Source organism: Perognathus longimembris, unplaced genomic scaffold (genome assembly GCF_023159225.1).
Source record: "Perognathus longimembris pacificus isolate PPM17 unplaced genomic scaffold, ASM2315922v1 HiC_scaffold_5501, whole genome shotgun sequence".
NCBI classification, from domain to species: domain Eukaryota; kingdom Metazoa; phylum Chordata; class Mammalia; order Rodentia; family Heteromyidae; genus Perognathus; species Perognathus longimembris.
This window is the reverse complement of record NW_025960936.1, coordinates 25,721-95,126: the sequence shown is the minus strand read 5'-3', so window position 1 is coordinate 95,126 and position 69,406 is coordinate 25,721. Positions and strand designations below refer to the sequence as shown.

At 43.1% G+C, this 69,406-nt stretch overlaps 2 protein-coding genes across 5 annotated transcripts; one reads left to right on the top strand and one right to left on the bottom strand.

Annotated features, from left to right (window-relative positions):
* Window positions 1-13,727: 13,727 nt before the first annotated feature.
* Window positions 13,728-29,655, top strand: LOC125345319 (zinc finger protein 483-like). Of its 3 annotated transcripts, none has more exons than XM_048337549.1 (6): window positions 13,728-13,748; window positions 16,388-16,874; window positions 19,778-19,866; window positions 21,818-21,944; window positions 22,574-22,669; window positions 28,124-29,655. In XM_048337549.1, the coding sequence occupies exons 2-6, from the start codon at window positions 16,538-16,540 to the stop codon at window positions 29,653-29,655; spliced, it is 2,181 nt and encodes a 726-aa protein (XP_048193506.1). In that variant the 5' UTR covers window positions 13,728-13,748; window positions 16,388-16,537. The 3 variants fall into 3 exon arrangements, with proteins under 3 accessions (XP_048193506.1, XP_048193505.1, XP_048193504.1); XM_048337548.1 differs by lacking the exon at window positions 13,728-13,748 and adding an exon at window positions 14,221-14,336; XM_048337547.1 differs by lacking the exon at window positions 13,728-13,748 and having other exon boundaries at window positions 16,177-16,874.
* A 7,283-nt stretch (window positions 29,656-36,938) lies between these two features.
* On the bottom strand, window positions 36,939-58,950 carry LOC125345323 (prostaglandin reductase 1-like). 2 transcript variants are annotated; one of them, XM_048337553.1, is made up of 10 exons: window positions 58,888-58,950; window positions 56,089-56,205; window positions 53,755-53,800; window positions 53,545-53,601; window positions 50,984-51,151; window positions 46,051-46,168; window positions 45,266-45,421; window positions 42,021-42,129; window positions 38,822-38,940; window positions 36,939-38,062 (listed from the first exon to the last, which is right to left on the bottom strand). In XM_048337553.1, the coding sequence occupies exons 2-10, from the start codon at window positions 56,192-56,194 to the stop codon at window positions 37,952-37,954; spliced, it is 990 nt and encodes a 329-aa protein (XP_048193510.1). In that variant the 5' UTR covers window positions 56,195-56,205; window positions 58,888-58,950; the 3' UTR covers window positions 36,939-37,951. The 2 variants fall into 2 exon arrangements, with proteins under 2 accessions (XP_048193510.1, XP_048193509.1); XM_048337552.1 differs by lacking the exon at window positions 58,888-58,950 and adding an exon at window positions 58,562-58,622 and having other exon boundaries at window positions 56,089-56,203.
* Between the last annotated feature and the right edge of the window lie 10,456 nt (window positions 58,951-69,406).

The window sequence follows — 69,406 nt, the reverse complement described above, 5'->3', positions numbered from 1 at the left end:
CGAACTCCGGGGCCCCGGCGCTGACTCAGTCCCGGGAGGGCGAGCCCCGCGCCGGGAGCTCCGCGGAGTCGAGGTCCGGGCTGCTGCTGCTGCTGCCTCCGAAAAACGAGGGGTTTGTGGGGTGAAGGGAATCCCAACCCTCCGAGGAGTCAAGTGAAGCCAGGTGTCTCAAGTTCTCATTGAACTGTACTCGCTCCTATGAGCCATTAAGCTTGTGTGCGCACGGTGTGGCCAAAGGAGAAACGGAAAGACACAATGCCTATTGCATCTCACCCTCAAAATAATAGCATTGATCGAAATGAACTCCAGGAACTGGAAACAAGAGGTTTTTTGTTTTTGTTTTTTTGCTAGTTTTGTTTTCTTTGGGGAGAGGGGAAGGATTGGGTACATTTTTCCTTGAGAATCTAAGTTGTTTTCGATGTCCCCTGTTCTAACTTTGTGCCTTCCTTTTGTCCATGAGGTCATCTATACTTTGTAACATGGAATTCAGGTGAAGGGATTGCGTGATTTTGCTGTACTTTCAAACCCTGGTCGTGTCGTGACAAATTAGGTGCAAGATCGGACTGTCATCAGCTCAGGGCTAGCACGCTACCGCTTGAGCCACAGCGCCACTCGTGGTTTTTGAGTAGTTTATTGGAGATAAAGAGTCTCTTCGGGACTTTTCTCCCAGGGCTGGCTTCAAACTGAGATCTTTAGATCTCAGCCTCCTGAATAGCTAGGATTACAGGCATGAGCCACTTGTGCCTGGCTCAAAGATATTCTTTATTGTTATTACCGAAATTTGCATGACCTTTGTAAAGAACACAGATAAAATATCATGTAACTAAAGGTGAAAGAGTTTTTCCAGCCCTGTCATCTCATCTCCTCAGGAAAGCATGGAGAATAAAGTTAAAAGTGTGTATCTTCCAGGACTTTGTCTCTGCATATATATATACATATATACATATATATACATATATATGTGTGTGTATATATATATATATATATATGCTGCCTCATCTACAGGTTTTTTCCCTCACCTACAAGTTTTGATGAAATAGGGAGTCTAGGTAAATGTGTGTCCACCATAAACACTTTTCCATGTTAATTCAAAGAACCTTACACTACCAGCACCATTTTTTGTTTCTTTGTTTATGACTTAGTACTGTTATCAGTCTTTTTTTTTCACTTTGTTTTTGTTTCTTTTTAAAATGGGACTTAGGGGCTGGGAGTATGGCCTAGTGGCAAGCGTGCTTGCCTCCTACACATGAAGCTCTCAGTTCAATTCCCCAGCACCACATATATGGAAAACTGCCAGAGGGGGCGCTGTGGCTCAAGTGGCAGAGTGCTAGCCTTGGAGCAAGAAGAGGCCATGGACAGTGCTCAGGCCCTGAGTCCAACGCCCAGGACTAGCCAAAAAATAAATAAATAATAAAATAAAATGGGACTTAGCCTATTGTCAAGTCTTCCAGCCAATCTCCTAGCTGCTAGTCTGAAGGGTTCCTCCAGCCTCAACATCCCAAGCATTTCATTTGTGTGTGTGTGTGTGTGTGTGGGTGTGTGCGCGCGCGCGCAGGGGCCTGGAGGAGAGTCCCTCCACACACTGGCCTCAAAGTGCTGAGTGCTAAGATTACAGGCATGTACCTCTGTTCAGAATTCAGACTATAATAGACACCCTGCTTTTTTTAATTTAATATTGCTTCCAGAATGTGTACAATGAAATATTTGCAAACATGGGCCATGCATGAGAGTGTACACACCTATAATCTTAGCTACTGTAGAGGTTTAGATCAGAAAGATTATTTTAAAAGGCCAATGAGGACTAAAAGTTCATGAGATCCCATCTCTCCTAATTAAAGCTGGGCACAGAGGCCTGCCCTTGTCATGCCAGGTGAGAAACAGATGATTGCAGGTCCAAGCCTTTAAGGCATGAAGATGAGCCCTTATTAGGAAGATAAGTAAAAAGGTCAGGAGGCTCAAGTGATAGACAACCAGCCTTATAAGTGCAATACCAGCAGGGTAATCCTTGCTCCTAAGGAGGCTGAGATCTGAGAGTTGCAGTTCCAGGCCAGCCTAGGCAGGAAAGCCCATGAGACTGTTACCTCCAATTAACCACCCGAAAACCAGAAGTGAAGCTGCTCAAAGTGGTAGAGCACTAGCCTTGAGTGAAAGAGCTCAGGGATAGACAGCACCCATGTTCTAAATTCAAGCTCCACAGCCAACAACAACAAAAAGGGCAATACCCTGAGTTCAAATGGCACTACCTCAAAGAACAAAAGTTATGAGTCAATCCCCTCAATAAATAAGCATGATGTGGTATCACACTCTTGTCATTGAAGCTACAAAGGAACCTGAGATTGAGAAGATTGAACATGGTACACCCATGCGATCCCAGCAACCCTGGTAAGCCTAAAGTAGATGGATGGATCGTGAGGTTCAGTATCCCATGCTATTGTGTGTGTACATACCAACAATACAAAAATGTATAAAGATCTCTCCCTGCTTCTCCATTCACCCCATGCCTACCATACTGTAATTGTACTCTCTAGAAATAATCCCTGTCAACAGTTTGATACACATAAGCTGTCCTATTTCTGTGACTAAAGTGACTTCCAAACATCCCAGTCTTTGTGTTCTATTTGGAGGAAAGTAGCAAAGCAATGAATGGGCTAGGAACAGTTCCCTTTGTGTTGATAGCCCTATGCTCTTTAGTCAGAAGCTTACAGGCTGGTCTTTGAAACCCATGAGCTTATAGCTCCAGGCCCTAAGAACTAGAGGCTTATGGCTCCAAGGTTTAAAAGCCAGAGACTTGTAAGTGCTCTGGATGTTTGGGTCGGAGGCTTTTGAGGACCAACGGGTCACAGCTAGTGTGTTACAGCTCCTGAGTTTTAGGTATCTAAGCCCCTGGCTCTTAGGCCTTCCTGTCCCTCTGGAACTCTCCAAGCAACCCAGGGCTTGCAGCTCTCACTGGGCCAGCTCATTGCAGCCTCTTTGCCTGCAGCTCTTCATAGTCAAACTGATATCTTATACACTTTTATTTTTCTTCCATTTTCTATCCTAAATCACTCTCTGAAGGTCATGAGCTGCTGCTGATCTCCTCGCACCAAGACTGGAAGCTACCAGTTTGGGCTCACTCTGTGATGAAGACCACTGAGTAGGCAAATAAAGCATCACTGAAGAAAGTCCTTTATTGGGGTTTTATGTTGTAACTTCAAGTGGTAGTACACAGGAGGGAAATCTCTCAGACTAATCTGACAGAACTGAGAAATAGAAAAAGAGTGTGACACCATGACGGTACATAACTTCTAGACTCTATGTCACAACCTCCTGTGTGCGCCAATCATTCAATTTTTACTTAGTCACAACAGATAGTACCTCTTGCACTGAGCTTTAAAATGGACTTGGTCATCTAAGGGTCACTGAGGCTTATCATGGAAAAAGGGAAATCTCCCAGAATCCATGCAAGCTGTGTGGAGTAGTTGAGACTGGAACAAGACCTCCTGAAGCAAAAGAGTTGTAGCTTTGGCAACACTCATTGTCACAGTAGTACTTTCAGCTGTAATGGAGAATCACCAGAGCACTTGTGAAGTTGCTCAAAGCAGCCAGGCTGCCATGATGGCAGTCTTACAGATCACTAAAGAAGGGACTGCTTGGGCTGGGAATATGGCCTAGTGGCAAGAGTGCTAGCTTTGTACACATGAAGCCCTGGGTTCGATTCCTCAGCACCACATATATAGAAAACAGCCAGAAGTGACACTGTGGCTCAAGTGGCAGAGTGCTAGCCTTGAGCAAAAAGAAGCCAGGGACAGTGCTCAGGCCCTGAGTTCAAGGCCCTGGACTGGCAAAAAAAAAAAGGTGGGGGGATGACTGCTTGATTGACAGCTCCCCACCCAAGGCAGCCACGGCCAAGGGGAGGTCCCACTAGGTTCCCACCCCTGAAAGGTTCTTAAAGAGTCTACTTTCCAATAGCATTATAGACTGATAATGAAATTTCAAGAGTTGGCTCTTGGGGAAAGTATAGTTAAATTTTTGTCACTGTGACAAAATACCTGAGAAGAACAACTTAAGATAGGAAAGACATTGGCTCACTATTTCAGAAGTTCCTGTCCATCATTATTTAATTCCACTGTTTGGGGCCTAAAGCAGGGCAGAATATCACAGAGATGAGAGAATGTAAAGGAGGAGGTTGCACACCTCATAGCAACTGGGAAGTCAAGAGAGACAGAGATGAGGCCAGGGCGAGCTACAGCTTTCAAAGATGTACCCCAGCAACCCGCTTCTGTCAGTCAGGCTCTAACTTCTGCAGTTTCAACCACCTCCCAATAGTCCACTCAATTATGAACCAACCACTCAGTGGGTTGATCCATTGGGTAAGTCAGAGTTGTCCCTTTCCAAAAGCCTCTCCTGTGAACATTTTTATTGGGAACAAGCCTTCCATACATTTCAGACCCAAACCATAATAACTATGTTACATTTCTCCCTTATCTACTGGTTTGGTTGGATGATCATTATAAATTGAAAAGTAGTAGTTGAAAATATGTCATGAAGCATGTTTAGTCACAAAAGACCAACTTAGAGTGACATATGTAAGACACTGGTTTACCCTATTACCTCAATTTAATAGGAAAGTAGACTTCAGTAGTCTAACGATGCAACAATGTTATAAAGACAAAATTCTGCCATGTGCCAGTGGCTCACACTTGTAATCCTAGTTACTCAGGAGGTTGAGGTCTGTGGATGACAGTTTAAAGACTGCCTGGGCAGAAAAGTCTCCATGAAACTCTTATCTTCAATTAACCACTCAAAACCAGAAGCAGCACTGTGGCTCAAATGGTAGAGTGCTAGCCTTGAGCACAAAGAGGCTCATAGACAGCCCCAAGTTCAAGATCCAGGACTGGAAAAACAAAAGAAGTAAATAAAATAAAAACAAAATGCTGTTTTGTAGGTGATGTGCTCAGGGCAATCAAATGATCTAAAGCCTTCTCCTGCTGTGCAAGCAGACAAATCTAGCTTGACCTTCCAAGCAAGATCCATGGACAAAGTTCAACTTGACAGTGTGTGGCACACCTACAGATAGACACTGTACCCTGCAGAAGTTTGAATCTCCTTTTACCCAGTTCTCCATCCTTGCTTCTGCTTGGTGGAAAGAGACAATTCAATAGAATATAATGCACCAAACTTGGTGTTTGTGACTCAAAACCAAGTTTATTTCATAGATGCCTACTTTCAAGGACTTAGCCCGGCCTCAAGGAGTAGAAGCATGTAGGTTGTACTCTCAGGATCCAAGTTCATCTGAGCCTCACTCAGAACCTTGTGGCTATCTATCCTGGGGAGCAGAAATTTCAGAGGAGAGTACTGAGAAAGGCATAAGAAGTTAAGATTAGAGAGAATCGGTTTCCTAAGTGCTAATGAAGAGAAAAATTAAAAACAAAACAAAAACCACTGGAAATGGGGGATAGCAGAACACAGAATCAAGAGCCTTGCTGTCTGCTTCAGAATCCTAGTTTTGTCACCTTACTAGCTTAGAAGCTGAATGACCTTGAGTAAAATTAGTTAACCTCTCTATGCCTTGGTTTTCTTTTTAGTAAATTGGATATAATATTAGCATCTATTACATAGGTCTGCAGTGAAGATTAAATATATTAATATACCCAATGCATGCAATGAACATTATACTCAACTCTTGGTCCTATACACTCTGTGTATGTTTGTTGATTGACTCATTTCTTTATGATGATGATAGCTACACATCCTTCTGATGGCTGCTATTACATATGAACAAATGAACAGTCTGAATCAGAGAACCATAGTAGAAGGAAATAATATTTCATTTGGTGAACATGAAAGATGTTCTGCATTAAACATGGAGGATGCTCCAACAAACTTGGGACATTAAAAGGGTTAAATGGAAATAGGGACCTTACTTGGTAATACCACTAGGTATCCGCAGTTCTACTTACAATATTTATAATGGAAAAGTAAAGTTTACTACTTCATCATTTGATATGCTATTGAGTTGGATTTGTTTTTTGTTTTTGTTTTTATTTTAGCCTACCCTGGAGCTTCAGCTAGGGGCCTGAGCACTGTCCCTGAGCTTTTGCGCTGTACCACTTGAACCACAGATCTACTACCATCGTTTTGTGGTTAAATGGAGATCAAAGTCTCACACACTTTCCTGCCTGGGCTGGCTTCAAACTGTGATCCTCAGATCTCAGTGTCCTGAGTAGCCAGGATTACAGGCTTGAGCCACACCTGACTGGATTTGCTATCCTAGGACTTTTTATATTTAAAATCACAAAAGATTTTTCCTTAAAGACATTTATCTAAGAACTTATTCTTTAATAGATTTAACCCATAGAAAGCATATTTGACACAATTCTTTTAGCATAAACCAAATAGAATCCTTAAATTTGGCCTACTGTTGCTAAATTGGCCCCAGATAACTTGAAGATCTCTTCATACATAGTGAACTATGACCTAACTTAGTGTGTAAACAGATTATGGCCTGTTGGCAAGAAGAAGCTAAGTCTCAGCCAATCAGACATGGTGAACTGTTAAAACTCTGTTCAAAAAAGACTGATACATGCTGTAACCTCTCTGGCTATCTCTGTACCTCACTTCCTTTTGGTTCGGACTATTGTTCCTCCATTCTTGAATGCCAAATAAAACCAATTATATCTGCAAAGTTAGATATGTTGTAATTTGGGGTTTAAAAAAAAACACAGGCTATCTGTCCATTTGGTCTCATTAAATTCAACTCTGGAATATTGTTTTCTAGAAATATAATTCATTGCAAATCAGATGCTTTATTTTCTGTAGTTCAACTGGCTCTGTTAGCCTGTAGGTCTTTGCCTTGGGCTTTTATACAGGCTCACAGAGTTTATGTGCCTCTATTAACATTTTAAATGTCAAAGGAACAGTGCTGAGGATGTGGTTTTGTGGCAGTGAATTGCCTAGCATGCACAGGACCTGAGTTTGGTCTCTAGCCCTGGAAAAAAAAAAGTTCAAAATCTACTTAAAGAAATTGGTCATGTAGACAAGAAGTAGCTTTTCCTAGAATTTAGTGCCAGAAGTTTTTTTCTTTCTCAGGAAAACTTCAGTATTTCCTCTTATTAGACACTAAGAATGCAGGCATTCATTTGTGATTCATGTTTTTTGTACTGATTGAGTGCCCGGTCTCATTCCACACTTGCTCCATGTTCAATTCATTTGTATACTCAGATGTTTCATAAATGGGAGAGAAAGGACAAAGGACAGGCAACTAGTTCAGCAACTGTTGCAATATTCCAGGTGAAAACAACAGGGGAGAGCTGTATTTCAAATTCAAGGGACAATCGAAAGACAGATAGGATATAGAGATTAGAAATAGGGCACCATTCCCAAGATTTCCAGTTTAGAAGACAAACAGGTGTAGATTCCTAAATATTCCTATTTAAGAATAGGTGTGAGGGTTAAAGAAAAGCTGGGCTTTAAATTCATTGCATTGTCTAAACAAATAGGATTTATTTCTTCCCTCCTACCCAATTACTTTCAAAACTGTAGAGAATAGGAGATACATAGAAAAGACAAACACCAAAGCTGTAAATAAATGAGAACACACCCAGCAGATCTCCAAGCAAAGGAGACATTTCTAAGCCAGCAAGAAAATCAATTATGAGTAAGAAAGGTCAACAGAGACAGGTTAAGGACACACAGCTCTCCCTGGGGTACTAGGGCAGGGGTCAAGCCCTATCACAGCACTGTGAAAACTTTTAATGATAATGATAAGCCTTTATTATAAGCACCCTATTTGATGTTTACTTTTCCTTTTGGTGCCAGGGGACACTTTGAGCACAAGCTGCAACTGATACCTTTCCTGGTGTCCCTATCTGCCTGGAAAGAGGGCTAACAGCCAAACAAAAAGCCCAACTGTCCTTTGAATAATACTCCAGACTCGTTGAGGAAGCTACTCAGCAACCACAGCTCCTTGCTTTCAAAACACAACTCTGGCTCCTGAAGGCTCAACTATTTCAAAGAGCTAGAGGTGGACTTTTCACCTCACAAGCTGTCAGTGAACTCTAACTACATGACTGCAGTAATTTCAACTTCCACCCAGGCCAGAGAGTAGCACTTCCTGTGGCGGCCTAAGCAAAAGGCCTGTGATCAGTGTAAACACAGACCTTCATTTGCATGAGGAACCAAGATGCGAGCTGGGTCTGTCATTTGTGTTATAGCCTGCAGTGATTGGTCAAGACATTCTAGCCACATTTCTTTCTGGCCCAGACATATTACTTTTCCAGTCAATGGAAAGATGAACTCTTTCTGTGCTGTCCCCTGGTGTTGCAACCTTAGGCCCAGTAATTGGTTTCTTTCAGGTGGTCTTTTCTTGTGTACTGATTTGGTTCCTGGTTTGGTTCCCTTTTTTGTTTTGTTTTGTTAGCAACAAGGTCCTGCTTAGTTGTCCAGGCTGGCCAAGAAGTCACTGTATAGCCCATGCTGGCCTCAAACCGTCAACCCTCATGCTTTAGATTCTCAAGATCTAGTATTACAGGCAAGTGCCACCATGTCTAGTGCCCATGAAACCATACACCACACAATATCATGAATGCATCAGTCATCTCCAAAAGTTGCTCATGTTTCCTGCCCTGGCTATCTTTGTATTACAATTCTCAGATCTCAGCCTCCAGAGTAGGATTACACACGTGAGCCACCAACACCCTGCCTCTTTTGTTTTTAGAATATCATGTATGCTCACAGAACACTATGTTGCAAATAATCTATACAATTTGTGGGCGGAGAATGGGAGGGAAAAACTGGGAGAGAGGAAGGGAAGAGATCACATTGTCCAAAATGGAATGCACTCTGCTGATCTGAACCCACAGTAAAACGGAACATCATGGTGGCAGGAACAGGTGACGGTGGCAGCAGCTGTTCACCTAATGGCAGACAGGAAGGAAAGACAAGAACAAGGAACAAAGAACCAGGTATATAACTTCGGAAGCATGTCTCTAGTGACCCACCTCCTCCATCTTGGTCCCAAAGTTTTTACCACCTCTCCAAATAGTACTATCATCTGGAGACCAAGCATTCTACACATGAGCCTGTGGAGACATTTCATAAGTGAATCAGAACAAAATCCTCCCTCCTTTAACTGGCTTTCTCAAGTACTTTGCCACTATGAGAAAAAGACTAACGCACCAGTGCCAACATTTGAGTTATTCTTAAATTTTTTTTTGCAATTATTAGAAAAGTAGCCACAAACATTTCTTTATGTTCTTTTTGTGAGGATATGTTCATATTTCTTATGTGTAAATACCTAGGAAGGAGTCTTCTGGGTGTTCTAGTAAGGATTAGAAGTGCATTATTTATTAAGGTTTGATGTCACTTATCCTTTGATCTCTCTACTTTTTTATTTCTTATTTACCACACACTCCCATCTTTACCTTCCTTATCTGAACTGGATCCCAGCATTCACATTTCAAACACATTTTGCTTCTACACTCAATTTCTTGACCCACTACCCTGCTCAAAATCCCACTCCCTGGATAAGCCCAACTATCCCTCTTGTTTCCTCCTATTGTAGACCAACTTGATGTACTCTGAGAAAAAATATTTAGTGTACAGGTAGATGGGACATAAATTGGTAGTCTCTAACTTCAGACGGGCTCATAACTTTGTGGGAAAATCTTGCTGTGTTTTACTAGTCAGCTTAGATGCTCCTTAATAGCTGTCGCCACCAAGTCTGCTTTATCAAGGCTTCAGTAAATAATCCTTCAGACCTCAGTAAATAACCTCAGATACGATCAGTCACCTATCTCCTTGCATCTATGCCTTCCTTGCAGCTGTACCTTCTTGCCTCTTTTCCTTCCTTGCAAGGAATAATGGACCTCCCTCTGCCTTGTAGTACTGGGGATTGAACTCAAGGACTCACACTTGCTAGGCTGGTGCTCTACTATTTGCGTCATGACTCCAGCCTTGCTTTTGTGATAGTTATTTTTAGAGATGGAATCCAGCAACTTTTTCTGCTTGGATGAGCATTCAACCATGATCCTCCAGACCTCAGTCTCCAGAGTAGCTGGGATTCCAGGTGTGAGCCACCAGTGCTGGCTGCTTCTGCCTCATTAGGGTAGGTATGTCCATCTGTCCTTCCTAAAAGTCTTTAGAGTCTTCACTTAGCAGAGTGCTTGTTCGTTTTGAGTCTTCACTTTGCAGAGCACTCGTTTGTTTTGCATTGTCATCTCCTTTCTCTTTAATGGATAATTTACAGTTCTTTTTTTTTTTTTTTTGGCCAGTCCTGGGCCTTGGACTCAGGGCCTGAGCACTGTCCCTGGCTTCTTCTTGCTCAAGGCTAGCACTCTGCCACTTGAGCCACAGCGCCACTTCTGGCCGTTTTCTGTATATGTGGTGCTGGGGAATCAAACCCAGGGTCTCATGTATACAAGGCAAGCACTCTTGCCACTAGGCCATATCCCCAGCCCTAATTTACAGTTCTTTATAGATAGCTTACTTCTGTTTCTTTCCTTTCTCTTCTGGGAATGCTTCTGGAACCAGACAGGAGGGTTTTGTTTGTTTGCTTGTTTTTAAATTTTAATTTTTCAGGATTTGGCCACCTAGAGGATTGGTATACCAGCTAAGCTAGGAAAATAAGAGCTTGGTATGCTTGAAGCAGCTCGGGCCTTTAGAGCAAAGGGCCTCCAGACAACACTCTCGGGGTCCTGAAGAGGTATCTCAAAGGCTACCTTGGGTAGAGGAAGTGCAGACTTCAATCAGGAACATCCTTCTCTCATTTGTATAGTTGTCCTAGAGTTTAGCACAAACAGCAACCGCTTTTTTCTTTTTTTTTTGAAATAGGGCCCTGTGTTGTCCAGGATGAACTTACTTGAATTCATGATCCTCCTGTCCCAGTCTAAGTATAGGAATACACCACTAGACTCACTCACAGCCAGGTAGCAACAACTTTTAGGCACGTGTTCTGGAGGCTTTACTGGAGTCTTAGCCTGCCCTTTCCCCACTAGAGACAGAGAAGGGTTTCTCCTTCTAAAACTCACTTCTATCCAGAGCTGGTCAGCTGCCAGTTTACCAGCTGATTGATCTTGGGCAAGTCCGTAGCACGCACTGTGCCTTATTTTCTGTAAAATAGAAGGCAGAGAAGAGTGGTGGGCAGAACCTTGACTCTCTAGTTTACTTAAAGTGGAATGGTCCTAGAAAGAAGGCAGGAAAATCAACCTTTCCTTGACTCACCACTCTCCCTCTTCCTCCTCTTCCATCTCCTCTTCCTCTTCTCCTCCCATCCCAGTGCTGGGAGTCAAAACCAGGGCCTACTACATGCTACCCAAGTACACTACCTCTGAACTTTGTCCTGGCCCACTTCAATCACATTCTATTGGTGCAGGTAGTAATAAAGATCAACTTGTGTTCAAAGAAGAAAAATATTGATACTCTCTTCTCTTATAGGAAACATATCAACATTATATGGTAAAAAGAACTTATGAGGCAGAAGACATATATATATATATATATATATATATTTGTTGTTGTTGTTGTTGATTGTGGGGCTTGAACTCAGGGCCTTAGTCTGTCACTAAGCTTTTTGTTTTTTATCGTTCAAGGCTGATACTCTACCACTTTGCGCCACAGCACCATTTCTAGTTTTCTGGTGGTGGTTAATTGGAGATAAAAATCTCACAGACTTTCCTGCCCTGGCTGGCTTCAAACTTTGATCCTCAGATCTCAGCCTGATGAGTAGCTAGGATTACAGAAGTGAGCCACTGGTGCCCAGCTAAGACAGGATATAGACTAGTGTGGCTTATCTTTACAAAATGTAATCCACCATTTGCATTCTTTTGAACTTTTCATTGTTTCTACCCATCAATATAGTTGCAATGAATCTCCAAGCCCTAATATTACCATCTTCTCATATTGCAGCTCTCCCTTCTATTATCACTCAAACTACATTTATTTCATATCACCATTATCTAATCTGGGTGATTGTAACAATCTCCCAACAAGATAAACCTTTTTTTTACTTCAGCCTTACATCTTTCCAATCTATTCTTCATATGGAAGCCAGAAGTTCACAGCCCACTTATATATTCATAATAATGCTAGTCTTCTAGGTTGACCAGACTGCTTATATAAGAAGTTAATTGGGGGCTGGGAATATGGATGGCCTGGTGGTAAAGTGTTCATCTCGTTCATATACATGAAGCCCTGGGTTCGATTCCTCAGCACCCCATATATAGAAAAGGCCAGAAGTGGTGCTGTGGCTCAAGTGGTAGAGTGCTAGGCTTGAGCAAAAAGAAGACAGGCCCTGATTGCAAGGCCCAGGACTGGCAAAAAAAAACAAAAACAAAAACAAAGAAAAAAGAAGTTAATTGATTTCCACTTTCCTGTTTCCTTATTGATGCACAACCCATCAATCTTTACCATAATGTTGATTTAAGTCACAAGTTGCAGTTGGGCTATGAGTTCCCACAGTTGGCATACTCTCTGGTAATATTTAGTTATGTGATATTTCAACTAATTATACTGTTTCTTAAAGTGTAGTCCAGGGACAACCGGTAACAGATGGGCAGGAAGTTGGCAAATTTTACTTTTGAAGAAAGTATGATATGTGATTCTAAGGTATACTAAAGTTTGAAAATCACTAATTAAAAGTGTTTCTAACTCGTCCAGTTAGAAGTATGAGCTAATTTCTTTCATGTTCCTCTGCCTTCTCTAATTTATCCCTGATATCCCTCCCATCTTTAGCCAGCCAACTGTGTATGGTGGGGGGGGTAGGGGTGGTAATAGGTATGGGAGAATAATATGCACTCAGTCTAGAGGCTGGGGTTCTCCTTGACTGTGAGGTAACCCTGTTTCCTCACTCTCCTTGCTGCCTGTGAGATGAACACAGTACTTCATTTGCCTGAGGTTGCTGTGATCTTTTAAGGTCTCGGGGACTTGATTCACACTGTCCCTTCAGTAGAGAATGTCTTTCCCATGTCCATCTCTCCAAGAGTCATCTCATTATTAGATGGACACAGCATAACAAATATCTGTTGAGCATCTCCTGCTCATTATTTTGCACAGCCTGGAAACACAACATGGAGCAACCTGAATAAAAATATTCTTGTGGAATTTCATATTCGGATGGAGAAACTAGAACAGTCAGAAGCTAATGAGCAAGAAGACGACATGGTATGTTAGAAGCACAAACCAGGCTTGACACAGATTCTCTCCTATGCCAAGTCCTGGGAGAGTTGTTGAGATCTGTAGGGGTGGGGCCCCTGGGGCTACTAGGAAGGAGCACAGCTGCCAGGCAACTTGGCGAAACAGGGTGAGACCATCAGTGACTGCAACAGGGAAGTGTGGGAGAGCTCAGGAGGTTATGGGTGACCAGATTTCATCAGACCTTGTAAACCTCCAGAAAAAGACCAAAACCATGGGCTGGGTACTGGGTAGGCCGGTGCCCCAAATCCTAACTTCTCAGGAGGTAGAGATCTTAGGGTCACCGTTCAAAGTCAGCCAAGGCAGGAACCATCTGAGACTCTTATCTCAAATTAACGACCAAAAACTTCAGTGGTAGAGAGCCAGCCTTAAGAAAAAAAAAAGCTAAGGAACAGCACCCAGGCCCCGAGTTTAACCATAGATTACCAGCACAAAAGAAAAGCAAAGGCTACAAACTTGGATGAGTCTGAGTGAATCGGGAAGGCTTTTCAGGGTTTTCAGCAGAAGAGAGATGAAATGGGTGGAATGTTTTTGAAATGACTGCCTGGCTGGAATATGGAGAACGAACTAGAGAAGAAGGGGTAAATCGAGATGCTATTGCAACCACCTGTTGAAGGTCATCTTTGGATGGTTGATGGTAGATGTACACGTCAGAAGATTGCTATTTGTTTAATTTAGGAGTGGCGTTATGGTTTACATTCATTGCATAGCTCCTATGCCTCTGCAAGGGGATTTTCTACTTCGTATTTCTGGGAATGATAGTGGTAGGAGAAGGTGAGGAAGGCTCTTGAGGTTGCCAAGAAGCAGCATAGACACGAAGGCCTGACAAAACCCTAGGCCTCTAGGCCTCTGGCGCAGCAATAATTCTGCAGCTGACCACCCCCTCTCCCCGCCAGCTGCTTCCCAGTAACCATGCGCAACAGGGCAGGTGGGATCCTATGGAAAGCACAGGACTTGCTAAGAGCCCGCCCAGTGCCCCCCGGGAATTGTAGTTGGGAGTCTCTGCGCAGGCGTAGTGGTTCCCACGGGCTTGCGCGCGCAGTCGCCGGCGCCGCAGGCTCGGGCAGCTCCTCGTCGCGGTGCGGCTGGCTGCGGCGTCGGATGCGAGCGCAGGTGTGGCGCGTCCCGGGCCCTTGCTTTTGGAGCTGTGGCGGAGCCGTCGGCTCTGAGTGAGTGTGCACCTGGGGCGGGATGGGGGATGCCCAGCAGAGGGATGCCCTAGTGGTGCACTGCGGCTGCGGCTGCTTCTGCAGGAGGCGGGTACCCAAGTCATTCCTCCATCCCACCTGCGCCCTGGGGCGCACAACTTCAGCACCCATGGCGTTTTGCGCGGGAGAATGCCTTGCGGGGTAAATGGAATGGTGGGGAGGGCGGGCATGGGCGCCCTGTTCTGCTGGATGTGTAGCAGCATCCTTGGTTTGCTATCCTCGAAACCAGTTTTATTCTTCCTTCCTCCCTGGTCCTAATCGCCAAAAAATTCCTCCAGGTATTTCCAGATGCGCCTCTCCCCCCCCCCCCCCCCCCCCGCTTCTCCCCTTGTTGGAACAAAATTGCCCCTCCCTTTCTTCCCCCGGGAAATGCAGCACCTGAACCTGCGTCATATTTTCACCGAGCTCCTATGGCAAGCTCTGGGGGTCGGGCTCGGTGTTCCTTAATCACTACGGAGTCCCTGGTACCCAGCGAGGCGCTTCGTACACGGTTAGCGCCTAATGTTGGACAAAGGAATAAGGGCCCCCGTTGATGGACAAAGGAATAAGTGGCCTGCTGAGTGCGGGCCGGTGCGCTTACTATTGTTATGGTAATAGAAGTAGTCAGACATCCTCTCCCTGGCTCGGGGGTGGCACATTTTAGATTGCTTTGTCATTTCTTTGAGCGTGACCCAGCCCCCGCACGCATCCCTCCCCCGACAAGTGCACCCGGGTCCCAGTATTGCCCGGTTCCCATCTCCCTGTAGATATTCAGTCATTGGTAGATTAAATGAATGGATGTGATTGGCACCTGCCAGTCGGTGTGCAAAGTTGCATTTTGGTGTAAAGGAAGCATTTGGACATCACACCCACGCGATTATAGAAAGGAATCCAGTTTCGAAGGAGTAACAGTTTGTCTGGCAGTCACGGGAAGGCAACATTCCCAAAAGACGGAGTAGCGAAGGAGGGGAGAATATAGAAACTGGAGATGAGGATGGAAGGTGTTGGTATTTCTTTATGGCTGCAGGGCCAATGAAATAAATAGCTGGAATTCAGGAGATGAGGTAATTCCGGCATACCTCTCGATTGCCCTGCGGTGGTCCCTCTCTGGGATAATGGGGCTGGGAGGGAATTACAAACAAGAGAACAACAGCATCTGTTTTTGCTTCGTCAAAGCAATCCTTTGGCTGCAATGAAACCTTGAAGGAACCTGTGCTTTGGCAGTCTTGTGGGGAGGGGGAATAGACTGGAGAGAGTCATAGGAAACAGTGTTGCCAGAGCTTGGTTATTATAGGAAAAGTAAGGAGGAAAAGAAATTGGTCAGATATGAAATCAGGCTTCTGAGTTGAGCAACTGGTGGAAAGAATGTGGTCATTCCGTGATGGAGGGCATTTTTTAAATTAAATTTTATTGACAAGATGATGTACAGAAGGTGTACAGGTACATAATAAGGTAGTGAATACATTTCTTGTCATATTTATTATACCCTCCCTCATTTTTCTTTCCCTTCCCTAATTCAGGTAAGCATATATACAATATCCAGTGTACCAAAATCATATACAGTAACCACAGAGGGCATATATTTTAAAATAAGGGTTCACACTGCATCTCCAGTCAACTTTTTCCATTGAGTACTATTAAGACTGAAGCAACTGTTTACCTGAAAAGTATCTTTAATTGCCCTTAAGAAACACTTGGGTTTTGTATATAAATTGACCCTTGAATAGAATAGTTAAGCAAGTCTGTTCTAGACCTCTGAAGGGGTGTCCATGTATGTATGTGTATGTCTGTCTGTATAAGTATATTCAGATACCACTTAGAGCTTGTACATTTATAAACATATATGCATCTATGTTTATAAATGTATACCTATATATTTGCATATGTATTTGTATGTGTAAATACATATTGTGTATAATTTGTATAAGTTATTCATATCTATTAACTGGGTATGTATCTGAACGAAATGAACATTTTCAGAATTATCAACAGTTTGTTTTACTTATTAAATATCTTATATTTCTTCTTGACAGTTTCCGCAAGACTGTAAATTGGAATGCTGGAGCCCTTAGTGGTCTACTGTGAATAGCGTGTTGGTGGACTGTATTAATATTCAGATAGTCTAAAAGGGACTAGATTCCTACTCGTGGCATACCGTGCAAGCTGTAGTACCCTTGAACAAGATGACAGCTGTTTCCCCCAACCCTACAACTGTGGCCTCACGTGCAGGAAACAAGGCCCCAAGAATGGATACTTTCAGGCAGAAGTTCAGGTGGTTCTGTTACTCAGGAGAGACTGGACCTAGAAAAACCCTGAGTCAACTCTGGGAGCTGTGCACACAGTGGCTAAGACCTGACATTAACACAAAAGAACAGATTTTAGAGCTCTTAGTGTTTGAGCAGTTCCTGTCCGTTTTGCCTGGGGAGATGAGGATTTGGGTGAAGTCACAACATCCTGAGAACAGTGAGGACGTGGTGACCTTGATGGAAGACTTGTCCCAAACACTTGAAGAAAAGGAAGGTGAGACTGACTGGTGAAGGAGGAGGTGGGCCAATTATCAGTGTATCAAAGTGAACTCCTAGCCAGGTGCCAGTGGTTCACACTTATAATCCTACATACTTGGAGGCTGAGATCTGAGAATCATAGTTCAAAGCCAGCCCAGGAAGAAACTGTGAGAATTTTATCTCCAATTAGGTGTCAGAAAGTCAGAAGTAGAGGTGTGGCTCAAGGGTAGAGCACTAGCCTTGAGTGAAAAAGCTAAGGGACAGCATTCAGGCCCTGAGTTCAAGCTCAGTACCAACACACACACACACACACACACACACACACACACACACACACACACACACACACACACACACCAGAAAGAAAGAAAGAAAGTGGACTCTTCAAAGGAAACTATTTTCTGCGAAGGAGGAGTCTTAAGGCTAAAAAGTAAGAATCAGGTAACTATATACCCACAAATACAGCCTGAAGGTAAACATACTCTTTCCCTGTCTATCTCAGAACTCATGGTAGAAAAATTGTATATCATTGCAACATAGCACCTCTCCAGACTCTGTATGGACATCTCAGAGCACTCCATTCCAGAAGGAAAAACCATTTTTACATCTTTGATTATGTAAGTCTGATTCTTAATATTTACTGGTTCTTTTAACAAAGATGCCTAAAATTCCTTCCTAAGAAGGTAGGGTATGATTGGAAAAATACTTTGCCTCTATTTGAGCTGCTGACTGAGGATGTTTAGTACATTTCATCCCGCTGAATGCCAGGCCCTCTTCAGTCTGGAGGGATCTGTTGGTGATTTGTGCTAGTACAAGGGCTTGAACTCAGAGGCCTCATGCTCTTGCTTGGCTCTTTTTGCAGATTGGTGCTCTACCACTTGAGTCTCATCTATGCTTCCCAGAGTCATTCTTGAAGCCACTGGGTGACAAAGCATTGTCCCAAGAGTAGGAAACGATTTAGTAGATACAAAAGAAAATGTGCTCTTGCCTAAATACAGCATATAAATTTGGAATGTTTAAGAACTTACTCTTGTGCTATTAAATATTTTAAAGCTGAGAGGTTCTGGAAGGAATGTACTCTGTGTTGGAGAGCTTAGAAATTGAAAGCATCTTTATTTATTTATTTATTTATTTATTTTTTGGCCAGTCCTGGGCCTTGGACTCAGAGCCTGAGCACTGTCCCTGGCTTCTTCCAGCTCAAGGCTAGCACTCTGCCACAGCGCCGCTTCTGGCCGTTTTCTGTATATGTGGTGCTGGGGAATCGAACCTAGGGCCTCGTGTATCCGAGGCAGGCACTCTTGCCACTAGGCTATATCCCCAGCCCTTGAAAGCATCTTTTGACGAAGTAGATATTAAAGATATGTATTTGAGTTTTCATTCACAATTCCAGCCCACAGTTCCTACAACCTTTGTAATTTCCCACTTGGCCAATAGTAAGTATCTGGGTAAAATATATGTCCATTTCAGTTCCTGAAACTTGTTCTGGATCAGCTCCTGGGCCATCAAGGTTACAGTCTTACTATTATAAGTCCCTTCCAACCTTACTGAGTTTGCTAATGTAGATGATTTTTAGAAAGTACCTAAGAAACCACAGCATGGGGGACTGGTTGCCAGAGAAACCATCCTGTACCCTATAGAGATTTGGAATTCACAGCCCAACCTCTACTTCAAGAGGGGCAAAAGGTGGGGCTGGGGATAAGGCCTAGTGGCAAGAGTGCTTGCCTTGTATACATGAGGCCCTGGGTTCAGTTCCCCAGCACCACATATACAGAAAACTGCCAGAAGTGGCGCTGTGGCTCAAGTGTCAGAGTGCTAGCCTTGAGCAAAAAGAAGCCCGGGACAGTGCTCAGGCCCTGAGTCCAAGCCCCAGGACTGGCCAAAAAAAAAAAAAAAAAAAGCTTCCTTAGAAGCCTAAAAGGTGGGGCTAGGAATGTGGCTTCGTGGTAGAGTGCTTGCCTAGCCTACATGAAGCCCCAGGTTTGTTTCCTCAGTACCACATAAACAGAAAAAGCCACAAGTGGCACTGTGGCTCAAGTGGTAGAGCACAGAGAGGCTCAAGGACAGTGCCCAGACCCTGAATTCAAGCCCCAAGACTGGCAAAAAAAATAATAATAAAGAAAAAGAAACATAAAAGGATCAGGAGGCTGAGATCTAAGGATTATGATTTGAAGCCAGCCCCAGCAAAACAAAAAAATCCTTAAGACTCTTAATCTCCAGTTAACCATCAAGCAGCTGGAATCGGAGCTGTGGCACAAGTGGTGGAGCACTAACCATGAGTGAAAATGCTAAGGGACAGCATCCAAGTTCAAACTCCAGGACTGGTGTACATACACTACAAACAAACAAACAAAAAAAACAAAACGGAAAACAAAAGGACAATATTGGGAGGAAAGATGCAACATGGAGCTTCCTGGAGGTGGTGTTCCTGCAGAGGGTGTTGAAGGAATTTGTGTCAAAGCATTGGGTGATTTCAGAGGCTCTGAGCCCCTTCCTATATGTTCTGCCCAATGCAACTGTTGCATCTGGCTGTGGTCTAGAAAGTATAATTCAATTCAAGGATAGGGGTATAGGAGCACTAGGCATGGGTGAGAAATTACAGAGGCTGAAACAGGCATCTGGAGTAGGGGACTGTGTTATAGAGATGAAATCCCACCCGTAGAATCTAGTGCTCTCTCCAGTGCCCAGTGTCTGAACTGAATTGAACTGAATTAGAGCTCTAACACTGAACTAGTGTCCACTGGAGGACACCTCGCAGTTGTGATCTCCAACCTTCCCCTACATCCAGGGACACATAAGAGTTCTGTGTTAATAATGGGAAAAATTAAATTGACTTCCCCTTTCTATAGCTGGGAAACGGAAGGATTTAGACTGAAGAATCCATCTGAAAGATGATGCGCTGTTTTTTAACGTCCTTCCTAGATCCCATTGCTCAAGATTCTGTTGCTTGCAAAGAGGAGAACTTAGGAGAAGATGAAATGGTGGCTGTTCCTTCAAACAAGGAGTCAAGTGTAAGTTTCTCTCACTGCTTTCCACTCTTAACTGAAGAAGTAACTGGGCTGTTATTGAGTGGTGTAAAGATTCAAAAGTCATTAAGACAAAGAACTTACAGTTCTTTGTTGAATGACCAGACCACATCACAAGTCTGGCCCTAAAGAAAAACATTGAACAGTTAACTGTAGATAAAATGAGGTATAAATGGAATTACACTTCATTAATATGGTAAAGATCTTCCCCTTGACAGTGGTAGAACATAAACAGTCCTCAGTAACAGTCCTGAGTAAAAAGCTGAGGAATCACGGCTATAAATCAGTATTTCCTGAGTATTCCGGGCAATACAATAAGGTAAGAAAGCAAATGTCTGGAAATAACAAGTGCAGAAGCAGCAATGCACATTACTTACAGGCAGTATCATCATTTATTTGGAAAGCCTCAGGGAATCTAGCTGAACTGAAATTCGTGCAATCTTTAGGAAAAGCAATTGGTTACAGATAAGTATGTTTCCTGAATACCAGTAACTACCACTTAGGGAAATAAACGAATCTTAATCTCCATGCTGTAATGATGACTCCAATAATGAGTCCAAAAATATGTTTATGATTTGTGAAACTCATGAATGTTTACTTGGAAAAGGATCTATGCAGGTGTGATTGAATTGTGGGTTAGAAGATGAGGAATTCTGGATTCTTTGAGTGGGCCTGAAGTACCATAAGAGATGTCCTTCATACAGAAGGGCACAGGGAGAGGATAGGACAATGTAAAATGAGAGAGGTGTTTGGATGGAAAAGGCCACAGCCAAGGGAGGCTGAGGAAGGCTGACAGTTGTGATAGCTGGAAGAGGCAGGAAGTGGATTCTCTCCCAGAGCTCACAAGAAACTACAGCACTATCATATGCTTCATGTCCTACTTCTGGCCTCCAAAATGGTGACAGGATTTCTTCCTCTTGTTTTAAGCTGCCAAGGTCATGATGACTTTTTGCAGAGTAGTAGCATACACAGGGAAGCTGGCACAAGTGCTGACAGTCTCCCTGCCACAGCCCTCTCTAAATGTCCTATAGAAAGTGAGTTTGATGAGTCTATGCTTGCTTGAAATGTTTGGGGTAGTTGAAAGTATGTACACAGTCCTAGTTCCGAGGCTTGAATTCGGGGCCTGGGCACTGTCCCTGAGCTTTTTTGCTTAAGGCTAGTGCTGTACCACTTGAGTCATAGCTCCACTTGTAGGTTTTTGGTGGTTATCTCTCAGACTTTCCTGCCCTGGCTGAATTTGAACCATGATCCTCAAATCCTAGCTTCTGGAATAGCTAGGATTACAGATGTGAGCAGCTAATTGCTGTGTATAACTGAAAGTTCAAATTTGGAATGGAGTTGCTAGTAATATTGTATACCATCACTTGCAATTAAGTTACATTAATTTTGAAAAATTTGAGGATGCAAGTCATGCCTTTCATTTCCAATTTGATTTTAATTATAGAAATCAGTGTATTATGAGTTAACTTGATCAGTGTTACATGGTATAGAGAATTCTTTTTTGGGGAGGGTGGGGGGCCAGTCCTGGGGCTTGGACTCAGGGCCTGAGCACTGTCCCGGGCTTCTTTTTGCTCAAGGCTAGCACTCTGCTGCTTGAGCCACAGTGCCATTTCTGGCTGTTTTCTGTATATGTGGTGCTGGGGAATTGAACCCAGGGCTTCATGTATATGAGGCAAGCACTCTTGCCACTAGGCCATATCCCCAGCCCTGTAGAGAATTCTTGTACCATATTTTACCACCAGACTCTGGGAAAGTCAAAGGTTGTACAATACCTTTTTTTCTGTATCTTAGTAAAGGTGGTGCAATAGCTATGCTGTCTTGCTTTGGAATTAAAAACTTGAATACTATCAGAATGGTTACTGTGTCTCCAAACCGCTTCTCAAAATCTTTAGTGTCAGTTTGGGAATAATGCAGTGCAATTCTTATGGTATCCTAGGAACCCATAATGTTTGAGGAAGTGGCTGTGGACTTTTCCAGAAGTGAGTGGAAGAAGCTGAAGCCTTCTCAAAGGGAGCTCTATAAGGAAGTGCTGCTGGAAAGCTTAGGAAATCTGGAATCTCTGGGTAAAGACATTCTTCCTTCATGGCCCAGCCACTGTCTATGTACTGCATTATGTGAAATGCTTTAAATTTGTTATTCTGAGCATCCAGAACCCCATAATGATGAATCCTAAAAATAGATCCTAAAAATGCATTTTCTGCATGTTTCCTCTTAAAACTAGATCTTAGTTTCATCAAGTTCGAACTAAGAACATTGTGTGTCATCATAAGTGCTATGCTTCCTTCCATTTCCTTCCTCTTTGAGTTCTTATATTTCACCGTGTGTGTGTGTGTGTGTGTGTGTTTGTGTGTGTTTGTGTGTATACGCGCACACGTTGGGCTTAAACTCATGGCCTTGCATACTTACTTGGCTTTTTCCCTGAAGGCTGGCACTATCTCTTGATCCACAACTTTACTTCCAGCTTTTTGCTGGTTAATTGGGATCTCTCAGCCTTTTATGCCTGGGTTGGCTTCCAGTCGAGATCTTCAGATCTCAGCCTCCTGAATAGCTAGGATTACACACATGAGCCACTGGCTCCTGGCTTCAATACTACATGTTTTGTCTTTCCCGGAGAACCAGACTATATATGAATATCGTTGCATTTGTATCATGTGTACAAACAAACATTTTCTATCTTTTTCTCTATGAGCAGGCTTTCCAGTGTCCAAGTTCAATTTGCTTTCTCAGCTGAAGTGGGTTAAGTTGCCAAAGCTGCTGGAAAAAGAACTCTCAAGAGATTCTAGACCAGGTAAATTGATGGATGGTAGATAGTACAATGAAAATGGTTGTTTACGGAGAGAGTTGGGAAATGAAATTTCCCTTATGAAATGAAATGGCTAAAATACAAAGATGGCTACAGGAGAGTATTTACCTTCCTGGAATGTTAGTGTTTTTATTTTTATTTTGAAAGTATGGGAAACTTCATTAGCAAAAGAACACACTTTCAGTAGACCAAAATCATGTCATCCCCAGAATGACAATAATCTGGACTATTCTTTTTTTTTTTTTGGCCAGTCCTGGGGCTTGAATTCAGGTCCTGAGCACTGTCCCTGGCTTCCTTTTGCTCAAGGCTAGCACTCTACCACTTGAGCCACAGCGCCACTTCCAGCTTTTTCTGTTTATGTGGTGCTGAAAGAATTGAACCCAGGGCTTCATGCATGCTAGGCAAGCACTTTACCACTAAGCCACATTCCCAGCCACCCCCTCCCCTTTTGTCAGTCATGGGTCTTAAACTCAGGGCTTGGATGCTTTCCTTGAGTTCTTTTTGCTCAAGGCTATTGCTCTACCACTTAGAGCCACAGTGCCACTTCTGGTTTTCTAGTGGTTAATTGGAAATAAGAGTCTCATGCACTTTCCTGGGCTGGCTTTGAACCATGGTCCTCACATCTCAGCGTCCTGAGTAGCGAGGATCACAGGTGTGAGCCACTGGCTTCTGGCTTAGAATGTTCCTTTTTAATAGGAAAGACATTTGATTTGGGTCCTGGAGAAGTATATATGGCAAGACATAATGTGCCATATAAGAGACTTCCTGGGGAAGTTTCCAAGTGATGAGAAATGGAAGGGAACTTGAGGGATTTGGCAGAGCTTTCTGCATGATGCAGATAGAAATTCTGTGACTGAGAAGGAGAAGAAGGAAGGAGGATTAGGGAAGACGAATCTCAACCTGAAGAACAATTTTAAGAAAAGCTCAGATGAGACCAAAAAAGAATGCTTGAGCCAAAGTCACCTGTCAGGGTACTTGTTTATCTCAAAGAAATGTCCCTGACCCTGTACTCCTCATGGGTGGGGAACAGTGGCTTTGTAGACACAGCAGCAGTGGGGGCTGTCAGGCAGTCTTCCACAGGAGATCCAGAAAGCAGACATCAAAACAAAACCTATTATTAAAGCCAAGCACTGGTGGCTCATGCCTACAATCCTGGCTACTCAGGGCTGGGGTTCAAAGCTAGCCCCTACAGGACAGTCAGTGAGACTCATCTCCAAATTACTTAGAAAAAACTGCAAGTGGCACTGTGGCTCAAGTGGCAGAGCACTAGCCTTAAGCAAAAGAAGCTCAGGGACAGTGCCACGCCCAGAGTTCAAGCCCCAGGATGGGCAAAAATACAACAACAAAAAACAAAAAATATTGCTATTAATGTCTGTATAATGGCAGTATATTTTAATAATGGCACAGACAAGGAACTGTGGGAATACAGATTCTGGAGCCACAGTGGTTTGTCTTACCATTTTCAACTTTATGATGGGCACAAGGGCATTTCATAATCAGTAGACATTGCACCTTGAATTCTAAGTGTCTTGACTTTTCCTTGGCTAACAGTATACAGTCCAGTACTTGATTGTAAAGCTAGATAAAGGCTGAAACTGCAGGTCCCAGTGGGCCCTGCAGGCACAAAGGGAAACAACCAGTGCTCTCAGTGTGTTACTGAGTGGTGATTTTCAGTAGCTTAGGTCTATTAGATGCATTTTGCATTCTGGATCTTTTCAATGTATGGTGGGGTTTAGCTGGATGGACTTGACCCACCATAAGTTGGACAGTGTCTGTACAGAGGGCCAAGGGTTTCTTAGCACTCAGATCTTTTTTTTTTGGTTGGTCATGGGGCTTAAACTCAGGGCCTGGGCACGGTACTGAGCACTGGTGCTTGGCAGCTCTCAGATCCTGAGGGCTATAGTAGGAATTCACCTAGTAGAAAGTATATTTAGAAATTCCATTTTTGTTAAAAGTAGAAAAGAAATACATATGTAAGTATATAGATAGGTATATATGGATTTTAATAATTAGAAAATGTTCACATGAACAGTTACTTAAGATCGTTTTTCTTTTCAGGATCCTTCCCTGTATCTTCTTACAATTTAACTTTTAGCCTTCTTAAAATTTAACCTTAAAAAGGTCTATTAATACCTTCATTTACTTTAAAGAAAAAAGTCATTTATCTATCTTGCTTTATTTCATCTTCTGACACATTTATTTTAGTCAACTTGTTGAATGTTTCCAGTGTGGTTACATAAGTAAAATGTAACAGATGTCTTATATTTAAACAATACTTTGAACTGTTTAAGTCCAAAAATTGATTCATAGGCTTTTAAATTTTGTTTTGTTCCAGTACCAGGAGTTGAACTCAGGGTCTTGTGCTTACTAGGCAAAGTGCTTTACCACTTGAGCCAGGCCTCTGGTTCTTTTGGTTTTGGTTACTTTTCACATGGGGTCTTGATATTTGTCTAGGTGGATATGTACTGGAATCTACCTATTTATGCTTCCCACATACCTAGGAGGGCCCGCTGGCATGTGCCACCTGCCCAACTTTTAATGACTGAGATGGGTTTTATGATCTCTTTGCTTCAGCTAGCCTTGAACCACAACCAGTCCCAGTAGCTAGGATTACAGGAGCAAGCAACCACATACTTGGAGAAACATGTTTTAGACAGACAAAGCAGAGTCAATAGCTATAATTTGATAAAGCCAATGCAAGTCAGTAAGGATCACTAAATATGTTAGAAAAATGGGTAGAGAACTTGAGCAGGTAACTGACAAAATTTTAAACAGTTCTGAACATGCAAAAATATTAAACTATATTTACAGAGATAATATTATTATGAGTCAAATTTACAAATACTTAAACAAAGATCATTTGATCAGAGATGATCGTTTTTTCCTCATTTCAAATGTTTGTACTCCCTAGGTATTATGTACAGTGTTATAATCTTTCTACCTTTTGATTTACTAATTGTGCTTTAATGACAGTGGTGTAGAAATAACTTTTTCCTCCTTGGTGTTAGGGGTTGAACCCAGACTATCATACATGTTTAGTGTATACTGTAATGGAGTCCCCCCAAGGGAGGGAACCATAATGTAGGGGGGTCCAAGGGTTGGGGGATCCCCCATCCCTCCAAGAGTCCACCACTCAGAGACAGTCTCAAGTAAAAGGATGGATTTATTGGGGAAGTAAAAAGTATACTGACTGGCCAGGGTCACGGCCCAGACTTGGGAGCTGGAACTGCAACTGTAAAACACAGGCTGGCCGGCCAGGGCTGCAGCCCAGACTCCGGAGCTGGGACCGCGCACCCCGGGCCACACTCAGGGTCGGGTTATAAAGGCAAACACCACATGGTCATGCCTGCCACACGCAGGTGGCCAATGAGGTTACAACACTTACAGAGCATGCCAGGTCTCACGCAGATGGCCAGTGGAGTTACAATCTGCCTCATAGCAACTGTTTGAACCAACCTATCATGTTAGTTGGGCTTGGCACATGGATTTGGCGGGGCTCACATGATGTAAGTGGATACGCCTACTCACGGGAGGGCACAGGTTTTACATGGAATATTTTACTACTCAGGTGGTCAAGCAGTTTACACAATCTTATCACAGCGAAGGGGAACTTCCCTGGATAGTCCGGGGAAGATCTTAGTGAAGATGGAGTTGGCTTCTGCTCTCTTTCATCTGAGATGGAGTCAATCTGACACCCCTCAACAGCCAATGATGGCGCTGGCCAGATCTGACCTCCATATCACATATACTATCACTGAACTACACCCCTAGCCCTCGAAAGATTAATTAGTTGATAAATGTCCAAGAAAGGAATAGCTAAGTAAATGATACAGTAGATTATCATGTAAGTGATTGAAACCACCTCAGGAAGGATCATCAGATTAAGAACAGTTGTAAGAAAAGTGATCAAACCTGCACATATTTTTCTATCTAGGATATACAGAAAATACCCTAGAAGAACATTTATGTAACTTTTGGGTAGTAGGATTTTGAGGGATTTTTTGTATTTTATAAATTGCCCTTTTATAGCATTTGAAAGTGATTATGTGACCTTCTGATCACCTTTGAAAGTCTAGCCTAGATGGCACTGCTTATCTGTGATGTGATGAGTGTTTTGTATAAAGTCACTCAAGAGCCTGTCCCCTGGGGTCAGGCTACCATGTGACTTGGGCAGGCTGCCGATGCATGTCCTGTATGCCCAGTTGTCACATTCATAAAATAGGGACAGTGCCGGGTCTTGCTTTGGGTTTCTGGGACGAGTAAGTGAAGCAGTGCAAATCAAGTGCCTGGCATCAAACCTAGTGTTTGGTACATCATTACTTTTCCTCATTTCTTTGTCTATATTATTGCCCCTATATTGCCTTTCTTTCTTTTTCCTGTTTTAAAACTTTTTTTCTTCTGGAAACTCTTGGGATTATACTCAGGACCTCAGGCTTTCTAGACAGACACTGCCACTTCTTCATCCTTTCTTGATTGATTGATTGATTGCACTGGGCTTGAACTCAGGGCCTGGACACTATGCCTGAACTTATTTGCTCAAGGCTAGTAATTTACCACTTGAGCCAAACCTCCACTTCCTGTTTTCTGGTGTTAAATTGGAGTCTCATGGACTTTCTTGCCTGAGGTGGTTTCAAACCATGAGTCTCAGATCTCAGCCTCCTGAGGAGCTAGGATTACAGGCATGAGCCACTGGTGCTCAGCTTATGTTGTTTGTTTTTATTTATATTATTATTATTATAAAAGTGATGTACAGGGGCTGGGAATATGGCCTAGTGGCAAGAGTGCTTGCCTCGTATACATGAGGCCCTGGGTTTGATTCCTCAGCACCACATATACAGAAAATGGCCAGAAGTGGTGCTGTGGCTCAAGTGGCAGAGTGCTAGCCTTGAGCAAAAAAGAAGCCAGGGACAGTGCTCAGGCCCTGAGTTCACGGCCTAGGACTGGCCAAAAAAAAAAAAAAAAAAAAAGTGATGTACAGAGGGTTACAGTTACATACGTCAGGAAATGAAGACATTTCTTTCTTTGACAATATCACCCTATGTTGGTTGTTTTTGAGGTAGTATCTTGTTTTACTTATGCCCTGGCCAGCCTGGACTATGATCTTCTGCTTGTATTTCCCTGTATCACTGGGGATGATAGGTACTTAGCACTGTACCAAGCCATTGTGCTTCCTCTATAGCTGGGATAAGAGTCACGTGCCATCACATCTAGCCAGAATTAGTTAAGATAGTACCTCTGCAACTTTTATGCCTAGTTTGGCCTCAAACCTCAGTCTCCCAGGTAGGCAGGATTATAAGGTTAAGCCATTGTGCCCATCCTATTTTATAACACTCTTAATTGAGAACAGTCCAAGTAGTATTTCTTATCATCATTACTGTCTGTCCCGATTTTAATTCTAAACATAGCAACTGGAAACACTTTGTTTCTTGTTTCTTTTAGAGGATGAACCTAGTGGTAATTTGGATAATCTTTTGGAAGAATTTACTTTAGAGAAAATAATAGAAAAATCCTTCGAGGATGATGGTTATGGCTTGATGACAGAATTCCACAGACATCACGGCATAGCTGAGGAGGATGGAGGCAAACGGAGACAATCAAAAGGAACACAGAAAAAAACTCATAGGAAAGGCAATAAGGGAGAAGAAAGTGACCCAGAAAAGAGCCACGTTGGAAAAACTTCTAAGCGAACTTCTGACCTAATTAAATATATGAGAGCTTATTTAAAGAAGAAGAAGTCTCAGAAGTCTAATGAAGGCAAGAAACCCTTCAGTTTCCATTCAGATCTTGTCTTGAACTGCAAAGAACATACTGCAGACAAGTCACGGAAACATGGTGAGAGCGGAAAGGGCGTCGCTCACTCTTCATCGCTAGCTGAACAGAAGAAGCGTCCGAAAATTCATTTCAAGTCTCAGAAGTGCAGTAAATGTGGGGTAAACTTCACTCGAAGCTCATCTTCAAGGATTACCACCTCGATATGTGAAAAATGCCGGAAGAATTTACATCCAGCTACAACCGCAAATAAAGATAAGAAGCCTGAAAATGGAGGGAAAAGTCGAAAGTGTGGTAAGTGTGGAAAATGCTTCGGCTACTCTGCACTTACCAAACGCCCTAGAAATCTCACTGGAGAGAAGCCCTATACATGTATTAAATGTAGAAAAGCTGCCAAAAATAGCTCTTCACGCTCAAAAGGTCGTCGAAGGGCTTCTGAAGATAAGCTCTGTAAGTGTGATGTGTGTGGGAAAAGTTTCACTGTCATTCACCACCTCATGAAACATAAAAGAACTCATACTGGAGAAAAACCTTATGCCTGTAAAGACTGTGGGAGAGCCTTTAGCGATAGCTCATCTCTTAGTCAACATCAGCGGACTCACACTGGAGAAAAACCATATAAATGCAGTGAATGTGACAAATCCTTCAGTCACAGCTCTTCCCTTACCAAACATCAAAGAATCCATACTGGAGAAAAACCCTATAAATGTGATGACTGTGGCAAAACCTTTAGACAGAATTCTTGCCTTACCCGACATCAGAGAATTCACACTGGAGAAAAACCCTACGTGTGTAAGGATTGTGGAATGGCGTTCACCCATTTTACCTCTGCCCTTTATCATCAACGGCTTCATTCAGGAGAAAAGCCCTACAAATGTGACGAGTGTAAGAAAGCCTTCTCCTCGCATTCCCTCCTCAGTCGGCACATGAGAAGCCACACGGGGGTGACGCCTTACAAATGCAAGGAATGTGGAAAAGTCTTCAGGCAAAGTTCATCTCTTAATGAACATTTCCGAGTTCATACTGGAGAGAAACCCTACGAATGCGATGTCTGCGGAGCAACTTTCCATCGGACCTCGCTGCTTGTAGAACACGTCAAAATCCATGCCAGAAATAGAAAATACCCGTGCAATAAGTGTGACAAGGTATTTAAAAATAACAATAGCCTTGTCAAACACCGGGCAGTTCACGCCACAGAGTGATTTGTGAAACTAGGAAGGGCGAGGGGAATTGAGTTCAAATTTTCCCCTTATTTTAAAAACCTGGGATGTGAAGTAATTAATTAGGAGTTGCAAGTTCGGCGGGGTGGGTAGCTAGAAAAATAAACTCTTCCTCATTTATCCCTCTTCTCTTTGATGGTGCCAGGGGGAAAGTGAAGAAAGCATGATGTGAATGATTCTAAAAGACAAATCGGTACCATTTTTCTGGAGACTTTCCCTCTCTTCTCCCTCCCGATGTGATGGAAAGAGAGCGTGACTGGACTCGGCATCTGAGCTGGGTCGCAGTTTGCCAACCAGCTCACCTTGCACAAACCACTCATCCTTTCAGGATTTTAGTTTCTTTGTTAGTAGAATGAAGAGAGCTGGGATTAATGATCTCTCACATTGCTTTGGGAGCTCTGATACGCATGGGGAAAAACAGTTAAAACATTTTTGACTTAGTACATTTTTTTCTTGTTTGTAGAATAGAAAATTTCTTACAGGATACTGGACTTGTGGCTTAGTGAGAATGTAGCATACTTCTTGAGAGTGTGATGCAAGAAGTCCTAGAATGTAATAGAGAGACATGTCAGGGAAGGTCCCTCTCTCTCTTTTTCCCCCTCTTGCTTTTGGGTATTGGCCTCAGTGGTCTGCCACTGGAGAGAGCATACAGTAAAATCAAAGGTACCCTATTGATAAAAAGTAAAATTCAGGAAGAGAACATAGAACTGCTAGTAAGTTTCCAGGTATATTTTCTGTTTTGCAATTAGACCGTGAAGGGACAGAACATATGGATATAGGTAGCTATTCCTTAGAAACTTAATTGATGGGGGTCTGACTAAACATTTCCACCTGAAAAAGAAACTAAAGACCCTGAATGAGTTAGGTTTGGGACTCAGGTTATTGGGGTCCAGCAAAGCCCCCCTGGCTCAGTGGTGAGAAATAAGCTCTGAATGTTGCAGGCTGAGGCAGGTCCTATAAGAACTAACCCAGGAAATTCTGGGCTTATGGAAGTGAAGAAGTTCTCAACGCTCATCTGAGAGTCAGTAACATTTGCTGTAACTTAATGTGCTTAGGTTTGAAATGCTACCTCTTGTAGGTATAAGGCTTTTCATTTCTTCCTGATCCTACCTCCTTTCCCCAAAGCATGAAATTCTAGTATTATTTAGTGGACTTGATTTGCATAGTTTATATATGTCATTTGCTGAATGGACTTGAAAAGAAAATGGCTTTTAAGAGTCAGTCACACTGGTTTAATGTTTTTCTGAAAAGGTACAATTTATAGAGAGAATTTAGGAAGTAATGTTTACTGGTTAGGTTTCTTTCATAAGAGGATGTTTTATCCTAATACCTACACAAACATTTTACAGCCTTATTGAAGTATAATTTACAAATGATTAAAAACCATTCAGTGAATTTTGTTAAGTTCACTGAGTTGTACAACCCTCACCATCGCCAGTTTTTTGGCACATTATCCTGATAACTGATTGTTAATTAGTATCCTTATACTGATTTGAATTTATTCCTACTTCCCTTTTCTAATCCCAATCGACTTCCTGTCTACAGAGTTGACATTTTTTATTAATGGGATAAGTGGCCTTTTGTGTCCCTTTTTCATTAACATGTCTTAATTAAGTGTATCTGTCATTGCATATCATATTCTCCCTTACTGTTGAAATTCTTATTTTTTTACTAATCGTATTGTTTCTTAATGTTAAAACAGTATTCCATCGTTTGCATACTTTGTCAATTTACCATGTAAGTAAGGGTCATTTGGGGTCTTTCCCCTAAGTATTTGGCTTTTACAAACATGCTTGTGAAAATTAATATATATCTATGTAGACAATTGTTTTCATTTTTCTTAGGTAGATATCGGTGAGTGGATTTGCTGGGCAATGTGGCAAATTGTTGTTCATTAGAGAACTGCCAAAATATTTCTCAAAGTGACTCCATCCATTTACAGTAGCAGGGTATGAAGAGTCACTCTGATGGTTGAAGTGGTATTTGTGGTTTTCTTTGTCATTTCCCTGATGACAAAAGATGCTGAAGTGGGGCTGGGAATATAGCCTAGTGGCAAGAGTGCTTGCCTCATACATGAAGCCCTGGGTTCAATTCCCAAGCACCACATATATAGAAAACGGCCAGAAGTGGCGCTGTGGCTCAATTGGCAGAGTGCTAGCCTTGAGCAAAAAGAAGCCAGGGACAGTGCTCAGGCCCTGAGTCCAAGCCCCAGGACTGGCAAAAAAAAAAGTTGCTGAAGTATCTCATGTGCTCATTACTCATTCATATATCTTGTTTAGTAAAACGCTCATTCAGTTTCCTGTCCACTTACAAACTGGATTATTAGTTGTGTTAAAACAAGTTCTTTATCTGGTCATCTTTTATCCAATATGAACTTTCTAAATACTTTCTAAATAACTACATAGGGAAACCATAAACCCTTCTATACAATGTTCATCAATAACCAACTTAGTTTAAATAAGTATACACAGTTTTCTGAAGGGTATTCTCAGATAGTTACAATTCATTTCTGGATTATCTGAGATCAAAAACTTTTTTGTTGTTGTTTGTAGGGCTTGAACTCAGGACCTAGGCACTATCCCTGAGCTTCTTTGTACTCAAGGCTAGCACTCTACCACTTGAGCCACAGTGCCACTTCTGGTTTTTGAGTGGTTAATTGGAGATATGTCTCAACGAGGACTTTTCTGCCCAGGCTGGCTTCAAACTAGGATCCTGCAGTCTCAGCCTTCTGAGTAGCTAGGATTACAGGCATGAGCCACCGGCACCCAGCTATCAAAAATGTTTAAACTTCTAGCCTTTATAAAATTGTTTTTATAAGCCTTATTTAGCCTTCTTTCTTTACCTTGAGGAATGCTGAAGGCCTTGTTTCTTACAAACTTGTCATAATGAGTTTGCCTAGGAGAATTTTGTTCAGGTCACAGGAAAAGGTAAGGCTTCTGCCAAAGAGCTCACTTTTATTTTACTTAGAATTCTTTTTATGTAAAGTAGACATCATATTAAATATATATATTTATATCTCCCCCCTTTTTCGGTAGAGGTCAGTAGTATGTCTATTCACACATTTCTACAGTCATCTCTGTCCTTCTCTAGAGCTTTTCCCTCACCCTATACTGAAACTACTCATTAACACTTTCCCAATCTTTCCCTCCCAAGCTCCTAGGAGCTTATACATTTAATTAGTGTTCTGTTCCTGTCTAGATTGTTTCATATGAATAATTGATAAGCATTCCTTTTGTTTCAAATCTTGGATTTTCTAGCACAGGAAATCTTAAAACTTTTTAGTCATCCAGGTAACACTGATAAAGTTCATCCCATGTGTTTTCTGTTTCATTGGTCCCTTAAGTGAAAATGATTATTCCGTGGCATTTATGCGTGTATAGTGAACAGCTTTACCATCCCAATCCTTGTGACACTCGGAGTCTGCTTCAGAAAACAGAACAAGAATATGTTTAGTATGGATTGCATATTGGAATAAACCAATGAGGGAAAAGTCACCTCTTGCTTTACGATTCCAATACAAAGCTAGAATCCCATCTTCGTGATAGAAACTAATCTAGCTCTAGCTGAAATTCCTTGGCAGATGGAAAACTGTCGGAAACAGTTCTGGGCTGGGAATGTGGCTTAGTGGTAAAGTGCTTGCCTAGCATGCATGAAGCCCTGAGTTCGATTCCTTAGTACCACATAAACAGAAAAGGCTAGAAGTGGTGCTGTGGCTCAAGTGGTAGAGTGCTAGCCTTGAGCACAGAGAGGCTCAGGGACAGAGCCCAGGCTCTGAGTTCAAGCCCCAGCAAAAGTTCAAGATCAGCAAAAACAAAAAAAACCCTGTCATTCATCTGAGATTTGTAAATTTGAGTGTTGAGACGTAGTAGACCCCAAGTTTCCCTTGAGCTTTGTCTTAAGATTCATCTAAAACTGAAGAAAAATACTTGAAACTTCAAATTTTGAATCAGTTGGTCTCTTTGTTAATAAAAAATATATATTGCTATATATAAGTATGTTCTATGAGAAAAATGTGATTTGCTCGTGTATTCTGAGCAACATTGTCTTAATGGCGTACTTGAAATTTTTGTTTTTTGTGGGTATTTTTAAGGTATCTCTTTTCATAGTTTTGTAGGTAAATTATGACACTTAAGATAATTTCTTTTTATCTTTCCAAGATTCTTTTGAGTGTATGCGTGTATAAAAAGCAAACTGTTTTGTATCTAGCCTAGTTTACAAACCCAGAGCCTGTGAAAAGTTGTTTAGATTATTTTTGTTGGAACTTTTGACAGGTTAGCGTGGATTCTCTTGACTAAGTTGTTTTGAAATTATGGAAGTGTAAAATTTGTCTTAAGTATTGTGTCCTTTCTCTAACACTTGAATTGAACAAACAACTTTGTTTGTTTTGCTGCTGTAAATCACGACTACCGTTTGTTCATCCGTCGTGGAATGTATGCCTAGTGCTTTGCTAGTCGCTTTTTCTCTGTACTGTACCAGTTGTACAAGCTTCAGTATCTGCACTGGCTTCTGCCTTAGTAATATGCCTTTGATTAAAATTTAAATATTTTTCCATGTTTTTACCTAGAAAATAGTGAATAGCTGAATTTAGGATTAGAATTTACATATGTGCTTCTGTTTTGTGCCTGCACAGGTATACCCTAACTTGTGCCATCTACTTAAAAATATCTAAGTCAACCCTTCATGCTATTCTATCTGTGCATAGAGACAAATCGTCCAAAATGAAATCATCTTGTTGATCCTGACTAGACCTGGTGATGTGGCCTACAAACGCACATTCCTGTATGGGCGTTATAATACAACAGTGTTCTATGCTTTTACCGTGGTGAAAGTGAATTGTAGTGCTGTTGAAACAATAAAGTTGGGTGTAATAAAAACAGTACTTGATTGTGTTTCAGTTTGTTTTCGGGTTGAAGATGTAGCATAATATGCATTTCCAGACCTCAGTAGCCGCAAATGGCTACCATATCAGATGGTGCTGTTAGAAAAAGCAATACTTGCCAGCCACAGAAAAACTACAAGTGACAACAGTTTAACCCCAGTAAAAGTTTATGTTTCGGACAGACTTGCAACATTTATTAACCACCCGGAACATGCTGACATCCCAGGTCTGAGAAGCAGGGAAAGGGAGAAGAAAGGACATTGCACTGCACAATGGTGCAACACTGGTTTAGAAACTTTTAAAGGAGGGTCAGATCTGGGTCCACAGCTATCCTAGGACATTGCACAGGTCTCACGGAGACGCCCCAGAATGTGTTAATGTCCTGAGGACAGCCCCACTGAGACTATTAGGTAAACAGCAGGAACTATTGTTTGGAATTCATTAGCAAATGCAACTGGTAGGCTGGCAAGTGAGCCAGGCTCATGGTAAGTACATAGATTGTTTTTTGCCAGTCTTTGATCATCCTTTTTAAAATTTTCCCTGCATGAATAACATACTTTTGTCTCCTCAAAGTCCAGTGCAATGTTTACAACTCAAAAGTCCAGAGTCTCTGAATAAGAAACTTTGAAGTTTTGCTTAGGTTTTTAAATATTTCTTTTTTGCCTTTGGGACCTTAAATATTAGCATCTGCTACCCTTCCTTAGAACAGTACACTACACAAACTATGGCTTGCTCCAAGGATGCCCCGATGTCCTATACCATGTTCTAGACAGAAGAAAGCTGTGTGGAAATCACTTCTTGTTATGCAGGCTTCTGCTTCATTTTTAGTATCACATCCCATTTCTATCCACCAGGCCTGGGATCCCCAAGTAACAAGCCTTCCAAGTCGTAGTCAATGAAAGGTAATTCCTCGCCTTTGCCGTGAGGGAATAATATGGCTTGACTTGTCTAGTGAAGCCCCTTCAAGCTGGTTTCTGTATTTGGGCAAGACTTGGCCATGGGCTTGGGTAGTCACTTTCTGAGACAAGACACTCCAGGCTTGTTTTGCATCCTTTCTGTTCCCACCCTAGAACAAACGATTTCTTCAAGAAGCTGTAGTTTCTTTTGGTAGAAAATGTAATTTAAATGGCATATTCTGGAGTCCTGGGGTACTCATTGCTATTGGGCTGTCACTGCTAGGCCCACAGAGTGAACAGAATGAAGGAATGAATATACTTAGGTATACACACTTGTATGTGTATGTCTTGTATGCATACATGTATTTTGTCTCATGCATTGGAATTTGTGAGTTTACAGCAAGACCTCAGATTCCAACTTAACATCAACAAGGTTCTTCCCATGCTTGTAAACTACCTTTAGCAAATTTTGACTCCTGTTATCTTTGATCAAATTTGTCATCATCTCTAGACAACCATCAATCACCAGCCATCCCTTTCTCCTGCCCTCTACTCCGGCTCTTGACACCCTGCACTGCCCATCGTTCTGGTTGTCCTTTTTCTGCCTGGGCTCAAAAAGGTCATATGGGCCCCCACTGCTACACATCAGCTTCCATCAAGACTCTGACCTTGGCACACTGCTTGCTGGGACTGTTTCTCTATGGCAAAAACCTCTTTTGACTATTTAGGAATCCCAACTGCCTGTGTCAGACTGCTGACAGTTACATGGATATGGTCCTCCCCAACTGGGGTCACATACCTATCACAGGCCACCCCTCCAAGTGGATCTCCTGCTTACACCACCTGATCCCTCATACCTTGGCTCCGCTTGCCCTGAGTTCTCATGCGAGGCATCCCTCCTGTTCAAATGCCTTCCTCACCCAGCTCAGACTCCAGACACCCTTCCTCAAGGCTCGCTCTCCTTCTGTCATATGACTTCTGTGGGCTTTGACATACCATGCTGGGGAGCCCAGTTATGATCCAGAAGCCATATTCTTTTTTTTTTTTTTTTTTTGCCAGTCCTGGGCCTTGGACTCAGGGCCTGAGCACTGTCCCTGGCTTCTTCTCGCTCAAGGCTAGCACTCTGCTGCTTGAGCCACAGCACCGCTTCTGGCGGTTTTCTGTATATGTGGTGCTGGGGAATCGAACCTAGGGCCTCGTGTATCCGAGGCAGGCACTCTTGCCACTAGGCCATATCCCCAGCCCCAGAAGCCATATTCTGCTTGGGCTCTAATTCCTTTCCCCAGGTGAAAACACACAATCCATGTGTCCCTACTCGGTCCTCCCGTGCCAGGCAGCTGGCTTCCCTGCACACCCCCCTTCCCTTACTCTGAGCCACAGAAGTTTCTCTACCCCAAACCCCAGCAGGCAGCAGAAACCGTTCTGTACAATCTCACATCTTTAGCTGGAAGAGTTTAGAAAGCCAAGACACAAAAAGTACTTTGACTTTTTAATTGTATTTGAGTATATGCATAAAATTCAGATTTCAAACAGTGCAAAAGATTATACAGTATAAAGATTTCTCTAATCCCAGTCCTTCCAGAAGTCTCCAGTAAACTTGACCCACACCCCAGCCCTCCGTTTTTCTTTGAAGGCAGTAATAGTCACTTTCCAGAGTTTTTTACAGATGCACCTTTTCCCTCATTAGTTCCTTGTGTTACAATTTTATGTAACCTCTCAATGTCTACGATGGCAGAACTGATCAGCCAAATGGACGTCATTCTGATACTAAATCTTCTTGTCCAAAAAGCATGGCACCTTTAAATTTTTAATTTACTAGTCATACAGTAGTCTCACTGTGTTTTTCCATATATGCATATAAGGTACTCTAATCAAATGCACCCTTTATTAGTCTTTCTTGCTTCTCTTCCCCTCCTTTCTAAACCATGGCAAGATATCTTCCTATATGTTTACACCTTTTATATTCCTTGGTAAGTGAAAGATTTAAATCATGAATATATGCATATATATTCCCAGTGTTATGTTTTTTAATTTTTGGCAGTGTTTGTCAATGAAAGATTCAGTCCTTGGTCTGTTACATTATTAGACTCAACTATAGCACAGCAGTATGGGCCCTTAGACCTCTGACGTCAGCCTGGTGTCAACATAAGTACTAGGGGCGATCTTCAGACTTCAATTTCACCCACTTTTGCAGGGTGTTAGCTAACACCCTCATTTTACTGATGAGAAATCAGAAATCCAAAGTCACAGGCAGATTTTTGGACTCAAAAACCGCTATTATTATTATTATTTTACCACCAAAAGGTAGAACCACAGAAGGTAGAGAGATGGCTGATTGTTGTTCATGAAATTTTCACACTCCATCACTAATCACAGCTCACTGGAGTGTATTTTAGGTAGATCAACCTCATTACAGTTGCTGGTTCTTAGATAATTTAGGCAGTACACATTTTTACCAAATAGTAAAGAGCTAATCATCCAGTGATGATTCCATGATTTTTCTTCATGGTTTCACTATTGTCTTCCCCAAATTTTCTCCTTTCATCATTCCCATGAATGCTGCTGGCATGCTTTCAAATCCTTCAATAAGGTATTCATGATACTGGATTTTACCCTGTATGGAATCAACAACAAATGTGTGGATTTTACACTTCGAATGACACTCTGTTCTCATCCCAGCCACAAGCTTATTGGGTATATTATGGGAACTCTGAAAATGGGAGATAGAGGCTTTGTTTCTTGTGAACTTAATTTGGGAACCATGTGCACCGGTAGCTCACACCTGTAATTCTAGCCACTCAGAAGGCTGAGATCTCGGTTCAAAGCCAGCCCAAGTAGAAAAGTCATGAGACTCTTATCTCCAGTTAAACACCAGAAAACCAGTGGAGCTGGGGCTCAAAGTGGTAGAAGATTAGCCTTCAGCAAAAGGGCTCAAGGACAGCACCCAGGCCCTGAGTTCAAGCCCCAATACATGGAAAAAAAAAAAAAGTTAATTTGGGTGGGCTGGGAATATGGCCTAGTGGTAGAGTGCTTGCCTCGCATACATGAAGCCCTGGGTTCGATTCCTTAGTACCACATAAACAGAAAAGGCCAGGGGTGATGCTGTGGCTCAAGTGGTAGAGTGCTAGCCTTGAGCAAAAGAAGCTCAGGAGCAGGCAGTGCCCAGGCCCTGAGTTCAAGCCTCAGGACTGGCAAAAAGAAGAAAAAGAAAAAGAAAAAGAAAAAAAAACTCTATAAAGAAACAAGAAGAGACAATGGCTCAGCAGACAGGGAGAAGGGGAATATACAGCACAGAGAGGGAGGCAGTGGTGCCCAATGGTCTGGGGTATCAACAGCCTGGTATATCATGGAAGGGGTGACCCAAACCCCTTACCTCTGAGACCCATTTCAGCAAGTCTTTCAGAGCTTTCTGGGCCATGTCCTCAGGCCAGCGGTTGTAGATGAACCCTTCCATGCGGAGCTGCTGGTAGATGATCTTCTCTGGAGGTGGGCCTGAAAGAGGAGGGGGTGTTTTGGTGACAAGGCCCGGGATGAGAACACAAGCCACACAAGTCACTGTCACTGTTTTCCTGGTGCCTCCCCTTTCTAATTTCTCCGCTCCTTCTTTCCTGATCCACGGGGCTGCTAGCTGTTACCATGCACTTTGTGTCAGGGAGAGTAACGGCCCTGAAAGACCTACCCAGAACCTGTGAATATCCTGACAGGGGGCAAAAAGGCTTTTGCAGTTGTGATTAAACTAGGAATCCTCAGGTGGGGAGATTCACGATGTATTACACAGGTGGTCTCGGGATAATCGTAAGCATCATAAGGTATAAAGAAAAGAGGGATCCAGAAAAGTTAAGAGTGAGGGGGAAAGTAAAAATAAGTGATGATGGAAGCAGGGAAAAGACAGCAAGAGTTATGATAGCCTCTAGAAGCTGGAAAGGAAACAGATTCTCCTCTAGTGATTCCAAGAAAAAAAACGCATCTGTTTTAGACACTCATTTTAGACTTTAACCTTCAGAACTATAAGAATAAATTTCCGTTAAGTACTAAGTTTGTGTCCATTTGTTACAGCAGCAATAGGAAACTAATACCCACCAAGAATCCTTACACAGACCAGACAGCCAAAGAACTCACACTCTGGAAGCAAGGCCAGAGTCAAGACCAGAAAAGCTAATGTAAGTGCTAGACTCTATTGTTAGCATCCTGGGTACATGGCATTCCTCAAGCCTAGTCCCTGCTCATCCAATAGAAGAAAATGACACTCTTAGGGAGGTTTGTCAGGAACCAGGAGAAACTTATGGCATTAAGTGACGCATCCCAGGGCTATGATGGTACTGCAGAAAGAATGCTTCTTCTGCAGACACACATTAACCATACTCCTTCATGAATCAAGAAATGGAAGAGGGTGAAATACCGTTATGGGCTTATTCACTCTGATGTGGATACTAGTTTCTTTTAATGACAGAAAAAATAAAAGCAAAGGTGACAGGAAAGTTGGTGGAAGTAATCACCTGCCTATGAGTTATCCTAAGAGTAAAATAAGTTACAATTTCTGGGGCCCAGAAGCAAGGCAGAATCCCATCTGATTAAAAGGAAATAGACCAGGCCAGTTATCAGCTCTAAGACCAAGCTGACTAGATGAGCTTCCCAAGACTAATTGCTAAAAAGACCAGATCAAGTTACTTATCCAAAATATTTGCCTGCCCCTAATTTGGGCTCTGGTTAAGAAAACACACCCTTCAGTTCTGTTTAGTTGGCAGGTGGATGGATGGTTTTCCACGATGCTAGGTTAGCATAAATAGGAAAAGTAGAAGCAATGAAAAAGTCCTAACCAGGCAATTACCAAGTGAATCTGGAATTTTCTTCCTGGAGATAAGTGTGTTGGATGTTTCATGGTCCAAAGGGGAACCTGCAAGCTGTCCTTTCTCTTTTTCTGCAAGCCTTCCTGTCTCTGTGCACTTGGGTTGCTAATGGCAGGGCTAGATTTCCTTCCTATTAAGCCTGTCACAGCATGAGGAAAGAGTTTACTATCGTTGCTCAGATGTAAGATGCAGACTGCAAGATTCCTTTTTGGGGCAGCACAGGTGAATCTATGAAATCTACAACAGCACAGGAGCGCCTGTGGAGGAAAATAATTCTATAGGAAGAACACAGAAGACTGGTCTTTTGAGTGTTGTTAATAGGATTTAAGGAACTGAGTTTTCTCACCCACTTACCTTCTTACCCCTAACATGAGGCCTGTACAAGATCTACCCTAAGACTGGGAACTTTTGGATCTCTGTTAGTGTGGAGGAGGAAGGGATGAAGTACCAAGCAAATGAACAAGTAGGAGATGGGAGGGACACTGGACACTGGAGGACTCAAACAGAGACATGGAATACATGGAGGGACAGTGCATGCCCCTTTCTCTTTTAGTGGAAATTACCAGCCCAGGCAGGCCAATGTGTCTTGCTGCTCCAAGAAGTTTCTGGCTAAGGCTGTGAAGGATATGGCAGCCTGCCCTTCCCTTCACCCATATCAAGTCACCTTCCACAACTCCTAGAAATCAATGTGTTCTGGTTTTTATTTAATTTGCCAGTCATGGGGCTTGAGCTCTAGGCCTGGATGCCATCTCGGGGCACCTTTTTGCTCAAGGCTGGCACTCTATCACTTGAGGCAATGCACTACTTCTGGCCTTTTCTGAGATGTATTGGAAATTAAGTGTCTCACAGACTTTCCTGCCTGGCTGGCTTCAAGCTGTGATCCTTAGAACTCAGCCTCCTAAGTAACTAGGATTATAGGTCTGAGCCACCAGTACCTGGCTACTGTGTTCTGTTTTTGAATCAAATCATGGCTACATCTACAATCTGATTACAACTTTGCAGGAAATAATAGATTAAAAAACAACTAAAACTTTTAATAATTCTGTTTTTTCCATATGTTGAGATTATTTTTCTTTATTTTATTTTATTTTTTTTGCCAGTCCTGGGTCTTGGACTCAGGGCCTGAGCACTGTCCCTGGCTGCTTTTTGCTCAAGGCTAGCACTCTGCCATCTGAGCCACAGCGCCACTTCTTGCCGTTTTCTATATATGTGGTGCTGGGGAATCGAACCCAGGGTACAAGGCATGCACTCTTGCCACCAGGCCATATTCCCAGCCCTGATTATTTTTCTGTATTGAAATCTAATGCAAGCCAATTTAGCACAAAACATATATAATTAAGTTTTTTTCTGTTTTGTTTTGTTTTTTCCTTCTTTCTGGTCCTGGAGCTTGAACTCAGGGCTTGGGCACTATCTGAGCTCTCTAACGCTTGAGCCTCAGTGCCATTTCCTGCTTTTCTGTATAGTTTATTGGAGATAAGAGTCTGATGGACTTTTCTGCCCAGAGGCTAGCTTCAAACCGTGATCCTCAGATCTCAGATCCTGAGTAGCTAGGATTATAAGCGTGAGCTACCAGTGCCTGGCTGTAATTATTTTTATTAGAAAGTAGTATCCATTGCATTTACCAAGAATATAAAGAAATCTGTCTAATATTTTGACAGCCACTGGCCTATCCCATATCTGTGCATCTTCCCTTTGCCCAGTCTTCCTACATCACTGAGTGGTTACCTGGCGGGGGTGCGCAAGTGCTATTATATGTAGAGATTGCCCCACAGATTGCAATTCTTCCAAATGTCTTCATCTGGGATATAACAGCGTTCGAAAACTCTCCACCCACCTAAACAGACAAGGAAACACATGCCTTAAGTAATCTAATACCTGACTTAGAGCATCAATACATCTTGATCATTATTTCACAATATGGTTTTAGTAACAACAAAGCTGCCAGGTGCTGGTGGCTCATGCCTGTAATCCTAGATCCTCAGGAGGCTGAGAGCTGAGGCTGTGGTTCAAAGCTAGCAGGGCAGAAGTTAGTGAGACTCTTACTTCCAATTTACCACCAAAACCCACTGGAAGTAGAGCTGTGGTTCCAGTAGGAGGACATTGACCGAAAAAAAAAATGTTCAGGGACAGTGTCTAGGCCCTGAGTTCAAGCCCCAGGACCAACACAAAACCAAAACCTGATTGAAGTAGCACAACAGTGCAGAAAATTGCAGTTAGAAAAAGACATCTTTAGCTCTAGGAACACATCTTACATAGCTTGTAAGTTTTAATATAGTCAATGTTAAAGTTCTTTGCTCAGCTGAGTAGTCTCAAAAGGCACAGGAAGAGCAAAGCTGGAGAAATCAGGTTGTCCAATTTCAAATTTTACTACAAAGTCAAATTAATCAAGACTGAGTGAAAATAGAAATATAGCGTAGAGAGTTCAAAATGGAATCCTTACATTTATGATCAATGAGTCTTTCTAAACTAATGCCAACACAATTTAATAGGGGAGCAAATAGCCCTCTCAACAAATGGTACAAAATCATTGGATATCCACAGGGCAAAGAATAGAACTAGACTTTTCTCATATGTACATACAAATTAATTTAACACAGAGTACAGAACTACAATTATGTCAGTCTCTTCAGTAGCTAGCTAGGGTCATAGCATGAGCCCCTGGCACTGGCCTATAAGAGTACACTTTGGTCACTCTGAGTAAGCCAAAGTGTCTTTAGACATAACACCCCCAATCCCAAGCCACAAAAGGAAAAAGAGATGGCCGTCCCGGTGGCTCACACCTGGAATCCTAGCTACTCAGGTGGCTGTGCTCTGAGGATTGCAGTTTGAAGCCAGCTCATGCAGAAAAGTGTGTGAGACTCTCATCTCCAATAATCCACTCAGAAAAAGCTGAAAGTGGCACTGTGACTCAAGTCTTGAGCACAAAGAGGCTCAGGGATAGCCCTGAGTTCAAGCCCCAAGACTGGCAGAGAGAGAGAGAGAGAGAGAGAGAGAGAGAGAGAGAGAGAGAGAGAGAGAGAGAGAGAGAGAGAGAGAGAGAGAGAGAGAGAAGAGAGAGAGAGAGAAACTCAAATTTATTAAAAGTAAAACACCTATGTTTTAAAGGACACAAAGATGAGTGAGTACAACTCACAGAAGAAAGTATCTGCAAATCATATACAACTAGTTTTTATTATTAATGGATTCCATATTTGTACTTTTAAAACCAAAACTCACCAAACATTCCAAGTTATTTGCAGGCACACACAGAGCATAACAGCTATTTTATAATCCTACAAATACTATAATCTGTGTAAGAAATAAATATACATCCATGTATGTATTTCTCCTAGGAGCAATGGTTCAGTGATCCTGGAGATTCTACTGAACATAACTAATATGGAAAATGAAAACCAAGTATACCTGATAAAGGATTTGTATCCAGACACAAAAAGAGCCCAGATATATTTGAAAAGTAGGCAAAGGATTTGGACATACATTTCTCTAATGAGAATACACAAATGTACGTGAAAAAAATCTTCAATTTCAGTATTTATAAGGAAATGCAAACCAAAACCACAATGAATACCACTCATGAACAATAAGAAGTGTTGGTGAGAATATGGAGAAATCATAACCCTCAAAGATCTTCTGGGGATAATGAAATCATCCTCAAAATTGACTGTGGTGATGGTTACATAATTTTAGATTTTCATGAAGTCAGATTTACTTCTTTTCTTGCTTGATGTTACATCTCAGAAGACTTTCCTTTACTCAGGGTCAACACTTACTCCTTTACTCCTTTTCCTTGTACTAAAAATGACTGAATTCTAGACTTTGGGTGGTTTTTGTAGTACTGGGGCCTGAACTCAGGGTCTGGGTGCCATCCCTGAGCTTTTGTGCTAAAGGCTACCACTTGAGCCATAGCTCCACTTTTTTTTTTTTTGGTAGCTAACTGGAAATAACAGTCTCATAGCCTTTCCTGCCCAGGCTGGCTTCAAACTGCAATCCTCAGCTCTCAGCCTCCTGAGTAGCTAATATTATAGGCTTGAGCCATCAGTGCCTGGGAATTTAATATTTTTCTTAAAATTTAAATTTGTTATTTCTTTGACCAGTATTAATTTCTTGAGATCTTATTGCTTGTCACTTGAATCCTATAGCTGTCATATATCTGTGGTATAAGCAACATTTTATTTCTAAAGTGTGTGTAAACCATCTCTTCATATTTTCAAGATGTAATTTTACATTTTTTAAAGTTTGGTCATAATTCTAGACGCATGTTTCTAATTCATGTACCTGCACATGTGACCTTTGTGAACCGAAATTTGCATGTATAATCTGTGTTTACTTGTAACTCTCTGGTTATATACTGCTTATATCTGTGGATTCAAGTTACTGAAGTGAATACCAATTAAAAAAAATCTAGGTCAAAAAAAATTAAATTTGTTATTTCTTCTTTGCAATGCTGGGTATTGAACTGGGCTTCGTGCATGTGCAGGCTAGGCAAGCAATCCACAACTGAGCTACATCTTCCACCCAGAATTCTATAATTTAAATGAACAAAATATGTAATATACAAATTATATCTCACAAATAATTTTCTAAAAATTCACATGTGCTGGGTACTGATGGCTCATGCTTATAATCCTAGCTACTCAAGGGGCTGAGTTTATAGGATTGTAGTGTAAAGTCAGCCTGGAGAGGAAAGTCTGTGAGATTCTTATCTCCATTAACCACCAGAAAACCAGAAGTGGTGCTGTGGCTCAAAGGGGTAGAGTGCTGTCCTTGAAGAAAAAACTGCTTAAGGACAGCACTCAGGCCCTGAATTCAAGTGCTATAACCACTACCATCACCACCACAAACAACAACAAAAACCCAAAAACTCATATGTACTTTCTTCATATATTCTAAATGGGAACTTCAGAAGTATAAAATGAAGTCCTTGACATAATGCTCTATTAATGCATCAGATAGATCCAGTTTGTACTTACATTATCAAAATAGCAATCGTACCCATCAGGAGAGGCTTTTTTCAAAGCTTGCTCCAAAGATTCTTCTGTCTTGTAGTTAAAAGCAGCATCAAATCCAAGCTTTTTCAGATAGGCAATTTTTTCATCAGAACCTGCGGATCCGACAACTTTGCACCCCTAAGTGAGGAGAGAAATAGAAGCAATTAATGAACCAGAAGGAGCATGGGTCAAGTTCTAGATGCATAGTATCTCCAAGGGCAGATTCCGCAAGAACAAACCTTACATCAGCCAACTGTTAATCACTGGGACAAAATACTTAACAGTAACAACTTAAGCAGCAGGTGCTGGTACCCCATGCCTGTAATCCTAGCTACTCAGGAAGCTGAGATCTGAGCATCACAGAAAAATCTGTGAGGCTTCTACATCTTACTAACCAGCAAAAAGTTGGAAGTGGAGCTGTGGCTCAAGTGGCAGAGTGCCAGTCTTGAGCAAAATGCTAAGGAACACTGCCTAGGCCCTGAGTTCAAGCTCAGGCACAAAGGTACAGTAACAAAAAGACATATGAAAGCGCTTACAACCTTACTACTCTACACGGAGGCCATTCTGCTCTATACCTGCAACAGCCTCAAATAACAATGTTCAGCTTATCTTCCCTACACTACTTTCTTCCCCCATTTCTCAGTCTTTCACCTCTGAATAACCTCCTCTAACAAGGCTGTCAGGTCCTGGAGGCCAGGGAGGTCCACTGTGTTTGTTCATTGGTTCATTTCCACCGCACACTGTGGGTCTCACAGGAAGACACTTACCTTGAGCTTGGCTATCTGCCCCACAACAGAGCCTACTGTGCCTGCTGCCGCGTTAACCATCACTGTTTCTCCACTCTTCGCACCACAGATTTCCAGTAGGCCAAAGTAGGCAGTTAGACTAAAGGAAGAAAATAAGCATTTATATTTGTTTGTTTTCCCTCTCCTTTCCTCTCTCTTTCACTCCATCCCTATTTAGCTAAGGCTTATCTATCTTACTATATCATCTATCTGTCCTTCCTATCTAGCTCAGGTTAGCCTTGAACTCAAGACCATCCTTCTGCTGCAGGCTCTTGAGTGCTGATACTACAGACAGGTGCTACCATACCTCTCTGTATTTATTTCTTTCTTGAACTCAGGGCCTGGACACTGTCCATGAGTTTTTCTGCTCAAGGCTAGCATTCTACCACCTTAAGCCACAGTACCACTTCTGGCTCTCCAACTGGAGATGAGTCTCACAGACTTTCCAGCCCAAGCCGGCTTTGAACTGTGATGCTTAAGATTTAAGTCTCCTGAGTAGCTAGGCCTGAGTCACCAGCACCTGGCTATATCTCTTATAAAAGCCTTGAAGGCCTTCTCCATAGCTCAGGGCCATGGATCCCAGTGAAAGATTTGAAGAAGAAGAAAAAAAAAACCCACAGGAAATGAGCATTTCCAGTCACCAGTGGCCCACTTTCTTCGCTATTCCCAGGTGAGAATAAAGATGTGCTCTTGGGAGAGGACAGAGTTGGCTGGAAAGGGTGCACTGTGTCCATGTCCAGATCAGGTCCCCCTGGTACGAGAAGATGGACTTCGCTTTCAACACTGAGGATCTACATGGAGAGCTTGTGCCATCTCTATGTAAGTCCTAGGGAGATGGTGAGCATCATGGAGAAGGTGTCCATGTTATCCCAGTCCTTACCCACAGAATAGATGCAGTGCTTTGATATGTCCAGATATGAGTGGTCAGAGAGAGCGTACTAAGGTGCCAGACTTTGAAGTCAGGCCCCACCACGTGAACCCCATTTTAGAATCGAACCCCGAGCCAATCGGATTTGTACCTGTGTTCTAATCTTGCTTGCACAGCTGATTGTTGTAACCTTGTTCTTTGCCTTTATAAGCCCTGTGTAATCACAGCTCGGGGCTTCCTCCTAACCTCCGCTGTGTCGGTGGGTAGGACGAGGCCCGAGTTGGCAGCTCGTTAAATAAAGCCTTGCCTTGCTTTTGCATTTCGGAGTGTCTGAATCTCGGTGGTCTTCTTGGGGGTGGTCTTGCAACTTGGCACAACATTTGGGGTTTCGTCCGGGATAGCCCCAGAGACCCCGAGATCCCAGACTCCGAAGGTAAGAAAACAGCGCTGTTCATTTGTCTTGTCCTGTAATTTGTCTGTTTGTCTGTTTTGCTTTTGCTTATACTTGTAGGGCGCGAGTCAGTTTGGTTTTTGGCCAGAACTGACCAGGAGGGCCTCCTAAACGAGACTCAACCCGCCCACCTTGTACTTGGGTCTGCTCCTTCTGCTTATCTGGCAGGAGGTTGTGGGCCAACTTGGGTCCACTCCTCCCGTACCCTGGCAGGAGGTTGTGGGCCAACTTGGGAGATCTCCAACTCATAACTCGGGTCCACTCCTTCTGCACCCTTGCAGGAGGTTGTGGGCCAACTCGGGTCCACTCCTTCTGCACCCTTGCAGGAGGTTGTGGGCCAACTCGGGTCCACTCCTTCTTACAGGAGGTTGTGGGCCAACTCGGGTCCATTCCTTCTGCACCCTTGTAGGAGGTTGTGGCCCAGCTTGGGAGATCTCCAACTCGTAGCTTTTCTTAGGCCTGTGTGTTTTCCTCCTTTTGTATTAATTGTTTTGTTTTTGTAGCCTTTTGGAAGAAATTTGGAAGTAAAATTGTCCTAAATAATTATTGCAAAGTGAGAAAAGGAGAATTATGGCTACCAAAATGTTTAATTGCCATTCCAGCTTCTTTGTAGGTTTTTTTGTAACAGTTTCCAGCAGGCCCACAGAGAAGCACAGGTGATTCCTACAAGTTTGTCAAGATCTAATACTGACCCTTAATAAGTTCCAGGTAAGAGAGCATGCTTAAAAACTACTTCTGTGTGGACCACCTTGTTGCTTATAATTGGAGTAAAGTGGCCCCTTATAAGACTCATTGATCTGAATCTGCCGTTCGAAGCCAGCCCGGGCAAAGAAAGGTCCCTGTGAGAGACTTGTCTCTAATCAGCCAGCAGAGTGCTGGGAACAGAGTGGTGTGGAGCTCAAAAGTGGTACGGTGCTAGTCTTGAGCTGGAGAGCTGAGGGACAGCACTCAGGCCCTGAGTCCAAGTGGAAAGTCACTCCTCCTGGGACAAAAGTGATGGAGCATCCAGAGGCAGTAAGCCACTGCTTGGATGGCAGAGATGGTGTCAGATCCTAGAGTCACTACTGTTGGCCTTTCAAAAGTTAAAGCTGGGAAGTCCTAGAAGAATAGTTCGTAAGCATGCCTTTCCAATGCCCATGTCTGTCTACTGGGCAGGAAGTTGCCAGTCATCTGTGATAGTGGTTAGTAAGGGTAAGTTTGTCAAATGAGAGGATAGATTAAAATCTCACCCCCATTTACTCAAAGCCCTGACTGGCCGTAAGAATTTTAAGCTGATACATCTGTTTAGGAAAGAAAGATTGTAGACCTGAGATTGTGTTGTGTCCTTATTGAGATCTGTTAAAGGCCTGTCAGCTTGCCAATGCCCCCAATCAACAGATTAACCACGGTGGAAGGGACCCTAGACGGCATCGCCACTTGGGTTCATTGCTTCCACGCCAGGCCAGCTGACCCCTTTGCCCTGGATGACAACTACCGTGATGGAACATGGGAGGTCTCCAAGCACCCAACTCAGCTGCTTTGCCTTCGCCTCAAGAAAGTTAGACTGAGACTAAGGTTATAGGTTCCTGGCTAGGTAAGGTCTACGCCCCTGAGTCAGCCTGAAGAAGTTACAGAAGATGGATGATCTTCACCCATCAGCCCCCCTTTAAAATCAAGGGACCAGAGATGTTTTTGGGAAGATGAGGCAGGATAAACTAGAGGTATGCAAAACAGAGGTACAGAGACTATTCTTATAAGAAATGGTGACAGGCCCTTTGGTTACTACATTGGGCCCTACTGGCCCATGCCTTACCTCTATATCAACCCCTAGACATGCAAGCCATTGAAATGGACAGAATGGAGCCATGATTGGCTCCCAAAGTACCAAAAAGAAAAAGGGGGAAATGAGGTGCCAGACTTTGAAGTCAGGCCCCACCACGTGAACCCCATTTTAGAATCGAACCCCGAGCCAATCGGATTTGTACCTGTGTTCTAATCTTGCTTGCACAGCTGATTGTTGTAACCTTGTTCTTTGCCTTTATAAGCCCTGTGTAATCACAGCTCGGGGCTTCCTCCTAACCTCCGCTGTGTCGGTGGGTAGGACGAGGCCCGAGTTGGCAGCTCGTTAAATAAAGCCTTGCCTTGCTTTTGCATTTCGGAGTGTCTGAATCTCGGTGGTCTTCTTGGGGGTGGTCTTGCAACTTGGCACAACAGTACCACAGAGGAATGGAGGGACTATGGAAATTTCCTTATGTTAGCTTAAGTGAGATGCTAATGCTAGTTTGCAGGGAAAGGGTCATGGAGTATACGAAGATACAGAATAGGCAGTACTACTAGGAACTTGGTGACCCACATGTAATCTCAGTTGGACAGAAAATTGGAAAGGGCTGGGAAGGAAAAGTTATACTCACACAGATCAACATCAAGAATGTTCTAACATATTCACCTTCTATTAGGCCTTGGGACTTTGGCTCAATGATAGAAGAAAAAGGACATCCTGAGTTTTCACTCCAAATTAACATGAGAAATCACTGCACCAGACTGAAGTTTTCTTTTTACTATACCATCCAAAATGAGGGATTGAAATAAAAATGAAGTTCAAACACAAAAAATTTCAAGTTCAGATTTCATCCTCATGAGTGGCTAGGTTTATAAGGCATAAGCCACCAGTGCCAGGCCCTATCGCCATTCTCAAAATGATGTGAGACTGAATTTGATTGTCCCTTGTCCTGGTGTTTTTCAAAAAAACGGGTACAGCATCACTACTTCAGAATTCCATGAATGTTCATCAAAAATGTAGAGTATGAAGTCCAACTCCTTTTATAGTCTACAGCACAAGTCCTAACATTTTTGTTTGTTTGTTTTGCCAGTCCTGGGCCTTGGACTCAGGGCCTGAGCACTGTCCCTGGCTTCTTTTTGCTCAAGGCTAGCACTCTGCCACTTGAGCCACAGAGCCACTTCTGGCCGTTTTCTATATATGTGGTGCTGGGGAATCAAACCCAGGGCTTCATGTATACGAGGCAAGCACTCTTGCCACTAGGCCATATTCCCAGCCCCCTAACATTTTTTTTTTAAAGAAGGGATCTTCCTATAGGTCCACGTTGGTCTGCTCCATCACACTTTGCCTCAAACCCAAAGCAATGGAGTCAGCAGACCATAAGCTAAGAAGACTTGAGTGAAAATAAACCTTTTTCCTTTTTAAACTGTTTCTCTCAGGTATTTGTCTGAGTGATGAGAAACTATACAACATATAGGTGAGATCACATGGTATTGTCTTTCTCTGCCTGAATTACTCCACTTAATGCCTTCCAGTTTACCTACATTGTCGTTAACAATTCTTCCTTTCTAAAAGCTCTATCGCATACATATACATATGTATATATACACATATGTACATATATATTCCTATTGTGTATATGATGTAAATAATATAGTTGTAACCACCCTTTCTTTATCCATCGATCCACTGATGAACTCCACGTTGATGTTCTTCCCTTCTTAGTCCTACCATCTTCTCTTAGACCCATAATGCCTCCAGTCTCTTCTTGACCAAGTTCCAAACCATTTTGGAAAACCAGGACGTGAGGTATTTAAACAAATGTATCTAAGAAACTCACCCTGGCATGCCCACTGTGCCCAGAGCCAAAGACAGTGGTAATGTATCTGGCCACTCTGTAGGCAGTTTTTGCAATTTTTTCCCATCAGAAATGGAGTGCGTTGTCCAGCCGGACCAAGTCAGGACAATCGTTCCTGTTGGAAAGGCTGAGTTTTTGCTTTCCACAACTCTGAAAGATAAAGCACATTAAGATCTGTGACTCACAGGGCACTAGTGGCTCATGCCTGCAATCCTAGCTACTTAGGAAGCTACAATCTGAGGACTGAAGTTCAAAGCCAGCCCATGCAGGAAAGTCCATGAGGCTCTTAGCTCCAATTAACCACCAGAAAACTGTAAGTACAGCTTTGGCTCAAAGTAGTAGAGTGCTGGCCTTGAGCAAATGACAGCGCCCAGACCTCACAATTGACAAAAAGGAAAAGGAAAAAAAAAAAAAAAAAAAAAAAAGACCTGTGACTCTTCTTCCCTTGTGTTGGGAGTCAGGATGCTGTATGGCACTTGATTTTAAAGCCCATGGATGATGCTCTGTCCCATCTCCCCATCCCAAGTGCTATCTAAGAACACTCTCAAAGGCCCTCACACCCTCACCCTTTCTCCCCCTCCTATCATTCTTTACTATTTTTTCTCCCTGCCCACTACCAAAATAACATATTTATTCCAAAAAATTTAAAATATATAAAATAAAATAATCAGGCTGGGAGTTTAACTCTTTCCTAGACTTAAAAGCCCTAGGTTCAAACCTCAGCACTGTAAAAAATATTTTTAAGTCAACTAGTATAACAAAAATAAAATAAAATAAAATGATCATTTATAATATTAGAGCACAAAGATAACTACTAATACTTTGGTGTATTTTATGGCCATCTTAGCATTTAAAAATGTATATTGTGTCTCCTTGATGGAAACAATGCTTTATAATTTTGTTTTTCTCTTAACATTATACTAAACTATACAATTAATTCTTTTTTCCATGTTAGTAAAAATCCTTCTATAACTATAGAGCTTTAAAAACTTCAAACAGGGGCTGGGAATATGGCCTAGTGGCAGAGTGCTTGCCTCATGTACATGAAACCCTGGGTTCAATTCCTCAGCACCACATTTATAGAAAAGGCCAGAAGTGGCACTGTGGCTCAAGTGGCAGCGTGCTAGTTTTGACCAAAAAGAAACCAGGGACAGTGCTCAGGCCCTGAGTTCAAGCCCCAGGACTGGCAAAAAAAAAAAAAAAGCCTCTGAAATCCCAATAAAAATCAAAATAGGATTGGAATCAATAGTATTATAATAGTCACTTAGACTTAAACAGCACTCTTATTTCAACATAAATACTAAATGACTAAACTTATTTTATTTTTTTTTGAGACAAGGTCTTACGATGTAGGCCAGGCTGGCCTGGCATTCATGATCCGCCTGCCTTAGCCCCCACCCCCAACCAGGGGCTGGGACTAAAGGTGGACATCCATCAGCACTGGAAAATGTTAATCTATGTTTGGACACTGGAGAAAGATCACTAAAGACTCAAATATTCTCTATCCTTAACATACAAGGAAATCAAATCTGGAAAGGCATAAGGGAAGAGGTTGAAAGACCTAAACCTAATTGACCAGAAAATTGATTGTTAACTTACAGAAAGGTCAACAGTCTATTCATCTTAGAATGCCGAATATGATTGCCAACAGTGGGCATAGATGAAAAGAAGCAGGTGCTTTTGTTCTGGTGAGAGGAACAGGTACTCATATCATCTTGTTTTTGTTGGTGGTGATGGTGGGGATTCAACTTAGGGCTTCATACTTGCTCAGTAGCTTTACCACTTGAGCTACACCCCTAGCTTTCCTTTCTTTGGGAGGTGGGAGTGGGGGGGGGCTTTCTTTACTTTTACTTACTCCCATTTTTGCATGGGGCAGGATGGATCATCATAACCATTCTATTTATACTTCCCATTTAACCAGAATGGCTGCTATTGGTTGAGATGGAATTTTATGAAATTTCTGCAAGCCCTATACCATGATTTCTACCTCCCAAGTAGCTGGGATTATAAACATAAGATACTTTGTCAGGCGTGTGTGTGTGTGTGTGTGTGTGTGTGTGTGTGTGTGTGTGTGTGTGTGCGCACACCATGCATGTACTGGTAGGGAAGTTTGAACTCAGGGCCTGGGTTCTTTAGCTTTTTCCTCAAGACTAGTACTTGAGCCACTTGAGCTATAGCCCCACTAGTGGCCTTTTGGTGAATGATAGGAAATAAGACACTTTCCTACCAGGGCTGGCTTCAAACCACAATCTTCATATCTCAGTTTCCTGAGTAGCTAGGATTACAGGTCTAAGCCATGAGTCCCTTGAAGTTGTTTCTCTCAGGTATTGGCCACAATATCATGAGTCTGACTAACCCACCATCTCTCCTCCTTCCCTTTCAATTGATCAGGAAGTGGAGCAGGATTTCCCAGTGACCTCCACGATTAAACAGTGTGTGGACGTCCAAGCTAAAGGACTTGTAGAGGCAATGGACAGAGACGGAATCCAGCAGGAAGTGAAGGGGCCCACGTTTTATGTCTCGGTATCAATGTAAATGATTACCTGGCTACCTGCTGTCCCATCATCATGTCACCCTCCTTCAATCTTTTGGCCGCCACTCTGAAAAAAAAAATCCATTCTTAGTATTAAGATCCTCTTGGAAAAGCTGTCTTAGTTCTACAAGTTCAGTTGGCTATTTGAGAAGGTGGGTTTCAGAACTTCTACTTAAGGGTATAACACAGGGCACAGGAACTTTTAGGAGGGACATAATACCTCATGTAAGGATCCACGGAGAGGAACAATGCTTCAAGCAGGACCTCTGCAAAATAAAGCATTCCGTGAGCAATTAGAAACTCCAGCCCCACCCCCACCCCCACCCACAGGGCACCTAGAACTTTGTGCATGCTAGACAATCAGTCTGCTACTAAACTACTCCCCACCACCCCCCTATCGTTTTATGGAAGGGACAGGAAGAAGACAAGAAGGGCTCTCAGGAGGCAGGATAAGATGGCGGATATGCTAGCCTTGAGAGAAAAAGCTAAGAGACTGTGCCAAGGCCCTGAGTTTAAGCCAGATTAAATATCACAATAAAACTCCCTCACACTGTACAATTAATATATGCTAAAAAAAAACAAAAGGAAGAGAAAAAGAGAGACATGTGCCAATGACTCATGCCTGTAACCCTCGCTACTCAAGAGGCTGAGACCTGAAAGACTGCAGTTCAAAGTCAGCCAGGTCAGAAGAGTCTGAAAGACTAGCTCCACCCAATTAGCAAAATGCTGGACTGGAGATGTGGCTCAGTGGTAGACTCCTAGCCATGAGCAAGAAAACCCCAACACTCAATCGAAGCCCTGTGTGTCAAGAATGAGTACCAGCCTGAGAAAGAGACAGAGAAAGAGGAAGAGGGAGGGAGAGGAAGAGAAAGAGAAGCCCTCACATTTGTCCCAACCCAGTTAATGATGATGATGATGATAATAACAACAATGTCACTTACACTGCTTTATATGATTTACTTCATTTGCTATTGTCAGCCATTGTTTCTGATGTTTTGAAGTTTTAAGGCTAAGTTACTGGTCGGGACCACATTTTGTAGCCACCTTGCCACAGTACCCTCCATGGGCTCTCCTTACCAACTCCAGTTATAGGACAAACAAGCATGCGCTTTGCTTTAGTGAGCCTCATGCATATGTTTTCCGGAAATTTGATCCCATGTCCAGGCCATTACAATATAAATGAGATTGCTAACTCTGCCACGTTAATTGACTGTATCTTTTCTGGAAAGCTCGCCTGACTACAAACACCCCTTCTAGACACTCTGATAGTCTTAGCTGTATGCATGTGCCAGCAGCGCTTACCCTAGTGGATTAGCAGGGAAGCAAGAACCTCCTCCCTACTGCCTGCTCAAAGCCAGGGAGGCAGTGCTCCTAAGCATGGATTTAATGACTGAAGAATGCGGAGGGATCTTCTGTGTGACACTGAGACCTGGCAGAGGGCAGAATGCCACCTTCCATGGGGTACTGGTGCCTCCCATCAAGAAATCCCTTTGCAGGGCTGGGGATATAGCCTAGTGGCAAGAGTGCCTGCCTCGGATACACGAGGCCCTAGGTTCGATTCCCCAGCACCACATATACAGAAAACGGCCAGAAGCAGCGCTGTGGCTCAAGTGGCAGAGTGCTAGCCTTGAGCGGGAAGAAGCCAGGGACAGTGCTCAGGCCCTGAGTCCAAGGCCCAGGACTGGCCAAAAAAAAAGAAATCCCTTTGCAGAGGATGAGGAGGTAGCTCAGTGGTGGAGGAAGCATTTGACTGGCATGCTCTGGGTTTAACCTCAGAGAGGTAGAGTGTGTGTGTGTGTGTGTGTGTGTGTGTGTGTGTGTGTGTGTGTGTGTGCGCATGCCATTCCTGAGACTTGAACTCAGGGCCTGGGCACTGTCTCTAAGCTTTTTTGCCAAAGGCTAGTGCTCTACTACTTGGACCACAGCTTTTTGAGGGGCAGTTAATTAGAGATAGGAGTCTTCTGGACTTTCCTATCTGGGTTGGCTTTGAACTGTGTTCCTCAGATCTCAGCTGAGTAAATAGGATTATAGGGGTGAGTACCGGCAACAGGCTTTTTTTTTGGGGGGGGGGGGTGATACCAAAAGGCTTTCTACTCTACTAGCTGAGCTATACCCCCAATCCTTTTTTGTGTTAGCTGTTTTGGCGATAGGGCCATGCATTTACAAGGTGGCCTGGACCAAAATCCTCTTATTTACACTTCCCCTGCATAGCTGGGATGACAAGCATGAGCCACCATATCCAGCTCTTGGTTGAGATGGGATCTCTTGAACTTTCTGCCCAGGCTGGCCATGAACTGTCACCCTCTGAATCTTAAGCTCCAGAGTATCTGGGATTACAAATATAAGCCAACACACCTGGAGCAAGCCTATTGTAAAATAACCGTTTAGCCCAGATAAGACCTACATAAATAATCACCAAACTGCCAACCCTCAGAATTGTGAACTAATAATAAATACTTGCTGGACAAGGCCATCAGATTTGGGGTAATCTGTTGAACAACAAAGGTTAAATGAAATAGCCTTCTTCAACTCAGAACTCCTCAGTGTGACTGACCTCCATTTTTTAAGGGTGGGAGCTCAGTAGTCTTCAGCTCAAAGTTACTATCTTTAGGGTGACCTTGGAAGTGCTTCTTCAGCGTCCAGCTCTTAGCCTGCACCATCTTGAGTGCCTAGAACACAGCAGACATGTGAGTGAACACGCAGAGGCCAGATGCCACAGCTCCTGACCCTGCACTGAGCCCAGAGAACACAACACTGCTACAGTATCATTTAACACCTACCATATCCATTGTTATTAGTATTCATTAATTATATAAAGAGATTTCATTGTGATTTCACAAACCCATATATATATACACAAAACCAAAACATCATATATGCCACATATATGATGTTTTGATTATACATTTTTTATTTTGATTATATGATTTCACATATGTACACAAAAACCCAAACATCATATATGTCTTGATTATATATATATATATTTGATTTTGATTATATATGATGCTTTGATTTTGTTTGCCCTTCCAATATCCACCCTTCTCTCTCCTCGTCCACTTCCTCTTCTGGACTAGTACCCTGACTTTCATTCCAACATACACACACATTCCACATATGAGAAAATGTGATATTTGTCTTTGTAGGTCTAGCTTATTTCACTCAATCTGATGATCACCAGTTTCAGACTATTTTCCTCCAAATGCCATGATTTTGTTCTTTATGGCTAATTAATTTTTTTCCCAGTCCTAGGGCTTGAACTCTGTGCCTGGGCACTGTCCCTGGCTCCTTTTGCTCAAGGTTAGCACTCTACAGCCACAGCACCACTTCTGGCTTTTTTTTGTGATTAATTGGAGATAAGAGTCTCATGGACTTTCCTGCTGGGCTGGTCGAACTGCAATCCTCAGATCTCAGCCTTCTGAGAGGCAAGGAGTACAGACATGAGCCACCGGCACTGGGATTATTCACTATATTCGCAGTGCTGTGTTAATTAAGCATTTCCTATGTGTAATTTCACTTTATCCCCATAACTTTCCCATTACTACATTTTCCTTATCCATTCATCCACTGAAGAACATCTGTGTTGATTCCATAACCTGGCTGTTATTCATAGTGCCACAGTAAGCATAGTTGTATGGATACCTTTTTGTATGTTGACAGAGATAGACTATATGGTAGTTCTACTTTTAGCATTATGAGGGAACCTCTGTACTTATTTCCATTAGACTAACTTACTTTCCCACCAATAGTGTACAGGGGTTCCTTTCCCCTCCCCCATCCTCACAAGCACCCTTTATTGTTTGTACTCCATGACAGCCATTTCGACTAAGGAGAGATAGAATCTCAAGGCCATTTTGATTTGCATTTCCCTGATGGCTGGAGATGTTGAACATTTTTTCTCATGTGATTACTGGCCACTGAGAATTCTCTGTCCAGTTCATTTCCTTATTTACTGGTTGTCTTTTGGGTGTTAATTTTTGAGTCCCCTATATGTTCTGGATATTAATTCTCAGTTGAACAGCTGGCAAAAATATTCTCTCACTCTGAGGTTCTGTCTTTTCCATTTGGTGATTGTTTCATTTGCTCCAATCCCACCTGTCAATTCTTCCTATTATTTCCTGAGCTATTTTGCAAAGTTGGAGCCAGGAGGTTACGGTCCATGCCTGAATCTTAAAGTATTTTCCCATAGTGACTTCAGAGTTTTAGGTCTTGCCTGGAAGTCAACTACACTGATCTAGAACAGCCTGTGCTTCAGATGCTGAGCCAAGCACTTCATATGTATGATTTCACTTGATTCCCAGAACTTTCCTAAACCATAGGCTTTTTTTTTTTTTTTTGCCAGTCCTGGGCCTTGGACTCAGGGCCTGAGCACTGTCCCTGGCTTCTTTTTTTTTTTTTTTTTTTTTTGGCCAGTCCTGGGCCTTGGACTCAGGGCCTGAGCACTGTCCCTGGCTTCTTCCCGCTCAAGGCTAGCACTCTGCCACTTGAGCCACAGCGCCGCTTCTGGCCGTTTTCTGTATATGTGGTGCTGGGGAATCGAACCTAGGGCCTCGTGTATCCGAGGCAGGCACTCTTGCCACTAGGCCATATCCCCAGCCCCCTGGCTTCTTTTTGCTCAAGGCTAGCACTCTGCCACTTGAGCCACAGCGCCACTTCTGGCCATTTTCTGTTTATGTGGTGCTGGGGAATCGAACCCAGGGCCTCATGTATACGAGGCAAGCTCTCTTGCCACTAGGCCATATCCCCAGCCCCATCATTGCTAATATATAGATGAGAAACAGGTGTGAAGAAGACACCCCCACCACCACCACACCCAACACACACCAAGGCAAGGGAAAACGTAACCCAGCACAGAAGTGCTTCCTAAGCACCACTAGACTAGACTTTCTCTAGAGCACTGAACGGGACGTGCAAATCTTCCCAGTTTCTCGCCTCTCGTGAAGTAGATCCTCAGAAAAAGTCAAAACACAGAGAACCAAAGGAAAGCCTGGACGCCGCCTTCTCCCGCGGAAAGACCAGCCATCCACCTTGAAGCGGCCGCAGGAACGCCCGACGGCCACTGGGTGGCGCCGCCGCTCCAGCTCTTCGGCGGGAGCGAACCCTCGGGTTTGGGAGACAGGACCGCCCCGCGGCGGCGGGCGAGCCGCGTGGAGAGGTGGCCCGGGGTGCACGGACGCCCCGCCGCCGCTCGCCCGCACGGGGAGGCGGCCGTCGGAGGTTTGCTCAGTACACAACTCGCGTTTTTATATAGACTGCCAGCGGTGACGGCAGCGCATAAATTCTCAAAACATATGCTCGTGGGATCCCTGGTGACCTTTGACCGACAACACCCCCCGCCCGGCCCAGCGAATCAGCGGCCCAGCTCCACTCGCGAGCCTGTCAGGTGGAAGAGTTCACGCGAGTTGGTCTGCTTTCCCGCCGGGGCCGCAGGGCGGGCAGGTCCGGGAGCGTCCCATCCACCCGAGAGCGGGCCCGGGGTGCCCCGTCCAGGCCCTCCCCGGGACCGGCGCGTCCCCAGCCAGCAGCTCCGCACCCCCCCCCCCCCCAGCACCGGAACGGGAACGGCGGGGACCCGAGTACCGAGCGCTGCCGGCCCGCCTCAGCGGCGGCTACTTACGTCCGGGACGCTGATCTAGCCGCGTGGAGGTGCGCGGCCCCGCGCCCGGACTCGGGTTTCTAGTGGGCGGGAGGGGCGGGGCTTCCCGGGCGGAGCTGGGGGCGGAGCTGGGGGGGGCGAGGAGTCGCCGCGGGGCTAGCGTGCGCTCGCGTGTGTGTGTGTGTGTGTGTGTGTGTGTGTTTGTTTGTGTGTCTGCGCGCTGAAGAACAGCTAAAAACATCCCTATTGAACATAAAGACCGGAGGCGTGGCTCAGGTGACAGACACCATTCTCCCCCCAACCTGGAGCCAGAAGATGCGGAGCAAGAACACCAAACAAGAATGCATGGCTTTGACACACACACACACACATACACACATACACACATACACAAATAAAATGAATCTAGTGCTTGGATTAATACACACACACTTATTGAAGACCTACATGAGAAAATATATGCCAGGCTTTTAGATATTAAAGGAGCTAATAAAGTTTCAAGTGTGAGTAGACTTTGCAAAATAAAAATTATAGGCCCTTTTAAAGGTCCGGGTTGGCCTCAAGCCTGCCACTGACTTAACTCGAAATGGGAAGTCTAGAGACGCTTTGGCCATCAAGGGCTTGACATCAGGCTCAGTGTGGAGAGCTGGACTAGAATGTGCATGGCCCTGGGTTTGGTCCCTTGCACCATTAAAAAAAAAAAAGATTTATATAATCTGACAGAAATGTGCCATGTCACAACTGTTGACATACTCACCCCTATTTTAGGTTGACAGCCTTCATCTGGGGTCATCCACAAACCAGGCCCAGCCACAGTCACCCATTCCCACCCCAAATGCGTGTACCCCCTAGGCCCAACCGCATCAACAATATGCTGACAATATGCTGCTGCATGGTCGAGATGCCCTATCTCCGTCCCGTGGCTATTTCTAATGCCCAGCTGTAAGATGTATTGTCCTGGCTAGGTGCCAGATATAGGATATTTTCCTTGGCTACAAATCAGCTATAGAATGTACTGCTTTGGCTATCTGATATCTCCAGTGTCAGGCTGTGACTACAAAAGATTTCCTGCTCCCAGCCCCTTCTCCTGCCTTCAGCCCCTGGATACTATATAACTACCCCCCTGCCTGACAGCAGGCTGCTACTCTCTATCCTGGGTGAGCTAGCCTGTCAGTTTCTGCTGACATTAAAATACTTTCTTCTACATGACAGTGTGTCCGCGTGGTTTCTGAGCTGGTGCTTACACCAAGTTTTTCCTTCCATGCCACAACGCAAACTCCAGCTATCCTGAGGCAGAAAGAAGCCCTGTGGCAGCAGCATGAGCCATTAGATGAGTGGACAGGAGGAGGAGAGGAGACTGAATGGGGAGTCCAGCATGAGAGAGTGACAGCAGAGACACTTGGAGGATCTGTGTGTCTAAAGTAACATGACCCTGTGACCTTCCCTAAATTACCTTCCTCACCGGTATTGGGAGGTAGAAAAATGTAGGCCTTGGAAAGAACTAACTAGATTGCCAGTCACAATCCTGCTTCTGACAAGCTTGTCTAAGCTATTTTACTGCTCAGTTTCCCCGAGGCTCCAACAAAGGTAATACTGCAGTGACTCGTATTTCCTGGTTATTTGGAGGGCTCCACGAGGGCTGCCTCTCCCCTGTGCAGGGGAAGCAATCATCCTCCAACCAGTGTCCACGCCAACTAACGGGATCTTGGAGGTGCAAGAACGACAACACAGATGTTTTCTAACGGTTTCCCAAAGCTCTCACCAGCGCAGGGAAGCAGAGTTGTAAGTAAGAGAAACCCCAACCAAACACCCTATTCAAATTTTTTTCTTTGCCTAAACACATCTGTATTATTTGATGTGAAACATTCTCTTGTTGTGTGATTTTGTTGCCTTTAAATGAAATGTTCCCTCAGGTAACTGAGTCAGAGCTCACTGAGAGCTAAGGTCAGAAGACTCGAGTGAGGTGGGGTTATTTTTGCTTTGTTTTGTTTTCCCTGAGAGTAAAGCAAAGGAAATCAAGTCTTGAACCTTTGTTCCATATTTTAACTGGATGCGTGGTTTTGAACCTTTGTTCCATAGTATAACTCTATGTGTGGTTTTGAACCTTTGTTCCATATTATAACTCTATGTTATGTTATCAGCCATGACTTAGCTTGATTACCATGACTTAGCATTAAATGCAATGATTAAGGCTGAGTCATGATGTTGGTTGTTGTAAGCCACAACCCAGAAACCACAGGGACAGGACCCACAGTCATGTAGAAGAAAGAGGCATTCATGTAACAGCCTGCTTTTTTTTTGGGGGGGGGGGAGGGATAGTTATATAGTATCAAGGAGGCTGAAGGCAGGAGAAGGGGCTGGGAGCAGGAAATCTTTTGTAGTCACAGCCTGACACTGGAGATATCAGACAGCTGAAGCAGTACATTCTATAGCTGATTTGTAGCCAAGGAAAATACTCCATATCTGGCATGTAGCCAGGACAATACACTCTATGGCTGGTACATAGCCAGGGAAAACATCATATATCTGGCACGTAGCCAAGACAATACATCTTGCAGCTGGGCACTAGAGATAGCCATGGGACTGAGATAGGGCATCTCGACCGTGCAGCAGCATGTTGTTGATGCTGTTGGGGCTGGGGGTACGTGCATTTGGGGTGGGAATGGGCAACTGTGGCTGGGCCTGGTTTGTGGATGACCCAGGAAGAAGGCTGTCAACCCAAAATAGGAGTGAAAATGCTAATTCTTGGAACACCTTTTTTTTTCCTTCTTTTTTTGTGTTGGTCCTGAGGCTTGAACTCAGGTCCTGGACCCTATCCCTGAGCTTTTGTGCTCTAGGCTAACACTACTTACTTCCAGCTCTTTGCTGGATAATTGGTAATGAGAGTCTTACAGACTTTTCTGCCAGGAATGGCTTCAATGTTTCTCAGATCTCAGCCTCCTAAGTAGTTGGATCATGGGTATGAGCCACCAGTGCCTGGCTTGGAACACCCTTTTTTTTTTTTTTTTAAATAAAAGGAAGCAAGAAAGTATGTGAAGTAATGTTTGAAAAATATCATGAGGTTAAACATAAATATGGTCATGTAAAAAAGATCCATATGGAGCCTTAAAGAAGATTCCATTGGCCAAACTAAGATAATTTAAATATCAGCACAAATAAACTGTTGAAACTGGCGGTGACCAAGGACAAGACAATAATGGGCACCAGACCACAGCATTGAGGCTTGGGGCACCAGGGGCCTGAAGTTTTCTGCCAGTTTCAAGTGCCCTGAGTCCATTTTACAAGGTATTTTTTGAGTAGAGTACAGGGGCATACATGCAGAAAGTGAGGTCACAATTTCCTTGAAATCCTAAGCACCAGTAAAGTGGTATAGTCTTAATCGATTTCTGTGGATTCACAGCACCAATCATGTGGCATATTCTTTTTTTTTTTGCCAGTCCTGGGGCTTGAACTCAGGGCCTGGGCATTGTCATTGAGCTCTTTTTGGCCAAGGCTAGCACTCTACCATTTGAGCCACAGTGCCACTTCTGGCTTTTTTTCCCCTGTGTATATGGTACCTAGGAATCGAATCCAGGGCTTTGTGCATGCTAGGCAAGCACAGTTCCATTAAGCCACATCCCAAGTCCCCATGTGGCATATTCTTACTCAAGTGATAACTTCTTTTTTTTTTTTGTTTTTTGTTTTTTGCCAGTCCTGGGCCTTGAACTCGGGGCCTGAGCACTATCCCTGGCTTCTTTTTTGCTCAAAGCTAGCACTCTGCCACTTGAGCCACAGCACCACTTCTAGCCATTTTCTATATATGTGGGTGTAAGCAGTAAGCAACTTACAGTTAGCATAGGTTTTTGTTTATCCTCAAGTTTCCAGAAAGTTTTGTGTGGAATTAGCCTACACCCATGAGAGAAATCTGATTTTCCTTCAAGCTAGGGATGGGTGACCCTTTCAGCAAACTATCATTGTTCCAAGAGTTCATGTTGGGAGAAGGCATTTCATTCTACCAATCCTTTTGGACCTAACAGCTTGGCTTTTGGGGGGCTCCCACAACCCCCCTTTTCTATTATTTCAACATCATTTTCATTTCTGTTTGAGAGCATATGCTGGATGGTAGAAGATAAACGTTGAAATAGGCAATGACTTGCTCAACTCCTTTTTGAGCTGCTCTAGCTTCTGAATCTTCTGAGAATTGTCATTTACACTAAAGCAGCACAATCCTTCAAATTGTTTGCATCCTAAACAGTTTTTCAACAGAAAATAACCTATGGCAGCTCAGTTTTGTAAAATTCCCATTCCTAATGCCTTCATTTCCTGATTTCTTCCAAAATCATAGCTATTGGCCTAGGAGCCTCCTCTCTCATAGCTTAGCATGCTCCTTTACTAGGCAGGCAGTAAATAATCAGCCTCCATCCCATCCCCCCTTACCTTGAGATGGCATTCCTTTGGGGAAGGTACAACCATCTAAAGCAGCAAGATCCCCTTAGAGTGACCTTCAAGTCTGGGCAGCTGCAGGACTGCCATTTGGGCAGAAGCCATAAGTCCTAGCCTGCCATGATTAAGCCTCTAGTCCACATATCCACACCAGGGTCTCCGCCTCCTATCCCTCATAGGTTATATAAGTTACCCCAAACAATAGTTGGCACTTCTCTCTTGTGAGAAAGGGTCTTGCTGGTCCCTTTGTTTTCGTGCCTGGATGCCTGCATGGTTTTCTGGCAAAGTTTAATTTACTCTAACAATAAGCATAAACACTCATGATGGACTATAAATTCAAGGTTGAGAATTAATTCATTCTCTAAAATCTCATCTTCTTGCTCACTAATTTCATTCCTAATATGACCCCCCGCAAAAGATAACCAAGAAACAAAGACGTTATAAAAGGCTGGAGTTGACAGAAGGACACAGGAGGATTCTATTGTTGACATTATCTTTAAAGTTCTAGGTGAATTTCCTGTGGCATACCCCTACATGGTTATTGTATATGATTTTGGTATACTGGATATTGTATGTATGCCTACCTGACCTAGGGAAGGGAAAGTAAAATGAGGGTGTAAGAATCACAAGAAATGTACTCACTGCCTTATTATGTAACTGTACCCCCTTTGCATAACACCTTGTCAATAAAATTTAATAAAAAAAAAAAAAAAGGCTGGAGTTTATTTGAACTGACCGGCTGGGGCTAACTCAACTTGGGAGTAAGCAGCCCCAATCCCAAGTTACAGGGGTTTTATAAAGGAAAAACAAAAACAAAAACAAAAAAACAACAAAAGTGTAAGCAAGAACATTTACAGGAGCTAAAATTTGCAATTAGCCTTATCTTAGTGAAGAAGAGGTATGTTCATATCCTGCCTTTGAGAAGCTTGTGCAGCTGCAAACCACTAATCATTGTGAAGGCCATATCCTGCATTTGTATGGCTGCCAGCTATCCATCACTGCAAGGATGGACTTCAGGCAGGCTAGGGTTAAGGGTTACACAGAGGATAAGGTTTCCTTCACAGAAGTGTCCTGCCAACGCTCTACTTCGTTTTTTCAGATTAATATTAACTGTCTTAGCTCCGGCTTTCCCAGCTCTTAGGGACTTCCCCACAGAAACATAAGTGATCATGAAATAGAATTGTCTTACTAATTAGAGGAAGTTTCCTAATTGGGGAAGTTCTCTATTCCACCTGTTACATTTTTGTACCCTTTCAAACTGACAGCAAATCCTACTAAACTCTGTGTCAGAATATGTACAAAAGTGCCTTCCTAATACAAAAGGAAGTTTTATTCATGGTATTAATGGCCAGTTGAAGCCTTAAGTTTGAAGAACTAGTAAGTTCTGACTCAGGGGTCAAATATACGGTGACATTTTTTCCTGTAAGAACACTATCTTGTGGGTAGCCTTTCTGTATTTTGGAACAATTATATTTTCCTTCATCCTTGGAGGAGAACATAAGTTTAACTATACCAAATTGGATAATGTCTCTTTTAGACTGATCAAAGATGTTTATCCAGGGCCCCTAAAAGCTTTCTCTGACTAAATATTTTAACTCCATCTTTATTTCAATGGACAGGTCCCATTTCTGAGTTGTTACATATCACAATACAATTTAAGTAACACAGTGTACCCACCTTAGAAAAGTCCCCCTCCTATCCCCCCAGACTTATACCCAGAAAGAGGCACTAGCAGTATGGATAGTGTCATCATCATTATAAAGACATTGCATGAATTTCCTGTCCATTGCCCTTTAAGCTTCGCTCTGCCTCTTGAGAAAGCTTCTTCATTTGCCCCCAGGTAGGAATGGTAGCTGTTCTGGTTCAGGTGGTTCTCCCAGTGCCTTGAGTTATCCTTATCCTCTTGGAAGTTTCCTCCAGAGGTTCATCGATGTTGGATGGTTTCTCTTCATTTCTGGGTTTTAGTTTCCAGGCTGGTTGCCAGACGTCCAGGGAACCTGTGGACACACAAGCATAATCACAGTCCTGTACTTTGACAGTCCCAGGTTATCAGTGTTATCCTTCTACCATATAGGTTGACATGAAGACTGGAAATTTTTTGGATTTTTCCAATGTTTATCTTCTGCTGAAGTAGTAAAGTAGGGAGGCAGAGTCTAAATAATTTCTTACAGCCATCCTGGTGTCTCTTGCTAGGTGTTGTAAAGCCCAGAGGTGAGAGAGGCCATTCATTGAATGTAGGTGCCTAGCTCAAGGTAAGCTAGGAGGACTCTGCTTCAGAGAAATGAAGATATCATAGCCTTAGGAGAGCTTTGCATAGATAATGCATGGATTCTACCTTGATTAACTCCCTAAATGGCTTGAATCAGCAGCCACTAAGAAGCCTCTAAATATACCCTATATGGAAGATTGAGGCCTACCTTCTCTAGATGGAAAAGTTCTGCTGGTACTCAAGCTTGTACCTGAGTATGTCTATATAAGGTCTGGCATCTTGTCTTCATGGTGGAGGAAGATCAAGCCCCTCTCCACAACCCAGGTGATGGGTGTACCTGAATCTCTGGAGACCAGGGCAGGCACTTGGCTGATAAGTTACTAAACCGGTCAGTCCAGTATCTGGGCCTAGGAATTTCCTTGACCCTGCCCTCTGACCTGACCCTATTTAGGCTTGGACCAGCTCAGGCGCCATTACACCATGCTACATGTCTCCTGTCTCATTTCTGGTCACCATGGAGTCCAACTTCAGCTCTCCATTGGAACTGAATTGGCCTGTTGGTATTGTTTTTGTTCTTTCTTTCCTCTCTGCCCTTCATGGGTCAGTTTCCTAACACTGTTGTCAGGCCATTGGAGGGCTCACAGGTGCCTGCAATAAACCACTTTCCTATTGGGAAACACCATCTGCATCAGCCGCTCCTAGAAGCACCAGCCTGAGACCAACTGAAACCACCCAGACTTGCAGAACAAGCTACATGCTGCCATCACTGACGGGAAGTCCCCACTGACCAAATGTACTGCCTTTTGCCTGGGCCATATAAATGCTGCCTGAGCCAGGCCCAGACTAGAGAGTCTGCCCAGGAGTGTACCCCAATAAACTCTCTTCCCATCACCTCTACTTCTCTGTGTGTGTGTTCTCTCCTCACCTAGAACCTTACATTAAGTATAGTGGCTGGCTGCTGGTCTTTGAGACAGGAGTCCATCAAGCACCTTTTAATCAAGACACCAAGATTCGACCTCTCAAAATGTGGTTTCTCTGTTTTCTCATCTTACAACAGTATTCGACAGAAATTTTAAATTTTCAAAATTAAGGGTATAGAATGCCATTGCTATCTCTTCTTTAGGGATCCAGTGACCTATACCTATCCCCCCTTTTTGTTTATTTAATTGGGACTTCAGTGTAAAATAACTGTATTCCACAATGGCTTGACCTTGAGGATAGCAAGAAATTTCTGTACTATGTTTAATTTACCACTTATTTAGGAGAGTTTGCAATTTAGTACTAGTATAGGCAGGAGAATTGACCCTATTAATAGTAGAGTGAACATTTATGATCAACAAAGTTACTGCCCTGGACAAAGGACCAGGCATTTGAGAATGAGCTATAATGGGATTAAAAGAAGCATGTGTTTAGTAGTTTATTTTGCTGTATAGACTGTTTATGGGAGTTAATTATTATGGGAACAATATGCCTTCCCCCTGCTTCTATCAGTAAAATAGGGAGGTGCTTTAACAATTGTTTGGCATCGTGTATATTTTAGAAATAATGAGACCTCACCTTTTTGGCACCAGATATTTTGAATATGTTGTAGCAGTTGCAGCTCCTCTTGAGCCTGTAGGTGTTGACGCTTAAGAGCTATTTAGATCCCTGTCTCCTTGTTTGTCCCTCTGTGGGCTTGGCTATAACTGCTACAGAAGTTCTGTATTTAAGGTTGTTGCAAAGTGTCACGAGCTCCTTGTCCTGCTGCAGCGGGGAGCAAAGCAATGATGGAGACCGGACCGTGGAATTGGTTTGGGGTACCAAGGGACCTGCTGCCTCACTCCAGCAACAGATGCCGGGGTCCCGGGGACAGGGCTTTTATTCATTATCAAACAAGAGAATACACGCAGAAATGTGGCTACATCAAAGAGACTACTTCAAAGAGATAAGGGTACCAGTGGTAGTGGTGATGGTGGGGAACAATACCAGGACTGGCAACTTCCGGTAAACAAGAGGTGATAAGAAAACAACCAATTAGCATAGGCCATTTATTGGCTCCAAGGTCCTGTGATGTTCAGGATTAACAGGAGGGCGGAAACTGGGGCCACTGTAATGCTAAGCACAGAAGGTTTTGTCAGGGCCGCCCGCCCGCAGCATTCTGAGGGACAGAGAATGGCGTTCCAATTCTCTAAGTCCGACCTTACGGCTCTGCATTTACGGTTTCCCAAGTAAGGTGACTTACATACTTGGAAATCAGACATATTAAACACATATTGAAGACATATTAAGCACGTATTAAACCCCTGCTGTGGTTTTGAAGTAAGGAGGTCCGGTCTGGCTGGTGCTATCTTGGCCACATGGTGAATTGTAGGGTCTGGTATCTTGTCTTCATGGGTGGGCCTGAATTCCTAGAGGAAGGGAAGTCGCATCCCCAGGTGATGAGTGTGCCTGAATCCATGAAGACCGGGGTGGGCTCTTGACCTATAGGTTACTGACCCTGACGTGACGCTATTTAGGCACAGACTAGCTTAGGCACCATCACACCACGCCACATGCCTCCGCATTTGCATGGTGTCACACTTCAGCTCTCCATTGGAGCTCAATTGGTTTGTTGGTATTGTTTTTGTTCTTTCTTTCCTTGCTACCTGGCTGGGGCAGCCCTTCAGGAACTGCTTGGTAAAGGACTTAACAAATTAGTTTTAAAAGTAAAAATTTACTATTTTAGTTAAAGATATTTACATGGAGGACTTTAATATAAATACTTAAGTGAACTTTAGTAGTCCTAATTTTCCCTTTTTAGATAATTTTTCTCCCCCATCCCCTTCTTCAAGGCCACTCCCATTGTTAATTTGCATTTAAATTAACCCTTTTGTAACCTAGAGCCACTGGCCAACACCCATTTCTCTCCTGGCCTCCTGGAATTTAAAGCTGCCACTTTTATTTTTAATTTTTTGCAGTCTGAGTTTGCTCTTAGACCTTTAAACTGATATAGCATAGTTTTCTTTACATATAGGAATCGCTGAACCAAAAATCCAGACTTAATAAACTAAGGACGTCAAAACAATTTTACTCTTCCCAATTTGAATCTAATTGCAGAATAGCACTGAAACCAAATTATATATACAGATTAACCTTTTTTCTTTTTAACCTTCCTTTTAAAGCTTTTAAATTTAAAATTATTTTTTATTTTTTTTTGCCAGACCTGGGGCTTGGACTCAGGGTCTGAGCACTGTCCCTGGCTTCTTTTTGCTCAAGGCTAGCACTCTACCACTTGAGCCACAGTGCCACTTCTGGCTTTTTCTGTATATGTGATATTGAGGAATTGAACCCAGGGCTTCATGTATACAGGCACTCTACCACTAGGCCATATTCCCAACCCCAAGCTTTTTAATTTTTAATACATACCAAGGGGAAGTTATTAGGAATACCAATCACATTGTTCACATAACTATTCAGTTTTTAGTGTTTGTCTGAAAGATAAAGAGAAGCACCTATATGAAATGAGTGTATATTAATTTTTTTGGGGGGGGCAGTCCTGGGGCTTGGACTTTTGTATCATGAGACAAGGATAAGATTTTCTTGATAAGCCTGCAGGTAAAATAACTTATACATTTTTTAAAAAGTTGGTAAGAAATGACTTAAACCTTGCTATCATAACCCTTTTAA

Excerpts from the sequence above, each read along its gene's own strand:
- LOC125345319 (XM_048337549.1), top strand. The coding sequence starts at position 16,538 with ATGACAGCTGTTTCCCCCAACCCTACAACTGTGGCCTCACGTGCAGGA. Across the intron at positions 19,867-21,817 it reads CTTCAAACAAGGAGTCAAGT|GAACCCATAATGTTTGAGGA; the intron begins GTAAGTTTCTCT and ends ATGGTATCCTAG. Across the intron at positions 21,945-22,573 it reads AGGAAATCTGGAATCTCTGG|GCTTTCCAGTGTCCAAGTTC; the intron begins GTAAAGACATTC and ends CTCTATGAGCAG.
- LOC125345323 (XM_048337553.1), bottom strand. The coding sequence starts at position 56,194 with ATGGTGCAGGCTAAGAGCTGGACGCTGAAGAAGCACTTCCAAGGTCAC. Across the intron at positions 42,130-45,265 it reads ACGATTGCTATTTTGATAAT|GTGGGTGGAGAGTTTTCGAA; the intron begins GTAAGTACAAAC and ends TTGTCTGTTTAG. Across the intron at positions 38,063-38,821 it reads TGCTGAAATGGGTCTCAGAG|GGTAAAATCCAGTATCATGA; the intron begins GTAAGGGGTTTG and ends GATTCCATACAG.